Raw genomic sequence first — 72,089 nt, forward strand, 5'->3', positions numbered from 1 at the left:
GACTCGTGGTAGCTAACGTCTGTCATTAAAAAAAGAAGCATAACCACCATTGGCATTGGTGAATAGAGATGGTGACTAATCTAATGGATGAGACGGTGAGACATGAAGGTTCGAGATTCTTTTAAAAGTCTGCACCCAGTAAGTGCAGTAAAGGAATCATGCCAGGACTCGTGGTACGTCTGTCATTAAAGAAAGAGGCATTGGTGAACAGGGATGGTGGCTAATCTAACGCATGATATGGGTTCGACAAAAAGAGATATTTCTAAAGAGTCTGTGCCCAGATGGGTAAGTGCAGTACAGGAATCATGCCAGAACTGGTGGTAGCTTACGTCTATAATTAAAGAAAAAGGCATAACAGCCATTGGTGGATAATCTTGGTGTGGGAAGACATAAAGATTCGACAAAGAAGAGATTTTTTTAGAAATAAAAAGTAAACGTCTGCACCCAGATGAGTAAGTGTAGTCATGCCAGGGCTCATGGTAGCTAACGTCTGTCATTAACGAGACAAAAGGCAGAAGTCACAATTTAATCTAACCCCGCGCCACGCAAGTCGTAAAAGACCTATTGAAAACCCTCCTAAGGTTTTCAAATGCAATAGCCTGCCTGGCATGCGTCCATTCCTGAACATATATAAATCCTGCCGTTCAGGTCAAGTAACAGCGTGGGCTTCAGCTGTAGGATCTGGTCTCCAGAGCCTCATGAATAAAACTCCTTCAGCAACGAAGAACTACCAAAATGTAACACTAAATAGACCATTGAAATTAAAGATGGAAATGTATTCATCTTCAGTGCCTGTGATGCACAACTGTACTACGCCACAAGCAGGACTTGTCAGTTCATGTGCATCCATCTTGGATGATGTATTACCGTCTAGCAACTAGTCATTACCATAACTGGTAAAATGAAATGTCATGATAACCAGGCTGCCGCCATTGGTCCATACCTTTATCCATTTTACTGGAAGAATATGCATTGTCATGGGTTTAACAAGCATATTCTATATGGTAAATGCATGACATCATAAACATATCAATTTTGTATCCAAAGACCATACCTGGATTCTTTGATCCACGTATTTCATCATTACGTTGGATATTTGATAATACATGTTGACACCTGATTAGGAATGTTCCTGATAATTACTGTCACAGTCATTGTAGTACTGAAATAGACAATTTCTATCCAGGTGCCATTGTGGTTTAGTTTATACAGATACAATTCCTCACTTTCTTGACACTACGCAAGGTATATGTGTATGCAGTGTATATATGTATCAGTAAGGTTATAGCAACACCATCATCCCTAATATGAAGCAATGGAAAACTGACCAAAGCTTACATGTAGGTCATGCAGATACAATTTCCCATTTGCAAGCAGTCCAGTATTTTTCTTCAAACATGCGTTTACACCAGCAAGCCCCCTCCCCCTACGCCCACTAAAACAAAGACAGATCCCTCAAGCTGATGTTGCCAAAAATCTAAATCTAGACAAAGTATGTCTGTGATGACATCGTCTGTTTGTACGGATAGTGCAAGCGAGTCAAGGGATGGTTCTATTGACAAGAACTTTCAAGGTGAACATAACACAGTGGCGTAACCTTCATCATGAAAGAGATTTATAGCGTGATAGCAGGTTTAACACAGAGCGTAATCATTCCACAGTAAAGTGCTGACGTGCTGCATTAAATTCACGTCCCGCAATTCTCCGGTATTATTATTAAGGATGAACCGTAGCGGCGGCAGAGACGGGGCATGATAAGACGGTATTCATCAGTGCGTGATGCACTCACAGGTAGCTAATTAAATCTTTATCAGCCAGGAGCAACCTGTGGGGTTAAGTAGAAAGTCACCTAGAAGTGAAATATTGTGCCGAACATACTGGATCCATGATACAGTCGTTAATTCCTCGGATTGGAGAAGGCAGTAAAAACGTCCAGACTGACGGTTGAAGGATACATCAGGGCAAGATCAGATGTTTCAATGGATTTGAAAAAAAAAAACCCACACGAGTACAGCTTTTGAGGCTCCGACTAGGTAAGGTATGATAAGGTATAGCCTTTTGATATTGGTTGTGAGCTGTGGTATACAGGAAATTTGTAACCGCCTCAAACGCTTATACTAGCGTTAGCTTTGTACGTAAAGTATGTAACTATACTAGCAAATGCTGCAGAGATGCGCGATACATAAAACTATGAAGGAAGGCATCATGTTTTATAGGAGTGCGGCTAGTGACGAACCCACTCGGGTTAGAAATTGGTTTCATCTCAATCCGATCGTATAATTTCACGGTGTCCCTGTCTACACAGAGTGAAGAAAGGAATTTGTCTTAAGCTTAGCTGTCCTTCGTTCTTGAAGACGACCGTGTGTCTTCCCATAACCAAAGGGGTTGGATCTCATGTGGCTGCGAAGTCCAAAGCCTCAATTACAACTTGTAAGTTGTAAACTGATACAAAAAAAGGCAGAAAATATTACTCTGTGGTTTTACTACTTCTCCCGAAACTTTGATGTACGCTGGGACTCTTCTTCAGCGGATTAGCCGGAGAGGAAAAGTGCCATCACGATGGCAGAGCCATTTCCCAGGGTTCCAATCAGTGACGTCACGGCTCGAACACAGAAACGCTGCCAGGCCGCGGGACGGACGGACGTCTACAGATGCTCAGCCGAGAATTTGTAACATCTGCACGCGGCTTTCATAGACTCCACTTCACTCTCAGTCCTGGCGCGGGGATGACTTAGCAGAGATTACCGGATCAGAGTTCTGTCGAACTCGGGCCTGACAAAGACGTTGCCCCTTGTGCGGTACCCCCTGGATAATTCAATATCTTATCGGAGCGTAATGCACTCAGGTACGTTCTGTGACTGCAGAGCGACCGGCGGCACTCGGTGGTGCCGCGGTTTTACAGCGTGGTCAGAGTCCGCGGAGCCAGGAAATATCGACCCCCGCTGGCCTGATTTTCGCGCGGGAAGTTCAGAGATTAATGCTTCAATTAGCCACAAACCGAATCGTCATTAGAGACGAATCGCCGTGGACACATCCCGCGGTGATTCGGGGGCTTTTATGATCACGAGAGCCGAGCGACACTCACGCAGGAGCGGACCGTGAGCAGCCGAGGTGCGGACCTACAGACGGGAGCCGGCAACATGAAGACGTCGGTACTGATAGCGGTACTTCAATACCTACAGACAGGTGAGGGTGCACCTAAATATTTTTCGAGTCATACATACTGTGGATATCAACCCCCAAGCAGATCTTTCAGTGGCTGCAAAGACAGTATCAAATTGGCCTGGCGGTATTCTTTTACAAGGCAGTTACCTTTATTTGGCTGGCGTAAAAAGATGCTAGTACAAAAAAGAAAGCCCGATAAAAACGCATAAAACACGTCAGAAATAAGCCGCAGCTTAGCTAAACCTCTGCTATGTGGCTATGTGCTCTGTTTCTAAGCTGTAAACAAATCCAGTGGTGGCTTTTCAATTTGCGAGGGCTTGAGTACGGGATCGTCTTGATTCGCCGTGCAGGCGTGTTATTCTAAGGCAGGTAAGCTTGAGAAGCGTCCAGCCCCTGCAAATGGGCTCGGAGAGACGGAAAAGCGAGCCGTGAAAGGCGCTGTGACACTTAGAATCAAGATGCGAGGACGCACAAAGGTTGCGATGATCTGGTTTCAAGCAGACGCCTGCATCTCTTCTGTGCCATTACAGACCACTAGAGCTTCGTCTGCTCAAGCTCCATCTATTTGGCATTCCTCCTGTGTGCTGTACTTCCGGTTTTCCTGGCTCCTCACGGTCCTATTAGGTGTTTGAGTTGTTGATTATGCAGTCGGATATCTACAGATAAAGACCAATGTATAATCTATTGCGGGTGTGTTTACTAAAGCCATCCCATCACAGTTTACGCCATTCCACAACCACAATCATAAGTCTGCGTTCTGTTGCAACCTTCCATTCAGCTTCTACGGTCTCTCGCTGTAAAGTAACGGGTATAAAAAAACTCATTCTTCCATTACAGGCTGTAAAGGGTGAACCAGCGCAAGGATTGTATTAGCTATTGATATCATAAAAAGTTGTTAACAGTCGTAACAACAAGTTTATTGCAGAATATAATCTGGCCTGTTGCAAATAACATAAACAAAATGACAGTGGGGCGTGTGTACGTTTCCAACATTAATTGTCTACATCTAAATTAGCTGGACTTGGCAGATTTTGTGGAAGCAGTGTAAAGAAAATCCCTTTTAAAAGGATTGTAGTCTCATGTTCCCTGGCGGTGGAGTGACGCCCACCAAGTCTCTTCGACTAATCTGTCTAAATGTGCGTCAAAAACACACTACGGATTTGGTGGGCCAATCTGCCTAGTACATACATCTGCACATTTGCCACCAAGAGCCGTAAAATAGTTTTATGTTCCTTCGAAAACGTGGTCAAAAGCACGTTTTGTTTTCGTTTTTTTTCTTCTTGTTCAACATGAAAATGTACAAGACACGGCTAATATTAGCCTCACCACAGAAAGTAAGAAAATATAACTGACAGAGACGAATACAAGCTCTATAACGAATAACATTACTGCTTACAGGTTAGCTAGGCAGACCGAGATGCTAAGGCAACATGTGAAACTAGATCATTGTATATTGTAAAAGTAACGGTTTTAAACATAGGCAGGTTCAGTCAACCAACGTCTTTTTTCTTTGATGACCTGTCCGCGGCAACGGCAGCAGATCGCCGGACCCTGGGGGTAATTGAGACACGGATGAAGCTGTGGAAACCGATGACCGTTGTCAACATCTGCTTCACGAAGCCGCTTTCCAAATAATATCGATCCGTGTGACATTGTTGTACCAGGGCAGGAAACACTACTGCAGCCTGAGGTAAATATAACACACCGCCAAAACCGGACAAATAATTTGATTTTTCACGAATGACCCAGTTCTGTCATGAGCGGATCCCGCCGCCTGTGCAGTCCCTGGCTCATCACGATGAACCATGAGGAACAATCAGAGCCACTCAATGTCTTAAGTGCAGATAAGTAATGGCTTATTAAGAGTACAACTTCATATCAACACAGTCCCAGCCCGAGGGCTGGATAGATCAATATTTAGACAAACGTGATGTCAAAATAGAAGTACTTTGAATTAGCGTAATGGATCAATGTCTAGACAAGTTTTTAAGAACCAAGAATGGACAAAGAATGAACATTAAACGGACCAGGTGCGAAATGGCGCTAGTTCCACAACGTTCACTTTGGTAATTAGGAATGTCCAAATTGCTAGCTGAAGGGTTTGACGGCAGCTGATGCCCAATTAAAAGAAACCGCCGGAGGAAAAGAGCAGTAACGAGCAGTAAATGTGTTGTATCCAGAATCGTTCTTTTATTCGGAACCATGCTCAGACTGAATCTGAATCTTAGGATCTGAATAATCCTCGCGTCAACAGAACCCTGCCTTGGGCAAATCTGCGTTCCTGGATACGCGGAGACCGTGCAGAAACGTGCCTGATCCTAACTCTAACCCATGGAGGCATAGAATTAGATAGGCAAGGCTCTGGATACGATAGAGGCACGGGAAGGACTAAATATATGGTGAATTCTAATCAGAGAATAGGCAGACAGTGTCCTTATCTCCCAAGACGACCGCTGACAATTAGAGCGACTCAAGACTTAAGATATAGATCTCAAACCCACGCACACATCGACAGCTGAGCCCCTATCTCCTCAAGATGACCAATGAAGAAATAACCAGAGCGGCACAACTTCAATATATATCTTTAATCAAGGGCTACGCGGACGGGGGCGCCTATCTCCTTAAGGCGGCTGCTGAGGAAACAATTAGAGCGACTCAAGACTCGAGATCAAGACCTCACATCAACGATAACTCGGACGACAGCGAAGCCCCAATTTCCTCAAGATGACCGATGAAAAAACAATCACTCAAGACGTTAGATGTATAGATCATCTTCAGACCTGTTATTGGCGCGGAGCCAGATTTGGTAATGAAATCTGGCAACTCATAACCGCCCTTGGTCGGACGACATGATTGATATCGACATAGTTTTCATCAAATCTATTCATGTTTGCGGTAAGGGCTTGCCACATAGGCAAATACCGACCGATGTGAAATTCCCATGCCATATAGGACGACGTTATATCAACACAGTAATTTCTTCTTGTTATACTGTTATATTGGTTATTTCATCGTACATATTTACCTCATTCGGAAAATGTAAGTACAAATCGATCGTTTGTGTGACCGAATATTAGTCTAAGCCGAAAGTGCATGAGAAAAATGTGAATGATTGTCTGCAGCAAAGAAATGACCACGGTCTCCAACAGCGATATGCACTTCCGGTCGCTTTTATCCATTCAACTTGGCCTCTACCTACATATGAATACACACATTGAGACGGCGAATTTGATATATAGCTGACATAATATAATAGCACGATGATAATACCGTTTGCCTGCATTGAATGGGGCCTCAATTCTATGCACACTGGCGTAATTGTACGTCCGTCTGACCCCTAGACAGGAAATTGTGTTCTTGGACGAATGTCAAGTCCAACAAAACGTGTCCATGTAATGTTGGAGCCCGCAGAAATGCACGCTCCTGTCCAACTCATATGAATACAGATCTTATGGACCTCTAGAGGACAAATGTCCTATATTCTACGGATGGAATACTGTACAATTTTGATTTCAGGGTCCATCTAGCATGGGCAGGGAATGGCCATAAAGGCAGGAAAATATGGTACTTGCTTGACATGTAGCAAATATCATATAGTTCTAAATATGCGAGGCCTAAAACTTCCACATGTGCCAACCCTGTACAGATTCATCACAATTTCAACTGTGACACTTTTGGCTTTCAGCGTGCCACTAGGTTCTCTTCCAGCTCTCATCAATATACCGTTAACATACCTGTCTCCAAGTCATTTTACAACAACAGCTTCTTTCCCCGGACTGCAAAATTATGGAACTCTCTTCCAAACAGCTGCTTTCCGTCCGATTACAATCCACAAAGCTTCAAAACAAAAGGTCCACCGCCATCTCCTGACATAACTACATTATACTCACTTAAGTACCTCTAGCTCTATGCCTAGAAGTGGCCAAAATAATTGGCCTTGCATTGAGCGACACCGTTTAAAAAAATCGGCCTTCAACTTCTCCAGGGTAGATTTATGTTTACTACATTCGTGATATAAGCGTGGATTCCGCGCGAGGGATGGTGACATTTCTTTGATAATGAAAAATGAAGAACGCGGCTTAAAGTTTTAGGGACACTGGTCTAAACTTTGCGAGCGCTTACTGACAAAATTGGATTCCTTAAACGTGTTGACAGGTATCCAATTTTCCCGGTAAGCATTTTAGACCATTATCCCTCTTTAGTCTTCGTCGTCCGCCATACCGTAGTTTTATGAACCCAGCTGCGTGTTCATAAAGCGATCCTTCTCACGACTGCTGTGTAGATATAAAGAACAAACAAGGTTTACGTGCGAAACCATGACGTTCCTGAGATTTCATTTCATCTGATTATTAGTACAAAGCCTACTCTACGGGAACGCCTTAGAGGGTTCATTCACTAATTATGATTTCCCTTGATTGTAAACTAGTTTGACAAGCCAAAGCTGTTGCAAGCTGGATGTTTTCTTGAAAGTGTTCCATTTTCTCTTCTGCTCTGGGAATGTCATCCATATCGTAGTTTCATGAACCCAACATGTTCATAAAGCAATCCCTTTCACGATTGCTGTGTAGATATAACAGAAAAACAAGGTTTAGGTGTGTGATCATGAGTTTCATTACGTCTGAGTCTTCTAAGTCTACTCTGCGGGAACGCCTTGGTGGGTACATCCGCTAATTATTATTTTCCTTGATTGTAAACTAGTCTGACAAGCCAAATCTCTTGAATCTTCCTCTGACGTTTTCTTGAAAGTGCTCCCCTCTTTCTTCTGCTCTGGGAGTACCATCCGGAAGCGAAATAGCAAGAAATATTTCATGTACAACTTGTCTGTCTAATGACGGGTACGCAGTGCGGGACTTGTTTCATCCCCCACACACTGACACAAAGCCCTTGGCGTCCCATCCATTTATTTCAACTACCTACCGCCGTTTGTTTTATGAATGATTACTACAATGACGACCCTCCGTGTACATTACCCTACATACCCGGACAGAACCTCCCCAATATCGCGATCAGGCAGCTAGAGACACGAAGCCACTCTCTAGGCAATGGTACGTATTCCCAATGCAACCTTTTTGATGACAGATATACCAATGGAGATACCAAGTTTGAATGCTTACTGCAAGTGTGACCCTCAAGGTACATTATCCTACATATCAAGACACTTTGGTGACAGGACCCCCAAAGAGAAGATTGCCACAGGGAGGACCCTATATGTACATTATCACATATTTCAGGACCTCTGAGCAATTGTACATGTTCGCAACGCACCTTTTTGATGACTGAGATACCAAGTTTTGTGAATCATTACTATATATAAGTGTGCCCCTCAAGGTATATTATCCTACATATCAACCCACTTTGGTGACAGGACCCCCAAACGACGCCCAAAGAGAAGATTACCACAAGAGGACCCTATTTGTACATTATCACATATTTCAGGACCTCCTCAGCAGCCGTTAGACATGGCACCGTGAGTAGGTGCAGTGTCCCAGAGAGGATCACACGACCAGGCAGCACCCGCCGTGCGCCATTGAAATGTACCCTGCAGGTACTTATTACAACGTATTAGCGAACAGCGCGCACCTGGTGCGATCATACCTCCCGCTAGTGTCATTAAACCGGCGCTCTGTCTCTATCTACACCATCCTAACATGCATCATTCCTGTCTGTAGATGTAGGACCTTCATCTGTCAAGTTGAACTTAAAACGATCGGTTGGAACGGAAGCAGTACGTGGAAGAAAAAGCCAAGACCTGGCTGGTTTTCTTCACTATTCTGTGCTTCTGTGGGCAGCGGAGCGGCGACTTGTAACCGTGCGGCGTCCACGGACGATTAATTCTCGGTAAAACGCGCTGATGGGAGAGTGGGTAATACAGTATCGATCTTCGTTCTTCCCGCGCTATAATGCGCGGTCGGTAATTGTTTTGGGAATTGAAAGTCGCTGATGAAACATTCCTCGGAGTGTAAAGTCCCGGGATGTAAATGAAGACGGGCTGCCGAGACACATATCTCCTCCGCGCGGAGATTAAAACGGAATGTGGGCTGCTGATACAAGCAAGTCATCAATACTAACTGACTAGAGATGCTTAAGACGAACCCATTCCAGCTGTCTGATGATAGCAGACAGAAAATGAGAAGACGTTTCCGTAAGGTAGATGTGTGCCTTCTATCGGTTTGGAACATAATTACAGTAATCTGAAAACAAATGACGATTAATGGCCGACATAAATGAGTCTCGAAATGCCGATGGCGACGGCTTGGTGTCCATGTGTGAAAGATTAAGTCCTGCATTGGTTATCAGACAGGCAGGTGCTACATTAATTATTTCCGGCTATTTCGCTTCCGGTTGATATTCTAAGAGTAGAAGGGAGAGGAAACATTTCAAAGAAACCCTCGGGTTTGATCAGTGAAATTCAGTAACTGAAATATGTCCGGCTCTCAGACAATCAATGTTGAAGGAATTGAATTGGAAAAGCACAATTAGTGGATGGACCCAGCAGGGCATGCCCGCAGGGTCAGCTCTAAGGTCAAGGCTCAGATGTGATGAGATCTCAGGGAACTGGTGATCACGGAAACCCTGCTGTTCTCTCTGTTGATATACTTAAATACGCAGCAGTCATAAATAACATATCTTTGCGAACACAACTTTGCCCGGAGACTCGTGCTCTTCTTAAAGAGCAATAAATAACATCCCCACAGAATCCACGGGTGGCAAGGATTTTATATAATTTTTGCTTAGGGCCCAACCAATATACGCAGGATTCTTGTCAAAATGGGCCCGGGGCTACAAAGATAAGTAATCGTAGTTCTTCGATGGAGATAAACTGAAACAAAACTTTCCTTGAAGTTGAAAGAACTGTTCTGAAGACCAGGAACACATATTACCTCACGGCCTCACAATCTTAAAGAATAAAGGCCCTGGTGGTATCCCCTGTTGGACTGCTCTCTATAGCTTTCCCTTGGACCATGTGGTTCCGGATTTCAGCACCAAGGACAGTCCCAGTTAACAACAGCAATCATCTGGTGCCTAAATTAGTAGAAAAATTCCAAGCCCGTTGTTTGAAAAAAGTGAATGTATAAGTTGCGATCCTAACTTGCAAAGCTCGACAATCGGAGTCAAGTTGGGATGATTTGTTCCATATTGATCGTGGGGACTCCTGCAGCTAAATTGTAGTTTTCTCGATTCTCGATATAAGTCATCACGTCGGCACAATAACTTAATTGCATGAAGTATTTCAGGCGTTGAAAATTACAGATTTGAGTATCGGGAAAAACGTTTCTCGTGTCACCCGAAAGCAAAGATATTAATGTACACATCGATAAACCCTGTTGCTAACGCAATACGTCTTTTCTTTATCTACTTCAGCGGTAATTACTAAACGCTTATCTTAAACAGCGGACACCAATAATCGCAGTCAGAGGAAAGGATCAATGAATTACAGCCTCATAACGGAAGGAAAGAACACAAATCTTAACACCGTCAAGTAGTAGCCAGTAGCCCGTGTATTTAAAGCAAATATTTCAAGCAAATAATCTCCTGTTTTGGAAGGCTTCATACAGGATTTCCTTATCAGTGTTGTCAAATGAGCCGGAGAAACACTGACTGTAACCAGGTTTAATTTTGCTAACTTCTTGCTGTGCAAATTTAATCTTCATGCAGAGGTGGTTTCCGATGATGTCAAGTTTAGGTAATAATTTCCTGCTTACATGATTGATTACATAATCAGTGTGCCAAGAACTACATTATGTAATTTTGCAGCATCATTGATTACAACGAGTCTACGCACAGGCCGGAAGCAATCTAAAAATTACATTGACTAAAAGTCAGATCCTGGAGGGGCTGTTTCATCATTAGATCACACCCGAGGAGGATTTAATCTATTTGTGACTTTTTTTCTGCCGAGGATCACTTTGGGTGGTTGCGTGTCGGATACATTACCATATAAATGAATGAAAACCAAGCATATGTCAGGAAGGAAAGATTGGCCCGATGAAAAAAAGAAGTGACGCAATTCTTTACCACATGCAATTCCACTAATGAACTATTACAAACACCTCTTCTCCGTCAGAAAGAGATCATGATACATTACAATTGTGCATCTAACCAGAAACTAAGTTCAGTATTATGAGCATTAGTCCAATTCAAGTCACCAAGGTAACCAATTATTTGAGTCATTGTCGTCACGCCACCCAGCCAGCTATTCCCATTTTGGCCCCCGATCAACTTTTTAAAAAGCATTTCTTGTTCCCCCTGCAGTGTTTGGCAACAAGGGTCTCCCCGCGTCCACCAAAGTCCAGGTGTCACCGGGGGACATGGTCAACCTGCCCGCGACCTATAACCCCCACGATCACGTGATCGCGCTGACGTGGAACAAGATGGACGAACGACTGGAGGGTACCCGGACACCGGTGTTCCTCCACTCACTAACAAGCTCGATAGCACTAGGTAAAGGGGCATGATTGTTGGTATCGACGAGAAACTAAACAAATTGAACAATATATCCATATATACCCATCTGGCTAGAACACAGCCTGTATTGTATCATGTTGCCAGGGTAATATGCACTGGAAAGATACATAAGAGAAAACTTCATGAAAGTGTGTTATTCATTTAAGCTTCAGAATGATTGAAGCCCGTCAAGCAAAACCGGTCGGGACAGACTGAACAAATGTTCTAAACGGGAACTATGTGGCTTCAGACTGCAGTGTGATATATGTCGGTTAGCTTGAAGAATGACTCACTCTTCTTCAATCCATGCAGTCCATTTTCCCACTCTGTCCCATGCCGTGCCCTGTAGGTCCCTTGAGGGACAGAGCACAGCTGAATCCGAACGGGTCCCTGACGGTGTGGAACGTGACGGTTAAGGACGAGGGTCAGTACGTCATGACTGTTCTTGTGGATGCGGTCGGGCAGCAGGAGCATTACGTCTATCTGGACGTACTAGGTAAGTTCTAACAGTCAAGACAATGTTTAATGCGTAAGTGCATGGTATATAGATCTTTCCTAATCGAACACGTCGAACCCCCTGTTCTATTTCGATGTGTTCGAAATAGACTTGTTCTATTTCGACGTGTTCGAAATAGAACAGGGGTCGGGGCTTATGGTGTTCGATCGGGAACGGTCTGTTTGATCACCCTTTAGAGATGACTGGTGGTATTGACATCTTGGTACCTTTGACTAGTTGCTTGGCAGTCAATATTCTCAGACCAAAACCTTCGGTCATCCATAAGAATTAATTTTCGACTGTCCTGTTGTGGCAATCTTCACAAATTACTGCAGTGATTCACACGGCAAGTGCTAAGACATCATTGTGTCATCCACAGCGCCACCCCTGGTGACAGTAGGCCTCCAGAGTCCCCTTCGCGTGTCCCTCCACTCCAGCGTCATCCTCAACTGTACCGTGGAGAAGACCAGCTCCACCCTCCCGCGGGTGTACTGGCTACAGGACGGGCGGCAGCTCTCCCCGCACGTCGAGAAGCTAGACATCGAGACCAAGGACAAGTACAGGTCGTCCCTGGTGCTGAGGAAGGTGATGAAGTCTGATAGTGGGAACTACACGTGTGTGGCACAGCAGGGCAGGAGTGAGCAGGCAGACAGCCTCAGCTTGGTGGTCGTCTGTGAGTAGATATAGATAGTGCAAGTACTTTAACATATATAACCCATGCGTGGGTGAGCATAGAGTCTTGCATGAAGAAAACCTATAACCAATCTTGATGTTAATGATTAATGATCTATGGAAATTAAAATCGTTACCCTCCCCACGCCTTGCCGCGTATAGGGCAGTGCCCATTTCCATTTCTATATTCCTTTGGCCAAACAAGTGTAAAGGCTAGGGGCCAGTTTAGAGTAAGTTTTCGGCTAACACATGTCAAAAGTAGATGGTAAAAGTTTGAACTCATCCTTCATTTGCAGATCCAGCAAAAGTTGTCAACGTCTCGAGCCCCCTTCAAATCACCAGCGGGACGAAGGCAACGATCTGGTGCATTGTCGATGGCAACCCCACACCGGAAGTACGCTGGCGTAAGGTCGGAAGTGACGTCGACTTGGAGAGCGGCTGGGTGCATCACGGGAAGAGGACGTCGTCCCTGTCCTTGCACAGTCTGCGTGTGGCGGAGGCAGGCTATTACGCGTGCGTAGCGAAAAACAAGCTGGGTGATCCCGACAGAAAAGTCGTTCCTGTGATGGTAGTGGACAAGAGTTTCTTCAGCGCCGCCGGTACGTAGTAAGTCGAACATTTTCCAGTTATGTGCAATCAAGCACTGCAGTACACGATTCCCTATTAAAGCAGTATGATTTCTTAATGTTTGTACAATTTGTTAAGCTCTTATCTGGAACGGTTAGGCATTTTGGAGGACTTCCAAATGCTCCGTTCAAACCGAATTGAGTGCATCAGTCATCAATGAGAACCAACCCAGGAAATCGTTAAAGAGTACTACATTTGTAGTACATTTCGAGGCAGTTACACTTTTCTCTCGCCCCAAAAGTTGCCTCACAAAAAAGTAATTGCTAGTCATTTCCCAATCAAGAACGAGTGAGATTGTGAAGTGTTATGGTATACATTGACTTCATACTCTGGTTGGCAACCGTTCCGGAAAGCTTTTCAGTCTTGTCGTGGCAATCCCAACTGATACGTCTCAGAGCAAAACAGTCTGACACTTCCGTAGTCACCCCATCAGTCTTTGTCACTCAAACTGAGGAAGCAATGTTTTATTAAGTTGCTTCTTGACCCTGGCTAGGCGAACTGTCACTTCGACGTACGTCGAAACCGTCCCGGTTGTCTGGCGGAGGGAGGTCCGCCTATTTCTCATTCCGCACACACAGCATGGGCCAGCAATCAGCTCAAATTTACTGCAGCGCTGCCCGCATCGCAGGATTCAAATCGGCCAGGATCAAAGGTGGAGGCGACTTCCCCAATCTGTCGCCCGCTCCGCTCGTGGACCGGGAGGAGAAAAATGGCGGATTCTCCCACCCCGGCATCCATCACGGGCCGCGACTGTCACTCCGGATGGGTCCAGACGCCGCGAGGGAGACATCGGCAGTTCATCAACCCCCTCGACACGTTTGTAGCGATGATATTGGATACCATGCAGACTGACAGGGCCGATACTTCTTTTGTTTCCCCCTAAGCCCGGTCACTTCTCCGCCGCGACCTGTTGTATACTTTAACCTACTTCAATTCAGGGGAAGATGAGTGGATATTGATCAGGCACTGCAGATAACATTTCACCAGAAGTAATCAGCATCGGCTGACAGCACGGCTCTAAGATCTAATAAAGATGCATATTAATGTATATAATCACAAGATTGCTACCCGCAGATGAAATTATGTGCCATACATTGCCGTAGCGCAGATGATAATCTAAAGAACTTGAGGACGTTATATTGAAATCCTTGGAGTGGTATAGAATCAGCAGGCGATTGCTTTTCTGTCATTCATCAATTCCTTCCCCAATATGTGTCTAATATCTAGATATTTTAATAGATTAAGACATCAATCATCCAAATCATCAATGTAATGAGATCAAAAGCAACTTTACACTAATACGTTCCTTCATGTATATGTAACAGTTGACTGAAGACTTTATCTGTTGTTTCAGAGGGGGAAGGCGAGGGAAAAGGTTGGAGAGAGGTGACCGCCATCTTGGGAGGGGCGGCAGGAGGAGCCACCGTGTTGCTGGCAGTCCTTCTCGGGGTGGTCATTTTCTCCCGACGTGCAAAGATAGAGGACAGTCAGACGACGCAGAAGGTGTTTTCTCTGAACCATCCGACCGTCCTGAAGGACGGCGGAGGAACCATCCTGGTCAGCAAAGACGAGCGATTGTCACTTACAGCAAAGTTCTTCATCGGCAATGACCTTCTGGCGGAGAAGGGCGGCGTGCCCCCACTGCCCCCGCTGGTGGAAGACCAGCGGGCAGCAACTCTGGAGAAGAACAAACCGATCGCAGTGGACTCCGTGACGTTGTCACGGAAAACTGCCTTCCCTTCATCACTCATAGAACACCACTGTGACAGCAACGTCACCTGATCCGTGGGCTTCACAATGGGGATTGGAGCTGCTCATGGACCATGCACGGGGATTTGCTCCTACACGCAGAGGCGGGCTTTTGATAAGACATGAAGAAAGATGTATCAAAGCACGCTACGCGATTCTACTTGCTACAGAGCCAGAAGACTGTGTTATTCCAGCATCCTTCCCACGGCAAGTTTGACTTTGAGGAAGTGGTGGGGAAAATAATAACGAGACAAGCGACATTTTATAGCAAGGACTGATCGCTTTTCTCAAGAATCAGACAATTCGCGAGGAAGAAAATGAGAACATATTCCATCAATCAGACTTACAGGTTTATCTTAATGTTCCTCTTCACGTAGCAACCATAAAGAAGCAATGTTTTCATAGCTATCCGCAAATCTAAAACGTTTTTAAACACTTTTCATGACTAGGAACCACTTGCACTAACGCATACTGATTGAGACACAGATAACTCGCTTATCGACGCTTGCTCCAACGATAAATTGGTACTTAGTGCTCAATGTTACCACATAACACAAAGCATTCCTGATAATAAAATGGCTTGAAGCATGTAACCTGTGAATAGCTTCCTGAGATATTACATGCCATTAGGTAAACTTACAGTAAGTAATAAACGTTTTGATATTGGAATCGTACTTCTTGTCCTTTTGTGGCTCTGTAAAGACCAGATGAAAAGATACAGGCGTATGGCGTCAGAACAACCGAGTATTCTATTGAAATATTTCTTTCTAAATGTATGGATTTATTCATAGTTTGCTTTTGAATCAACACAATTGAAATATTTGAAAATGAAACTGAAAGCACACCAGAGACAACCATGCCAATAATAGTGCCTCCACGCTGGTAATTAATATGTTCTGTGAAGTGTGGTCTGGATTTTGATCATCATTTTATATACTAACATCAACAAAACTCTGTTTATATTTAGGATCAGGTGTAACTAAATGACCATCACTCGTGGTCATAAAGATATGACTTGAACAGCATATCTAAGATTAACTAAGAACAGCATCTAAGATTCCTTTAGGTCTCAAGTCTGAATACTGATTTTTCATCCTTTAAGAATATAGATACTTGCGGCGTGATATCAAAAGCATTTCAGTTAAATGCCAGCATTAATATTTGGTGTCGAGAAGATAAATGCTCTGCCCATAGCAAATTCAGAGGAATATAAATAACAGTATATATATCCTGCATTGGTCGTCAAGCTAGATCTATCATTTGCGAAGTTCAAAGTTCTACTTGACGCTCACGGGGCAAGAGATTAGAAAAATAACTGGAGTTCACCACCGTTGGGAAGATATGCTATCGCGCTCGCCGTATCTTATTAGGTGTAAATTGAATAGCGGCGCGCTGGACAAAATGCACGACTGATTGATTCATCGGTCTGCCGAATGAATTCACATTATAGATGCGTTCTGCACGCAGCTAAACATTCTTCATTCCGAGAAGGAATTGTTAGCGTGGACGGAAAGAACCTGGTGTTGAACAAATGACGTGGTTTTAATAGAACTCAGTGGGGTACTCTAGGACGGTGTCATTTTGTATCTACATTACAGTATGCACAACAAGATTTCATTCTTTCCTATTGCTCCAAAGGCCAAAACTATAACACAAAAGCACCTGATCAGAACAAAGCACGTTTAGACACCCTCAGCCAGTTCAGCTTTGATATACCCGTGAAAGGTTTTCATTAATTTGGCGGGGTCTTTGCCGCCCGACCTTTGTTGATTGAAAAGGTCAAGTTTACAAAGGGCCTCCATTCTGATTACTTGAAGTTGTAACTTTTGATCGCTCAGATCCGGTTGTAACCAAGGAGACGGTTATCCGTGGAGCTGATTGTTTTCTTCCTACTGTCACCAAGGGATCGTCATTTTCCGAAGGGTACTAGTGCCGTGGCGGAACGACTAGGATAATTTCAGGTAGGACTAAAACATTAATCATATGTAGAAGTTAATGAGTTGACCCCCAAAAGACATCTAGAAAATGAGAAACGCTGCCCAATGTTGAGATAGGTAAGCTATCATTCTAGGGACTAGTAAGGTAATCAGGTAAACAAAGTTGACCTATACTTGACCCTTTTAAAAGGTCATATCCCCCTCCCTTTCTCGGCGCCTTCTCGTGGTGTAAAATTCGCCTGGACTTGGTGTAATCGGTCTGAGAATAGCTTTTACCCTTTTCTTGAAACATTATTCTTATCTAAAACTCCTGGGCAACCCCAGACGCGTAGACGCGAGCTTATAAAATGAAAGCAGCGCTCGAACATGTACCCAAAATAAACAACGTAACTTACCGGCAAAGGTCATGATGAAAGGTCAACACTGTACACCTGATTACCCTAATATGTCGCATGTTGCCCGATGGTACTAATTGCATCGTGTGAGAATAGTTGAGTAGCCTTTACCCTTTTCTTGAAACACCATTTTTATCAAAAACTCCTGGGCTACCCCAGACGCGAGCTTATAAAATGATAGCAGCGCTCGAACACGCACCCAAACTAAACAACGTAACTTACCGGCAAAGGTCACGATGAAAGGTCAACACTGTCCACCTGATTACCCTAATATGTCGCATGTTGCCAGATGGTTCTAGTTGCAGCAAAATTCATAGCGTATCTACTATGATTTTGTTTCTGGATTCATGCAAAAGACGATAATGCCTGAAAATTTATTTTGACAGTGATAGCTTTAACATTTTCACGCAGAATATTCGGCAAGAGAAGGGTTCAGCAGGGCAGATAGGAACTGGAATAGGATGGCTTCCAGTCATATTCCTTCAGGGGCAGAGCACGATCAGATTGCCCCCGATTCGCGACCACCCATCTACGGGGTGGCCAATTTGACAGTGCCTAGCCGCCCGAAGGGATCTGCTTGGGGATTAGGATTCCAGGCTTGGTGTTGCATGAACCACAGCAAAGGCCGACCCATTTGTACCTGCCACTCTGCTAATACTCGCTAGATGGACCATGCACGCCCAGAAATAGCGCAGTCAGTCATGCCGGAGACAGCTAAGATATCGCCTGCAGGTTATAATGAGGTTTTTATCCCCGCTCTGATATCATCCTGCTATTGTGTTTACTGCTGGCTGGATTGCATAGCACACAAGACGTGGTGGGGACACAATCAAGTTTTTCCACATTATATTAATGCCGCCACTTACACAAGGGGCCAAGGAGATACCTCCACGGTCTGACTGACAACCCCAAAAAAACGATGCCGTATTTGTTGTGTTCGTATCTCATAGAATACAGAAAAAACGAAAAGAAAGTATTACTGACATTAAACAAACATGCACCGAAACTAGTCATCAATGCCACATCCTTAAGACTAAATGTAAACATTAAAAAGAACCTCCAAACTTTTCCACTGCATCAATAATTCAAAAGTGGTACTTAGAGGAAGTTTACGAAGCACACAGCTCTTACAGGCAGCCAAAGAGGCACCCCATCAGAAATTTACAGACGAAGTCGACACGCAATTCGACCAGTTATGACTGGCAATTCAACCCAATAAACGTACTCAGTATCAGGCTATGGGAGACTGTATAGCCCTTCTCTTTGATGTACAAATGCAGATATATAATTGTGGTGTTATTCAACTATACCCAAGCACTCGAAAGCCTTTCTCTGGTTTTATGGGGCCTGCAAATGTCGCAAAAGAACTCAAAGAGGAGTCAAATAATTCTTACGTCCTTTGAACACAAGTCCGTTATTACAAATGCTTCAAGCAATTGGTTGTCATAAAGAGAGTTTCGATTTTAATGGCGGGATGTACGTGGACAGAATTCCCTGGTCAATCAACAATCAAGAGGTTGCAAGGAACGGACATCAAGTTACCGTATCAACGACATAATATTCGTAATGATGCAGAGAATACTTTCAATGCTTTTCCATTGACTACCTGATGGTACAACATTGCCTAAAGAACTCTCCAAACAGTTTCCGCTTTATTTTATATACATAATAATATCAGAGCCAATGTTATTCCTTGTCAATAAAATCCCATGCTCCATATACCCTGAATGATTATGTTTTGTAATCTGTTGTCTTTGATAGGGAGGACGCCAATAAAATTTCAGGCTCCATCTTGCTTAGATGATTGTGTGCAGTCGTCTGTTGCCTATGATAGAGAGGACGTTGCCCTATATCCATATCAAAAATCATGTGCTGTGCCCATCGATGTATCACTGAGTCCGCCACAGGCAGTCTCTTTGTGCCAGGAAGGGTCACGTCGTCAACCAAAGCCGAGGGCAACTCTGATAGGATCTTGTCGGGTGGTATTGTCACGGCACAGAGAATGCAGCGGCCCCTGAAGAGACTTTTCAGCGACTTTGATCGGCTCATACTCATAGGATACTGAACCCAAGATATGGGCTGTAGTAATGAAAAACCATAATAGAGAGCTAAGGAAGAGCTCTTCAAAACTCATCAAAGTTCTACAAAGGCACAAGGAGCCGACTTTGGGACACTCTAAAAGGAACATTTTTGGTTCTTTACATTTTAGCATGTAGTTAGACTTTTTTCCACCACTTACACTTTCGTCTACTCTAATTTCCATTTCTATTGATAATTTTCGACTAGTATTGAACTGTAACATGGAATTGGTCTCTACCATGCAATATAAGGTAGGGCGGCGCTGGATTTACGAATGTTGCCAGTACTAAAGGAACTAAACAATTATTGTCCTCACCATTTGATGCCGTTCTTTGATGGATTCGCGGACGTTACTCGTACAAAATGAAATAAAGCGCCATTTTGTTGGGAATTTGATGCTATCCGTTACTTGTATGGGCCCTAAGCCTTAACAATCCTGCCCTTTACTGCCGCATATATCAGGCAGCTGACAGTGCAATAGCACGTCGTTTGGTTATCATCTTAGGATATCGATATTTTTCACGCTTTTGGGGTCATATAAGAATAGGCTTTATGAAACCCTATACCATTATCGTCAGGCTGTAAACAGGCTGATCCCGAAAAGCGAAACGGCTTGATTCCTGGGCGGTGGATGTCCGCGTGTGTCTGTAACAGCGCGCGGAGGGGTCGTCGACGGGAGAACAACAGGAGTGGGAGTCGTCTTTGAAGGTACTAACCCATTAACGTTATTGCACTCTTATTGAATGGAAGTGGCACCGAACGGCAGTTCAGGTTCTTTTACAACACCGCCACTAAAAGTGTTTTTAACGACAGCTTCAGTTTACTGTATGGTGATTTTTCCTTGTTCAAAAGATCTTTTCAAGTTCTCATGTTGGGCTAGTCGGTTCAAATTTTTTAGCATCGGTCTTACACCAACAATCATCATTAGCACGGTATCAAGTTACAGTTGTTTGTGGCTTGTTTTTGCTGGTTTATAACTGTGTTGTCGCGATGGACGTACATACAAAACGTGGACTACAAATTCATTTCATTTTCATTTATTTATTTTACCAGCAAAATACACCTAGGTTATTCTTGGAATGAGAGTTGTAACTTTAGGTTGTCTGAACATGCCCTGTCTTTCCAAATATCATTACATCATTCAGTCATGACTGAAAAATAACTGGGAGTTCAAAGTCAAGGCAAGAATTGCTTTGGATATATTGCATTTGAATCAATGATCGATCATAATTCATGACTGATCTTGAGGTTTCTTTCACTAAAGGCCGCCCCACTTGTATATGTATGTATGCAATATGCAGCACCTGCCTGAGGCAATATCCACTGATATCAAATATAAATGCAGAAAATTTCAGCGGCACACTTCTGAAGTATATCTTTCATTCGAAGGGGATTTGCAGACGGAGCCTGCCTATGGGCATAATCCCGCGGTATGCGCGGCTTGAAAGTACGATTTAATCTTGACCGATTGCTGCCTGATCATGACAAAAGTGTCAGAGGGGGCCATGCCCATCAACTACACAGACCTATTTAAAGTTTTTCGAGAAAGTGCGAAAGTTAACTTTTGATATGCTTTGTCCAATAATATCTTTGGACAGGTTGGTACTCGATAAATTTCATTCTTGTATATTGAAAGTTTGTGCAGTTAGTTGTGAGACGAACGCCAGTGGTGACTAATAGTGGACAAAAAGGTCCCCCAAAAGCCATGCTGTCATACTGTTTGACAGTGAGAAGGAAATGTTGCCATTTTTTGGATACTTCCATTAAATCAGCCAGGGTGTTCGTCGAAAAACAAAACAAAACAAAGCAAACGAAATTCGTTATCACCAACATCTAGCCAAACATTATTCGGTTCCTTCCTCCTGTAAATATTTCAAAGTGAACAACCCTGCGAGGGCCGATACGTGAGTGGGAGGTGAGCGACACAAAAAAACGCTTCAAAGAACACATCCACCACAATAAACCACACACACACACACACACACACACACAGGCGTGTGCTATTAACACTTGTAGCAGATAAAATGATAGCGAGCTGTCAAAAAGCCGCGTTTTGATGCAGTATCCAAGCGGGTGACTCGTGACACCCACATGGATCAAATCACCGCTTTGGGGGACGACGAGTCTCGTAGATAAGAACATGCCGGCTTGTGAGGAACAGCTAGGATCTGTGGGGTTAACGGTGATGTTGCATGTTCCCTGCACAAATCGATGAAAAGTTAAGCGAGGTTTGCTCCGACTGAATAGCAAACAGTTAGAAAGTGGCGCTAGTTGGCTAGATTGGCGTCGTTTTACAGGTAGGACTTTCAGATGTGATCATACCGTTTTGTTGTAATAGGATAATTTCCCCAAACTCAAGACAGGGCATTTAGATATAAAGGTAGTTATAGGATAGTTGAGATTACGTACTCTTATCTCAACTTCAAGACGTTAAAAGTTATAGTTATTACTGCAACACACCATTACATAGCATGTAACTCATTAAAACAATTTATGCAAAGGAAAAAAAAGATCCCTATTGTACATTCACATGACTCATGTATATGCACGTATGTACGCAAGTGTTCAGCCCACAGTGAAACATACTGGGTACTGGGTAGAAAGGGTGATTAATGTTGACACCTTTTTTGTAATCATAATCATCGCTTATGCTCTATCAATCAGATGCGTAGCTGATTTATTACAACTCAATTCGCAATCTCTTCATCAGTGCATCCCAATCATCATCGATTACCCAAGTCATTCATTGTTTATCAGATAATGGTAAATGATAAGCCAAGATTATCTTTAACATTAAATCTGGTAAATCCTTAGACAAATGATTATGACATAAAGTTATCGTGAGTATATCTTTCAACACTTGAATGTTTATTCAGTTTCTTGAGTCAGCCTGTACATTTTCCTGGGATCATAAGTTGGCGTTTTACGTTAAAAGTTACCAACTTAGAGGGCGCTGGCCGCACTCTTTCAACTCCCAGCCATATTCCCTTTGGAGGCACGATATGCCACTGATCAGCTTCCTTTCAGAAATGATGGATTGGTTACGATAACAGTATGATGACACTGCAAATCATCAACGTCTGCCAAAACATACACATATCGACCCTAGCCCAATGATTAATGGTACCGATGTTTATGTGCAGCGTACATGTGTTCGATTGTTTGAACGGGTCGGTGGTTATTCTGTATTCCAAGATGTGCAGAAGGGATAAGGCAGCCTCAGAGGTGATGCTATAAATCACCAGAGGTGTTAATGTCCTCACGAACACTTTCCGTAACCTTAGAACTCATACAAATGCTATAACAGCTCTCTATTGACACAACTGTTTGTTGCTAATGAAGTTTTCCACACCATTTGTGGTCAGTAGAATGGCCAAAGGTGTAGTCGAGGCAATGTAAAGAAATGTAGCATTAATTTGTTGAAGCCATTACTTCTATCACTCCCTACAAGTATTTCTTTACAGTCTTTGATGTGTGACCCGATTCAACATCGTTTGATTTACTATTTCATTACATTTTTATTGTACACGCGGATTTCGTGTAGCTAAGAAGACATAAATTCAGCTGTTAACGTGTTGAAAGTATGTGTGATCAAGGAGGTTTTAAGATCTCCTTGATGTGATATGCAATTCAAACAAAACTTTTCACGCCAAGTAGTGTTGATGATCTATATTTTCTGGAAAGAAACAGGCAGCATGAAAAACCAAAAAGGAGCCAGGAATTCATGACTACGTCTCCACCTGAAAGGCCGACTATTGCTAGATCCTCCGGAAAAAATGCGGGCATAAAAACATTGGGGTGGCTAGACGTTGGTAAGAACTTAAAGCACTTAGTAAGTACTTATTTAGTCACGCTAGATCTGAAGCAATCAGGGAAGTCTTCGGGGTGTTTCATGATTCATAACTACATCAGACACGTTAGCACGCACCTAGAGTACATCATTAATACATTACACTACGTCCTCGACATTAAAAGCTGTTTCTCGTTTCCTCAGGATACAGTGTCATTCACTTAGGTAGGTAATAATAATGATAGCACCCAATATTAATACTGTCTGATTATGAAACTCCACATGACATAAAAGGCGTGAACATTGCCACTGGGTTGTAAAGACTTTGAAATATCTAAAGCAAGAATGTGAAGACACTACGTGTATGAAAGCAGTTTGTAATTTTGGTGAACGCTAAAATGACACTCCCCTGATCGTTGATTGTCTTCAATTACTCAACCAGACAAGATAGACCTGCATTTTTGATGTCACACCTTTTTAGCGTCTGTGAAAAGCATCAGGAGAAAGAAACTTGGTGTAATCCATCAGAGTAACGCTGGAAAACGTCCCATGTGTTTCTATTTATAAAGATTTATCTTTTGTATCTTCTTGAACCTAGACATCAAATACAATATCTCGTATGGCCTGAGGAATATTCACGAAATCAATCACAACGATTTTGGAGACGATATTTATGTCGCGGTCCGTCGCTCAATGATGTTAAGCTATTGAGATAGAAAACACCAACATGCTGTTCTGTAAACTATCGGCAGGGACCGCTTTAAATGCCATACGTGGTGATATTTACCCGCAACTGGCCATGCAGGTCCAAAGTTTGATGCATTTCGGCAAACTTTCAAGTGTTAAATGAGAACCAGTATTAGTCTTTACGCTAAACGGATTGATAGAAAAGTAGAAAAAAGATTATATGTTAACTTAAGGAAGGAAAAGAGGATTGAAAGCCACTTTTACAATTCGGTAGTAATGTGAATATTTAAATACATGGCCCTAACAGTATAGAGTTCACCTACTGTCGATGTCACCGGAGTAGGAAGGACTTTGTATTCGTAGCTACATTTGAAGTTTACAGAGATGATAACAGGTTTAAGGGTGCTTTAGGGTTTTGCTTACAGATACAAATGTTGCGTGCACCGCACATAGCTAGGATGGATAAAACATTGGGTTGGGGTATAGTTAACTTTGAAAACTTACATCAACACCTTGAACTTGGAAATTTATTGCAACACGATTACTGTCACGCGGATTGTTCTAGGAGAAATTCTATGAATCTGTAACAATGTGGCAAAATCTATAGGGCAGCACTGGGGTGAACAGTGGTCACGGGTTGCTACACGGTGATAGATGTCTACACGGACCGATTTGTTACATGAGTGTTCGGTGCTGCCCCCGATGCCACAGGTCAGATGCATAGTTATGTAAAGTGAGCGCTTGTCTCGCGTTGGCGTATTGATGACGGCGAGAATTGACCCCAGGAGGTCCGAATGCCCGGAATTAAGAGGCGCTGATGACTGACCCGTGCAACACTTGGACGTGACCTTGCGGTTATGATGGACGACCGTGGCGGTGATTTTTGGTAACGGTGGTGAGTTTTCATTTGGAGCAGCCCGGCCTGGGGACAACAGTGGGTGTCAGTACCAACGGAATCACTTTGGGGTCAGTGTGCCACGTTCTGTCCTGAAATTATTACCATCAAGCGACTGTTTGTATGCATTGCACATCCCAAAATAGTAGTAAAAACAGGCAACGTTTTAGTTAGTTTAGTTTAGTTTAGTTTCATTTGGAGCAGCCCGGCCTGGGGACAACAGTGGGTGTCAGTACCAACGGAAACACTTTGGGGTCAGTGTGCCATGTTCTGTCCTGAAATTATTACCATAAAGCGCCTATTTGTATGCATTGTTGCACATCCCAAAATAGGCGGTGAAAACAGGCAACGTTTTAGTTAAAGTCAAAAAGGAGCCAGGAACTCATGACTAGGTCTCTACCTGAAAGGCCGACTGTTCCTAGATCCTCTGGAAAAAAATTCGACATAAAAACATTGGGGTGGCTAGACGTAGGTAAGAACTTAAAGCACTTAGAGCAGTAATTTTTGGTAACGGTGGTGAGTTTTCATTTGGAGCAGCCCGGCCTGGGGACAACAGGGGGTGTCAGACCAGCGGAGACACTTTGGGGTCAGTGTGCCACGTTCTGTCCTGGAATTATTACCATAAAGCAGCTGTTTGTATGCATTACACATTCCAAAATAGGCAGTGAAAACAGGCAACGTTTTAGTTAAAAGCTTGTGAATTGCATCCTCCTTCCTTCAGATCTTAGGAATGATTTTGTAGTATCTAATAGAAGGAGATTATGGGTAGCCATGGATACAGCTAATGTTGATAAGAATGTTGTAAAATGTTCTCAGAATCCCATGAAAATCCCATGCGATAGGACGTCTGTATGACGGATCGTCATTGTGTTGTATTCTAATGTTTGGTTTCCCAGCGGTCACATTGAAGGGTAGAAAACGGATAGTCCAACCCATATGTCACCCGGGTTAAGTACCTTCGATGTCATTATCGCGTGCCCTGAACGGCCCATTTATCGCAAGCACGGTTCGGAGACGGGAAAACAGTACATAAAACCCTCCGCCACCGCGACATAAAACTGAAGACCGGCAGGTGCCGTCAGGAGAAAGCCTGCCGTAAGTTTGATGTAACGACTGTCAACGCATGACGTTCTTATCGACCGGACCACATCTTCAGGAGAAATGAAGCGCGAAATAAGCGCGGCCAGATATAGGCCTTCTTCCCCAAACTCGACGTCCCCTCCAGGCGTTATTCTAAGCCAGGAGAGGACAGGCAAAGCTTCCTGGCCAGCTGATTATCCTTTTACTGATCACCGCCACCGCTACACGACTTCCGTTGCGCGCGAGTCTGTAATGGTGCAGCTTTAGCGAGCCCTGCAGACACATTAGCACGGTGCCGGGGAGACTGGTGCTTCTAAAAACGAGCAAACAATGGAACGGCCGGTGGAAAGTGGAGTCATATATCAGAGTGTCTCTTACAAGTTTTGGTGGCGTCGACGGTAGAGTGGTTACGCTGGCGAACATGTTAACAGGTTCGATCCCTGGCATTTCTGGTTAGACCAAGGACGTTGTGTCCTTCGGAAACGCACTTACATGATTTGCCTCACTCTACCCAGGTGTCTGTCCTGTATCCAATGCCAAAAACACAGTGCATTAAGAAACCACTGTCCCTAATGCCCTAAAAGTCTATAGGAGCCTTTACAGTCACCTTTTCCCCTTAAAGTATTACTGTGTCCAGAACTACTAGACGAAGTGTGTTATCTACCAGAAAGGCTCACCTTACTCTTGTTCACTGCAAATGGGCTGTGCAGTAATGCGGTAAAGATTGATGAAAGCAGCCCATGCTTCATAGTGAGTTAGAACTCTTCCCCATTGATCCATCAAGCCCATTACTCAATGAATAGCTGCGTCAGCTTTCATCCAGATACCGTACAAAGATCTCTGACGTGCTGTGAAGAGACAGTGGCTAACATCCTGACACGGTCCATTGCCAAGAAGACATTTGAATCCATCGATTCCCAGATTTTCCGATAACGGTATCATTAACATTGTCCTTCCTCCCAGTACATTGATCAGCAAAACATGCTTATCTGGTGTAGATACCAAGTTCGACTTCTGGACGACAAAGTTTTATTCACATTGCTTGGCTGACCGAAGGACAGATGCGTCACGTCTCCATTAGTAATATATGTTAGGTGAATAACGATCGGCGGAGGGATATGAATTATTGAGATGGTAAAAAGTAAGAAGGGAAGAGAATGGCATGCTATCCGTCATATTCTGTACTGATGGAAGTAGTCAGAAAATAATTCGGGGATGATAAAGTGTTATGGAGGCTTCGATAGACAATTTACAGTGTAAGGTAGGTAGTGAACAGCGACGTAGAATGGGGCATGGAGTAATAGATGGAACTAGAATACAAATCAAATTAAGCTTTAAATGGACAATACTCTCCATAGCTAAGTAAAATACTGTAGATTCATGTATATGTCATGTTGTAAAAGAAGAATTACCTAAAATTCATAGTTAATAGTTTATAGCAACAATCCGATGACACGTACGTGCAAGTTATTGTTATCGCTGTATAATTCATGTGCGTTATTTGAGGGTAGGGTTATCCGTAAGGGTGCCCTTCACGGCCTGCTGTGACCTGCATCCTGATTACCTCATCATGCCCAAACTAGAGGAGATCTGAGAGAAATCTCGCTATTTCCGCAATCATCGCCGGGCTCATTATTCAGGCCAGGTCCGCTGGACGGCGATCGCTGTGCGACTGTACAGCGACTGTACAGCAACCAAAACTGGATTTGTCTTACCCTTGGTTTTATAGTTAGTTGGAATATGATGCAAGGTATAAATGTATGATTAAAATAAGATTACGTGTTAACCTCCTATATCTCATTGGCGGAAACACATCCGCCAATCAGACCTAGAAGGAGAATGTAGGCCATTAACACGTAGTATTTGGACTTCTATATCTAATTGACTGTTAGAAACAGTCAAGCATAGCTAGAAGTGCTTGGTCGGTCAGCGGTCTGAGCTAGCCTGTAGAGGTGTGGGGATTTATAGCTCACATTGGCAGAACTAACAAGCTTGCCGCACACCTGCGTAGGAAAACACACAAGGGAACGGAGAGAGATTCGTATCGGAGGGAAAAATAGAAATGTCGATTTCCGGACAATGCCCCCTGGTTGAAAGTTAAGAAAATACCTTGTTATCACTAGTCACTGAGTTACTTTTCATTGAAGCTAAGTTGTTTATTGCTCATCTTTTTACATGCATGTAAATTATTTAGTAACAGCAATATAAATAGAACGTGCAGGATAGACCAAAACCCTTGTGGTCTTTTGTGGACTTCTGCCAAAGTTACGGAATAGGTATGATCAGTGTTGAGTAAGACATGGTGGTTAGTCTTATTTTAGTTAGTTTGAAATGATAGTGCAGCTGAGTTTTTGGCGTGTTTTCAAACATTTCATATTCCATCCTGAACACGTATGTTCATCGGGTGGCCTTCAATTTCCCAGGGTACCGCTGCAAAGGCGAAAATCAATAGGCCACGCGCCGACAAAGCCTCTTATTTCTCCAGAAAATTCGGCCCTGTACCCGCGGATCTCCAGCCTTTTGAGTGATTCTTGCCTTGCTCGGAGATGAATTACATTGTGCGCGCACGATTGGGACACAACGCACGGAATGCCTCTCTGAAAAACCAATAAGTAACATAACAAGCAGAGGTGTGAGCAACAAGTGGTGTAATTACACGGCGGTCAAAGCCCCCTTTCCTTCAGCGGTAACAAGAGATCCCCTTCCTGTGTACTCTAACAAAACAGGTCGCTGAACCTATCATTTTGTCCACGGGGATTTGCCGGGCGCGCTTTCAGCACAGCGCCGTCCGTCATCTTCAACTGCCTTCACAGAAAAGCGATGGCAATCTAAATGCATCCCGCAGGCGTCCCCAGGTCGCTGGTGACCTTCGCTTGCTGTGCGTGCCACTGCCTGAGTTTGTCTAGACAAACCCCCTCCAGCAGGACTGTGTAGTCACTGAAACGTCACTGCGAGCGACCGCAGGTAACGTTTAAGCATAAGGTAGGGACAACATCAAGAAGTGGACGTCCCTCACCATCCCACAAATCCTTAGAGCAGCCCAAGGCAGGAATGTCTGGCACCATCTCAAAGTCTGATTGTCCCCCCGACGACCAGTGTCGGTTATGGGACTAGGTAGGTAGGTACGTAGGGACTTCTGATTATACGTACCTCTGGATTGTCTCGACCTGTCTTTTAATACATGATAAGTTGGCCAAGTTTCATTCCTCGTAGGCTGGGGAAAATTAGTCTTCACAAACCTATGATGAAATAACGCACCGTGTATTCAGGATCCTGATGACCACTCTGAAGTTGAACTGACTCCACCTCTCACCTCAGTCGACCCCGGCAGCTGTAAAAGAAAAATAAAAGTATGTTACAAGTTTAGAAATGAAAGTAGACGTCTACCCTAAGGAGATATGTATCATTTTACACACGCAATTGCAAGCCCCTACAATAACCAGAAGAGGTTCAGGAGAATCTATAATGAGTGGCAGTCCTAACGCTGTACGTACTGATTTTCGATCATTCCTAACTTTGTATCTTCTCGTCTTGTCACAAAACATCGGACTGATAAATCTATCCCGGTATCATCACAATGAAATCAATCTCAGTAATAAGCTGCAATTTCTGCCAGACTTGCCCCGAGCGGCGAAGTGGTTATGTTAATTAAACCGTTATCTGATTTCAATACCGCTGCTTTGTGTTTTTATCGCGTTAGGTGTTAGCAGCTGAGGGTATTGACCCGAACATTACCTTACGTGCCTCTCGGTAAACGCTTCAATTCGGTTTCTATCGACGTGTGGGGATTACCTGGTCTCCTCCTTCTTCTCTTATCACATGATCCTCCTGCATCCTTCATCATCATCAGGGTTTCATTTACTGGCCTTCATCCTGCTTAAGCCGTCTGACCAATGGGGAACCTGTTATCAGATAAAGGTGTTGTGTTAATTCTTTAGCTTGTTGACAAGACACTTGAAGACGCTTTCAGACGGTAATTCTTCACCGGCGATTGTCTTCAAATCTATCTTCTGTCTTGAAAGGGAGCTTTAAGAAAACAGACCGTGTTTGAATGAGACTGGTACCGTCGTGACTAGACTATATACAGCTGATGTTATCACAAACGTTTACATCAAACCACAAGAGTTCCCTGTTAAACCCCACGCCAGACTACAGGAGGTCTTGCACAGAAACAAAATTGATGGCGTTGTTAAAGCGTCTGTTTCCCGAGGTCAAGTTGTAACGCACGATTTCCATAAGACGTCTGGCTACAGGAGAAGACATCGTTTAGCGGTTGTGGCTAAAATTCACGAATCTTGACAGCACCGCAACGAATAGTAATTGTAAGAATGAAAGGCACTTTTAACTTCTCGGTTTTTCGTAATCAATACGCTTGAAACAAAACCAAAGATAACTGCAAGCCGGTTTACGAGCTCAGCGGCAAACTTGTCACAATAATGTCAAATTACCCGGCGGGAGTGTGGTACTTAAACACGATATTCACACACCCAACACGATCTACAGGCCTAGCTTCGATTGTAGCAGAAGGAAAATGTAAAATGAGGGAATATGTTAGTAAAATGTTGAACTTTATTCCAACACAAGGATTACACATAGATCAAGTTTTCATCGACCACTGTCGCCTTCATGTGTTGGAATAAAGTTCAACATTTTACTACACAGATGAACTTTCATGATAATTTGAGGGATTATGTTGGTACTGTGAGGTAAATGGAATTGGATGGAATACATGCAAGTGTAAACGCTACAGTTCTCTGAACTCTATTTATCTTTTTAAGAAGTAAATAAGATAATGATTTGAACATGAAAGTAGTAAGCCTCAATTTCTATAGTCTACAGGCTATACAGATGCAAATACAGATATCTATTGAATCTACTCCCACCCGGTACATGTAGAGGATTAATCAATCATAGCGTCGGTTTCTTGATTTGGTTAAAACCTAATCAAAAGCCGACGACGCAGGCATGTATAATAACGCGCCAGCTGCACAGGCGGGCCCGCGGATACAGGCGGTAGGCCCGCAGAGAACCCGCGCTGTGTTCCGGCTCTATATCATTTAATGAAGTCGGCTTACCGGTGGGGTTTGGTATCGGTCCGCCTATCCACAGTGGCTGCTACCTGAAAGCTGCTACCTGAAACAAGAGGGCAAAACCATGTTTGGAACAGAGCAAATCATCTCAATATTAGTTTTATAGACTCGGTAGATGCCAGGCAAATGGCTGCTACCTGAAACAAGAGGGCAAAACCGCTTTTGGAACAGAGCAACTCATCTCAATATTAGTTTTCAAGACTCGGTAGAAGCGGATGATATATTCATAAAAATAGAACCATATTGTAACTTCTTGCCCGAAGGCTAATTGAAAATTACAGGAAAATGACCAACAAATGAAGCACAATAAAATCTGTTGACATTCAGACGATTATTCAGATCATTGAGCCTGCCAAATGCTAATAAAGTTTATGACTATGATGATAACTGTTCAAAGACATGGTAGAAAGGAAATAGTAAGCAACATATGGAATTATCAGCTTCTGAAATCAGCATTAACCATTTTTAATGTTGTGTTAGAGAGAATATGCAAAGCACCCTAGCTTTATAACGCATCTAGACTTGACGTGGCTATTTCTATTTTCAATGCAAAAATAAGCCATATTTGCAGCGTCTCTCGCGCGAAGAGTCTGCCTTGACCTTGTCCGCCGTGCTCCAAACACGAGAACCGGCGACGCGGCGCCACTCGCAAATCTGCCCAGAAGACTCCGAAACTCAGAGGCTTTCCACAACCCAGAAAGTTTTTACGACTTCTTTTGAGTGATTTGCACTCGGCGCCAGATGGGCATAGATTCGGTCATTGAGGGGCTTACGTGACTTTTACTTGTGGGTGTTCAAAAGACCTGGTATTCGATAAAGGACGGGTATTGGACACACAAGATGCGGCTGGCGGATAGAAAGAAGATTGCAATTAAGGACGGACTCGGATTCAAAAGGGTGTGTGAAATAGCAGCTATAAGTTAACTTAGCTCGAAGCGCCTGTGCTTCTTCATCTTTGTCACCGCGTCTTTAAATCTCCAGTTATTTGTTTCGGCATGTTGATCTGTATGCAATGTCTGTTCCACCTTAGCACGTATGTGGTAGAGTCTCTAGTTTGTTACTGCTGTAAGGGTGACCCAGGGAGCACCACAAGGAGGTCATGACAGTCTGACTTTGCTCCACCGTTTCCTGCTTTAAACGAGCGCATTCTCTGATTGTGGTTCCACAATTTACAGCCAATCGCAACGAGACTACGTTATATACGTGGTGAATGTCTTTCTTGTCTGGGCGAGGCCGTTCATTGGGGATATTTACTGACACGGAGGTCGCCACGACATCAGGCTCATCACAGCCACGTAAGGTCCTGTTGAGTCACACACATGTATCATTCTGTCCATGGCAAATTGACAACGAATTTCACCTTGCTATGGAATGCTCCAGATATGGCGGTTGCGTAATAAGCTATTCACATGAAGTACAGCAGATTTTCAGGTTTGAAATTGAATGAATCTTTAGATCCAATGTTTTATAGTTCTTTCTTAAATTAGGATATTAATTTTGATTCACCCCTATCTTGTACCATGTTCAATATCTGCTGTCATACATTGTTCCATGTACAATTTTCGTGCAATAAAGTTCTTTTGCATCACGCGATCCCTGCTGTAGACTATACAGGACTGATGTGGCTGTCTTGCCGTGATAGACCTGGCTGGCGCTGCGCAGGACTTGTACAAAAGAGGCAATAACAATTTCAATTCTACGTGCCGACTTCGAGTAGACGGCAAATAAGTTTCCAATTCCCCGTCCGTAAGTCGTACCCTGCCCAGTCAGGGGGCAGACGGCGGTGAGCCTCAGAATTCCGCCGCCCCTGCTGAATAATTCAGACCCGCGTAGATCAAGGTAGAACAGGGCTGGCAGACGGGGAGGTTGTAGATTGGTCCTGATAGGCAGTTCGTGACATTTCGGTCGTTAACGGATACTCTGTTCCAATATAAGTTCATATGGCCACTAAGTGTGCGCTCAACAGACCCCATTCTGTCATGTACCTGTAAACGTTTTGATCTATCACTCCGAAAAACGCACACTTTATATTCAAAACTGCTTTGGACGAATGAACAAATAGATTTTATGCATCCAGTTGTATGCACTTGTATTGTGTAGTCGGTATAACTGCCCTTATAACCGCTCTTTTGTATGTATGAATCATAAACTTCTGATATTGAGCATATCCCTAAAAGTGGGTACACGATAACTTGCTTTGTAAAACAGGCACACTACCCCACTATTAAGGGATACAGTTCCATGACCTCCTTAATATAGGCAATAATCTTTTGACTTACGGCCAGCCCTTTTATGTGAACATACAGTGTCCCCTAAGGGCTTGGCGTCTGCAGCAATATCTCCAGCACGATGGTTGATCGCACGCTGCCTAGTGCTGCGGTTCCAGGCTGCCTACATTAGTATTGAGCTGGGCGGCTCGCGCGCAGCACTCATCTCTGGGCGGGGACGTAACTTGAAGGGATCTGACCTCATATGTGCGCGCCAAAAGCCTGGGAGACAAAGGAGGGGTGAGATTGGAAGCAGTTCTCACGAGACCAGCGGCTCGCCTCCGGGAGCGTTACTGTCTCTCCACTTCCGCTGCTGTGAACGCATCGATTAATAGGCGTCGGACGCCGATAGGCTGCCGGCCTGCTTCAGTTCACGTGGGTAGAGCCGTTAGACGTTAACTGGCCTCGCCGGCCACACACCCATTACTCGACGTCATTGGATATGCACGGCAGCTTCCGTTAAACGTACTGTGTCAGATCTGACCATCTGTTAACATCGGCGTGCCCTCCGTGCTTCCGATCAGGCACGAACAGGACAGGTAGCAGATCGCTGCACTACACGTACCGCGCCTCTCACAACGGGCAAACACGGCTGCATGCGCGCACGACCATGACGGGTCTCGGAGAGCTACAGTCGGCATAGGTAAGCTGGACTTAGACATGGCTTGTTTTTGCTGTACTCCACAAGATACGTATTTCTACACTTCCTACGAGTGTGCTTAGTCGTATGCCGGATTCATGTTTCTAGATGAACAAGTGGTTTTGTGCAAAAAGTACAATATTCTCGGTCATGGTCATCAACGTAAGATCAGATCAGAAAGGCAAACATTGAGGCTCATGGCCTGCAGCGTACATTAGACATGGCTTGTTTTTGCTATACTCCACAAGGTAAGGGTTTCTACTCCCCCTTCAAGTGTGCTTATTCATATACCGGATTCATATCTTTAGATGAACAAGTGGTTTCGTGTAGAAAGTACTCTCGGCCATGAACGTAAGATCAGATTAGTACGGCAAAATTGCAGCTCTTGTCCTGCAGCGTACATACAGGTTGGTACTTGTACAGACAGGATTGATGATTACGTTGCATATGGTGCAAGTAGCCCAAAGATTCTGTCACTGACTTGTAAACTCACATTCATCATGTTCTTCATCATGTCTACTGTGAGACTAAACTCAGACTTGCCTTCAGGTATTTCTAACCGTCTACTGTGCGCCACGCATGTATAACGTCTTGTTGAATATTGATGGAAAGCTTCTGGAAGAGTAAATCTTCGTGGTTTGAAGTTTGCTCTGTGGGCAAATGTTATCCGCAAGGGCCTAAAAGAATGGCTTCCTTACGGTGATATGAGGTGGTGCGATGTTATAGCGATCCTCTGTGAGTCGTTAATGTTGCCTGGATGCGGTGCATCACCGATAAAATGCTTCACGCCGTGTTCGCGCCGTTATAGATGACATTGCCGTCACTCACTCATGTAGGCTCAGGGCTACATGGATGCTGCATGGGTCATTTTCTATCGCAGTAGGAAGGACATCTTCAAGAGGTAAAAACATGAAACGTAAAATACGTCGTCGTACATCAAAGTCGACGATGTAATCCTTATTGATAACCGCCATCAGTAAAGATGTCCTTGGTTGGTTAACTTTGTTGTTTTTGCATGCATAGATATTGCCTATTACCCTACCGTTAACGTGTGGCCGTCTACGTGCCTACAATGTAGAAAACAAACCGCCTCCATGATTGGCTGTTGCACAAGCTCTAACAGGTATCACAACCGAGGCATCACGTTCCGTTGATGTATTAGTGAGAAGTGCATGACAACAAGGTACTTGGCGTGATGAACCGTTATAAACCGTCTGCACCTTATTAGTCCAGACAGGAAACGAGCAAGTAACGTTCTCCCGAACAGCTGCTCCGTGTGTAGAGAGCACGACCTGGCTCTCTCGGGACGCGGCTTCCTGGTAAAACAGATGCCTATAACCATATAGACGGTCTTCTTCAAGGTGGTAATGGGGCCTGGGCAGCCGAAGGAACGGAGCAAAGCGCCCGTAACGCTGCATGATTGATACCATCTTAACGTGCAAGCAATCGCAATGATCACAAGTTATCCATCTAGCATAGAAACAAGGCGTTCAAACAGAAAAGGAAATGGAAAAGGAAAAGGAAAACTCCAACAGGTAGCTGTAGCTTTGCTCTATCTGTTCATGTTATTCTCGTTAATCGTTTCTTGCAAGGATTCATCTAAGCACCATGATAGAACCATTGTGTTTGAGACATTACAATAGTATCGTTGACAATGATGTGTCGACTTTGTCAATGAAGTTTGAATCCAAAACGTAACGCTGTTTTTCTTGCCATTGTCTGCCTCACAATGTCACATGGAAATCTATACGCTACACATTGATGAATGTAGGCGTGCATAGATCCCGCCAGAAGGAGATGTGGAGCAACTACAGCTCTGCCTGGGCTGATTAAATCGCCTGCGGAGGTGGGTGCGGGGTTTTATGATGTCAGCGAGGCTTGTTATGCACCGCCATAGAAAATAAGATATACTCGTACGCACTTGTCCATGACTCTCTATCTTCTACATTAATGAATATAGCCTCCTGATGAAAGCATCAGACAACAATGTAATGTAAATACATATGAACAAAAGATAAGGCATCCAGAATTGCAGCCAGCGTGCATTTGGACATGCAGGTGAAATGACCGGCGTCGGGAGTATTTTTAGAACAGCTATTTCCTAGAGAGAGAGGGAGAGAGATTGCAGAATAACGACCCCTGTGACCACGTCGGGCGGGTCCGTGAATAGATTGCTTCATGAACGTATAATGGAGGTCCATACAAATGGGTACATTTCCGACAGATGAAAGGATGGATGCATCAGCGATACATCACCAACTTCAAGAGCTTGATGGAGTAATGCGTCAGTCAGAAATCCCCTCAATAAAACATCAAGATGGCCGGCGTTCATCACATGTAAGATCAAGCAATCCGTCTGGCTGCATGCTCTATCTGGTCCATGGTTAAAACGTCCTCAATGTCATTGCTTTCACCACCAGCGCTAGCTGTAGGTCATGAACGACCACCTGTTTCACTTGCACTGGAGTCACAACGAACAAACCTCGCCATTGCTCAACCGCCACAACCAGAGGATTGCCCCATGGGCCAAAAATGGTAGCGCGAGTTGCTTTTTGTTTCGCATAGCACCTTTCAGGGTTGCAGTGTCAATTACAATATAGTGGCATCCTTCACCTTGAGGAGTTTTAATTTAGTTATGATTGGCACTCGAAATGATGTAGGAAAATTACCTGGCCCTGTGCCCAACCACTCTCCCTCATCTGGCATGACGTTGGCCAGGATTTGGGAGGTTTGCCGCGCGCTGCCACTGACCCAGGGAGCACCGCGTAGAGGTGGCAGTCGGTCTTTTCTACCCCGAACAAAAAGGAAATCCTGGTGGATATTTCAAGTGTTTGTACATGCACAATGGTCATGTTCTTTGCTTGCCACATTAAATGCTGTGTCAGAAAGGGCAAACTCACTTCAAATGCTGTCATTTTTATTCCAACAGAAGTGCGATATCTCACCACAAACACACACAGATACGTCGTCAAGAGTGTATACTACCATATTTATGTGACAAAATTGGCTGTGTGTCTTTTATTCCCCTTCATCCTTCCGTACGGAGATTTATTCCATGGCCAGGACCCAGCAATGCCCCGGGACTTTGAACCAAACGACTTTACTGCCTTTGCCAAACCGGCGAGATTGTTTCCTTTGCTCAGGTCCCACTGAGGTCAGTTTGACTCGCTCCTGGCACAGCCTGTGTTGGCCCCCTGTGTAACACGCTGGAACAAGATCCGTTATTCGCAAACTCTTCACGCATTGTAATATCTTCTAGTCGCCTCAGGACTCTCTTTGCACTGTAAAAATAGCAGAAATATACATTAATTCGCTGAATAAGGGAATATTTTGCCAGCGAATTTGTCACGCTATATATAGAAGTGAAAACGCGCCAGTTTCTGCTGTGTTTTCAGCCCAGCGGGTGATCTGGCTGAGACGGAGTAGCTGCGGTACCAGCTCGTGGCGTGCCTCTTCATCTTAAGTACAGATGGTTCTTTATCCAAAGATTAATGTCTTCCTGTCGTTAAGGCACCGCGCCGGCCACTTTCTAACCACTTAAATAGATACGGCCCTGAGCTAAGTTATTTCCTGCGGAACCTCATCAGCTTTATCCCGCTAGGCTCCGCATCGCTCGCCATTCAGTCATCAAATGGATAACCAGCTGCAGTTCGGTATAACGTGGTGCTTTGGACGCCAATTTGTTCCGTGTTTATCGCGAACATTTCTCGTAGCACCCTTAACGGTCTTTACGGGGGCGTTTTAAGAGCGAGAAATAGTCATTGTGTCCACCGGCAACAGGAGCGCGGCATACATGATGGGCATTTCAACATTCACCGGCATTACAACATAGTTCAACTCGCCTCTTCACCCCGGATTGATGGTGGAAAAGGTTTGATTCAAGTTGTTTACTTTTCGTTGATAAAATAGTCATCATCAGCATAGCTGGTCTGTTACGGTTATACCGGCTATACAGATGCAGATAGCGAAACGCGTTTAAAGTGTTAGATGAATTCGCCTGAAATCGTTTGGGATAGGGTTGTTTCGGATACTTTGCAATCTTTGATTACACATTTGGCTCCATTCCAGACCATTTCAAACCCAATATAATGTAATGTTTCATCAAGATATCACACTTCTCCATACCTTGAAGATACGAAATAAGTAAAGATGATCATTTAGATTCCTTAACTATGTCCCAATCATGATGTATCTGGTATATCACGGATGATCTAACAACTTTGATTAAGCTAGGCTGTGCACCATATGGCAAAGACAACAAACTATACATTATGATTATATTCGATTATGAACACAATTATCTGTGTTATATCGTTATTATGTCGTTGCGGAGGCTGAACTCTCATCAAGTCGTTTATGAATTCTTAATTTTGTCTATCATGACTTTTATGAATCAGCTATTTTCGAAAGAAGCAGAACTGCATGTATGTATATTTATCAACAAGCCGTGTCCTGTGCGTACAAGTAGTCGCAATGCATATAATTTGTACCCAACGGTTACTCCATTACTATGCTGTACAAAAATGATGTGCTGCTGCCTGACAAGCCTGTGGTGATGGCATTTACAGCATGAAAGAGCTGCCTGTTACTTAAAGGATCCCGAAACACATGTGATAAAACTGCGCGCGTTTCGGGCATTTGTCATGGGTAACCTTTGAGTCATAGCTGTTGGAGAAATGACATAGTGGTTACATGGTGAAATAATTCTGTTCTCTTTCTTTTTACTGCTGGCAGTTTTAGTAGACGTCGCCGCACCAGGACACTTCGGCATTACCGACATATCCTGAGGCACAAATCGACAATAAAACCAAGAAATGGATAATACTCTAAAAGCTGCCAGGGGTATCAATTTTATCCGGTCTCGCGCAGCTAAGCACTTTCTATTGCCCAAATGCCTCAGCAGTAAGTATGGTTGGTAATCTCATGTCTCCCCCGAGCCGACAGAATTGACTGTAGGCACGAAAATGTTACACATCGGACCTAACAAACACTTAGTGTTAATCTCCCTTACAGCACGATTGATGATGGTGACTATTAGACAAAACAGCACTTCCCGTGGCGAAATCCGCCTTAGAGCTTTCCAGACACCGTGTAGACGGTATGTCGTTATCTCGCTGTTTCTTTTCAAATGGTTAAACCGCTCCATCATGGCCGATCAGACACACATTTGCCCCCCTCCCAAGAGGGATGAAAAAGTTGGTCACAGCTAGTGTTATTATCAAAGTAAACTCAGTCGGTCGTAGAAAGTAGTCTGAAAGTTGAAATATTAGTGGTGTCTAGTCTATACATGCTGTGCTGAGTTTCCGCAAACTCGATCAATCTTTTCCTCAGAAGGCAGGTATGCCTTAAAAAAGAACGATATTATTGATAATACATTTCTGTCGTGATAATTTTCTGTGGTACTGCCAATGCAACTGAGCATATCTGTGGGCAGCTAAGGAACTTACATGATGTTCACATAATGTCATTTTTTCTCGCTGACTTGTTGCTGTTAAAGAAATAAAAATATCCTGGCTAAATAAGGGCAAGGGCGCTACGGACAAAGAGGAGATCTATCTATTTCGGAGATTGGTATAGAATTAATTCAGGTCCAGCAGTTTTGTCATCCAGTTAATTTGCGAGCAGGAAATTGAATCAATCAACCTAGGAAGGAAATTCATCCTGTCAGGCGAGTTTTTGGTATGCATCAAGTAGTCGGGAATAACATTGCTTACAGTTTCAACCCCTCAAGGTGTCCGTTTCAAAGGAAAGTGTACTTTTAGTAGAACGTGGCGTCAGGTTCAGTTAGGTCAGCAAGCGCAAACAGTCTAAAAGCCTCCCCCCGGCCTGATAGGTGCCACGTTCATTTTTCAACACTTTAGCTACAACTGAAAGAGCTTGATTACTTCCGGTCTCTTCCTAAGAGCATATCTGCCCCGAGGTTGATGAAGATCTCCATTTGATGGATCCAAACGTGTCAGATTCATCCAAATATTAGTCACCTATTTACATGATAAGTGTTTATACTAGAGTAATAGCTAAATGCTGCAACTAAGACTATGGTAAATATGCGTAGTAAATATGCGTAGAAACTAGACCTAGTATACTTTTCACTGTCATTGATTTGAAAGCTGTAGTCCTGCCTGACGAGCAACCTCTCTATGACCCATTTACTTACAGTAAATTCAACATCTACTGGGAGATTACACCACCAAACTCGGTGAAACAGATCTCTGACCTAGCTAAAAACAGGGGGAATGGAGGAAACTTGCAGTCGCCTTCACTGCAGCCAACTGATGATGATGATGAGTCTGAGAATTGACAAAGTTTCGACTGATTAATCAATCCCTTTACTAATGACATTCCATTGCTCCAACGTTCGAAACGTCTAATTTTATATCGTAGAAATATGTTCTACTTTATATCGATACATGTATTCCCACTGAAGGGAAGTTGCCATTATTCAAACGGAACCCTTAAGGCCTTTCTTCGACACCAGAGACTACACGGCAGCCGGTGGGAGTAAGATGAAAAATATCCGTCTTTTAGAAGTTTGCTACCATTGGTGAACTCGTATTGATCTTAACAAAACCTGGTGTGTGCCTGGTGTGTCATTCATTGTTTTTGCCCCGTAGCTAGCAGGCGTACGTGCGATGATTATCCATTCAGCACACGCGAGGACTACATCTGGCCCGTGCTCAGGGAAACGGGACAAATGTCCCCTACCCTGCTCGCGCATAACATCATCAAGAGTAATGTCGCCCCGGAGTCTTTTCCCGTCGATTAACGGACTGTTGCTGGCATCGTTTCTGCCCTCTGACATCGCATAACAATTAACCTACTTACAGTCTGATGCATCTCTTTACACGATAGTTAGATACTCTCATTTCCGCTTTTCGTATCAGTGCTCAGTGGCTGATGAAGATGATTTATGTAGACTTCTCCGCTTGTGTTTTCCAGATGGCCACAGCTCTGTCTTTCATCATCTTTGATCTACGCCCAGTGAATCTCTGCAACGACGCATGAAGGATTTCCCGAGACGCAGAGCAAAGCACGTCGACGCAGCAACTTGTCAAACTGAAAAAATCAACCTGACTCAACCGGCCTGAAGAGAGGTGGCGATGCCGTGGTCTACGTGCGCAGCGCTGGCTGTCATTCTAGCTTTTACGACAGGTAGGACGAAATGTGCATACTTTGGCAAGTTCTTTGCCCCTGAAGTTCTTTTCCCTGATAGTAGTAACTCTGGGATGGCATGGCGCTTTATCTTGGTGAGCATATATGTAGCTGCAAGCATCTGTGAATACTTGGCACCATCTCCTGAATGATTGGTAAACACAAGTATTCATTGATAGCCCTGGTGCACCGAAAACACACACCTCAAGCAAGCCTACCATTTAATGTTGTCCGAGCTTGCTAAGATAAAGTGTAATGTGTTTTCAAACTCATGAACGGGTAGATTTTCTAAGCGGCAAATGATCTGCCGGCCACAGTAACACTATGGCGTACCTTAGTGGAAAGTGCTATGATCATTACCAGCGTGATCCTACAGCTCCCATTATGACTTAATGATACCTGTTGATTTACTATCATTGCTTACCAAGATTTTGGCGGATTTAGATGAAATATTACATTACAGTAATACACTTTAAACTGATCTCTTAATTCGTTTTTACCGAAGACACATTTGACACAAGAATCCATCTCCTCCTCCCTGACTAAAGCACTTAAGAACCGAAGGTGTGTGGAACCAGCAAAGCAGCAATAACAAAAAGTAGGTGTACTCAAAAAGATTAGGAGAAGTTTGGAAAGAACATAAAACAAACGTTATTTAGTATAGCACAGTTGGGAAGGAACTGGAAAACACATAAGTTTCCTGTGAAAATCGATGTGTTTACTGCGGTAGAAGGGAGCAGCCCTAATGCTGCAGCGCTGTCAGAGGACCGAGGGGGCCGTTTCCACCCACTCGGAGTGCGCAGGAAATCACGTTATATCACCGACAGCTGTTGCTCTGACCTTTCGTACGTTAGAACTGAAGTCCCAAGTGCAGCGTGGAGCAAGGGCAAATTCACACTACTCTGACCAGCCGAACCATTTCACGCTCATTGCGCATTCTAAACACATCCTGCAGGACTTTTCAATGACTCTTTCTGAAACATGCACTTGGTTATAAAAGTGCTTTGATTGATGAACTTTAAAGTACACATTTTAATGATACTGAACAACAGAAACACAGTTTGGCAAAAACACAAAGCTATCACAGATTAAAAGTTTTCCACGGCTAGAAAATAATCAATGACCCCGTCTGGACATGTAGAAAAAGAATGAACTGTTTCCAATGCCTTAACTGAGACAGATTACAGCTCCGGCATGTGTACCAAACCGCTATCGGCTCTCCAAAATGGTCCCCATTTCCGACTATGGAGTCAAGTTCATCCATCACGCTAATACCGGCCAGGCATGGCCGCCTATTCATTTCCGCTGGACATAAGTTGATCATCGAACGGAACTACGGGGCAAGACAAATGGTCTTTGTCTTCAATTAATCAATTCATTTCTATGGACTCCTGCTCTAGATATACACATAGATAGACAGAATTAGAAAGAGACAGAGACACAGAGAGAGGACGAGATACATGTATACAGAGGGATGAATGAATGAACAGCGAAAGGAAGCCGCGAGTCAACCAATGAGGGCATCTAAGGATGTTCTTTTGACTTCTTTCTAGCTCCCATTCAAGCTACAAGTAAGGATGGCTGATTTATTAAGTAGCCTCTTCCTATCTTCAGGCGTGGCCGGAAAGAGAAGAAATTTGCCAAATAGACCAATAGAAATTCAGAGAAATTGGTCCACTAAATAAAGTTGTTACAGTAGAGTTTGCCGTTCACAAACTATTATGCACTACTTTAGCAGACCAACTCCTCTGGCATGTTCTCTGTTTATTTGGTGGCCAATTTCTACTCTTGCCAGCTGCTTCTGAAGCCTGGTAGAGTGAGGCTAACCTCAGCACCTAATTCCATACCCCACATCTCACGCCTCCGTGCAGTTCTATCTGTGGTTAGCCCCCTCAGAACTGTCCAACCGGAACACGTATCACAGCCTGGGGAACATAACCACCGCCTACGTCATCCGCAATGTTAACTGCAAAACGGATAAATTCCATTCACACCTCACCTTTTATTGGGCAATTGAGCCCTCCGGGGAGCTGTATTAGCGTTGGGCTTTGATTTCCCCATTACATGCGTGACCACACAGAGTATTTCAGCCTCGCGTTTGTGATACTAATGCAGAACCTATTTCCCGGTGCACACTGGATGACACGGCCTGCCCCAAGGAAAAAAAACTTTTACATTTCCCTTGTTGCCTGTTGCAAGAAAGTTTGTTGAGTCTTTCCCTTGCGGTGGTAAGGGCTTTCAACTGATAACAAGTTGAACATTGTGTAGTATTATCACGTACGATCTGAAGGTAGAAGTTTGAATCCTTGCCTGCAGCAACAGACTTCGGCGTCTAGACAGCGTCTGAGTCCAAATATCAACTCCGTCTTGTGGTCTTCGTTATTCCTTTCCTAATGAAATTGTTAGTCTTAGTGCTGCAGATACGAGGCTTATTCAGATTGAAGTGGCATACCTTGGGGCAAAGCTATCAATTATAAAGAACTCTATTGATTTCCGTCAAATTTCAGGTCATTCTAGTCACTTTCATGAACCTATTAACAACATAGATACACTACAAAAGGACGCGATGCAAGTAGTACCAACAGACAGCATGCGATGTTTTTAAGGTAATCAGGTGGTTTGAACCACGGCAAAGGTCAACTAAGGGTCAACATTGTTTACCTGATTACCTACAAATTGTCTAATTACGAACTGGCAGAGAAATGTGCAAAGCTAAGAAAGATAACAGGTAAAAGACTCTGGGTATATTACGATGCACTTTTAGTTAAAAAATGGGTTCATGAATGCTTCATGTAGCAGATTTCGAACCATTTGTAACTTTCCAGAGGCACGTATAACCAACATTCAGGCAGGGCTACCCAACTAGCTGACGGCTATTGCAATGGATTCGTGGATGCTTCATTCACAGATTTTTCTTAATTTGTCATTTTCCAGAGGTCGTTTGCAACAAAGGCCAGCCAGTGTCCCTGACTATCCAGGTGACGCCTGGTGAGACAGTAACCCTGCCCGCCACGTACAATAAACATGAACATACAGGCAGCCGACGGCTATTGCAACGAGTTCGTGGATGCTTCATTCACGAGATTTTTCTTAATTTGTTATTTTCCAGAGGTTGTTTGCAACAAAGGCCTGCCGGTGTCACTGACGATCCAGGTGACCCCCGGTGAGACGGTGACCTTGCCCGCCACGTACAACCAGCACGAACACGTCATCGCCCTGACGTGGAACAAGATGGACGAGCGGATCGAGGGAACCCGGACTCCCGTGTTCCTGTACTCTGTTTCCAGTAGGAACTCTTTGTCGCTGGGCCCGCTTAAAGACAGGTAACAAACAACGTGCAAGCTACTTTCTAGATGTTAATCTATTGTCACTTAGTAACGAAAAAGGCCGTAATTGTTTGTAAGAAACATTGAAATAGTAAATATTACTAACTGACAACCATCCTAACCTGGTATCCATCCTACTCTAGCTCCGATTTACAGAATAGGCAGATATTAACACCAACGTCACATCTATCAATTTTGGCATTAGCAAAGACAGCAACTTGTTGAGAGGACCCAGGACCGCACCAGAGGGAGGGACCTATAGCTAGTCCGTGGTATATGCCCAAGGATGGGCAGTAGGCCTATGTAGGTAAAGACAGCAGCTGGGGTAATAATACTTGCTGATATAAAGATACTTCCCATATGACTCTATATACACGTCCATTGAAAAATCTCCTCTGTCCCAGGGCTTTGCTCAACAAGAACGGATCGCTGACCATCATGAACGTGACGGTTAAGGACGAGGGTCAGTACGTCATGACTGTTCTTGTGGACGCGGTCGGGCAGCAGGAGCATTACGTCTATCTGGACGTACTAGGTAGGTATTAACAGTAAAAAAGATAGCCATGAATAGCTACATCAGGTTGGTAAGTCGTAGCAATTGAAAATGGGGTTCCTAAATCACAATGCAGCACTGAACTGACTGAAGCACTATCCTGCTGCAAGAATCAGTGCGGATGTCTTTCAGGTCCTGAAATAGGTATCTGAGGAGTACCGAAATGTTGGCCAAGAAAATTCCACTTCAATAACCCTATTGATATCGTTGTTGTTCACTCTGCCCTCTGATATCATGTTGTTACCTCTGATATCATGCCCTATGATATCATGTTAGTCCCTTGTTGAATGAGTATTATGAAAAAAGTGTGTTGCTCGGCCGTGTTGCTGAATATCGCTTTCTTGATTGCTGTTGACAGCTATAAGATGTTCTATTCTAATATTCACAGCGCCACCCATGGTAACAGTAGGCCTCCAGAGTCCCCTCCGCGTGTCCCTCCACTCCAGCGTCATCCTCAACTGTACCGTGGAGAAGACCAGCTCCACGGATCCCAGCATCTTCTGGCTGCGGGACGGACAGTCTCTTCCCCCGGCCGCTGTCCAGCTCGTCATCGACGCCCAGGACGTGTACAGGTCATCCCTGACGATGACTAGTGTTGGGAAGGCTGACAGTGGGAACTACACGTGTGTCGCTCAACAGGGCCGCAGCTCACAGACTGACAGTCTCAGCTTGGTGGTCGTTTGTGAGTGGTGTTTTGTGATATTCAATTACCTAAAAGGAACTTACACTATGCTCATCCTTATGAGCCTTTGCTATTTATGTGAGGCTGAAATCCGCCTGCAGGCCGCTTTTCATTGAAGTCATCAGGCACGGAAGAGATATGGGTCAGACAAAATATATACCTCCCCACAGAATTCTGTTGTTTCAAAACAACTTCAGAGACATGCAAGGTTCCAAAATATTGCGTATGCTGTAGCCATAGACACATAACACTATAATGATGTATACACGATTCAGTTTTAATCAGTGGTTGCTTATAATGATTATAAATCCCACTAACGGTACCGTCGCTTCATTATAAAAGCACGAGAAGAGATTAGAGGCATAACTGTAAACTCAACAACTTCCAAGCCTGCATCCGCAAATAGGTCACATCCTTCAATTTACCAAATTAAATGTGCCATCGAAATTGCAAACATTTGCATAGTTCCTATATTCGCTCTCAAATCAAAGTTGGGAATGTACCAAAATTAAGGTAGGAGCCCTGGGTTAAGGAATAAAGCTCCCTAAGGAAGGTGAAGCGGTGTTATGACAACAAAGTGCACTTTGCTGTAAGCTCACTAATTTGTCTGCACAGCTTAAACCATCCAGTGTTTCCCCTCATATTCTTTAACCTGTCCTCCATGTGTACTAAATCTGGTTTTATGAGACATTATTTGCACGAGGGGAGGTTACTAGCGCTTTTGCTGAGATTGGTATTTTCATACCTGTGCAGCATATAATTGGATTTGATTTTATACCACAGTTTAACTCCCCCTGCAATGACTCTCTCTGGGTCTAGAGATAAGCAGTAAAATTTAACCTTCATTTTGCGGCCATGTTGGAGGGTAAGTTTGGGTATGGTTCCAGGACATAACCTTTTAAATAAGAATGTGTAATAAGTTGATAATGAAAGAAAAAATCTGGCGAATAATGTTCCTATCGTTTGGAACAGTTTCTTTTTCATAAAAGAAAGGAAAAGGTTTGATGACAAGTAAAGCTGTACAACATATTTTAACATGGAATTGTTTCTATGTCAAGCGCCGCCTTTAAAGTTGAGAGAAGAGTACTGACTCAGGAGAAGTGTAGTGAGAGCAGAGAGAGGTCATAGTGTGGCTGGGTACATTTCAGTATGGTTGGGCATAACGTTTTGACAGCGAAACGTTTAGGTCACCAGCAAAGGGAAATGTTTGTGAAAGTACGACGGTATTATTGACAGAATAAAAACATTTAAACTTAAATGCACGATAAGTACACGGTACAGTGTATGGCATCAACTACTTAACACAGTAACAAAGGCACAAACTTAAGATAAAACTTAACATCCTAATTGCGAAAGTTTAGTCAAGAAATAAAGCCTTTGTTGCACAACATAACTAATTGACACGGGATCAATTCTATCTCTTAAACGTTGAGAGACTGCAATGACTCAGAGGAAGTGCTGTGAGCACAGACAGAGGTCACAATGTCGCTGGGATCTCATAAAAGGCAGCAACTGAAACATGACTGTGGGTGGAGTTTGAATCGTGGGTGTCAGGACGGGTATTCTATTAGTCCTGGCAACCATGACCACGAGAAAGGGCACACAAAGAGGAAAGCAGTCAAAGTAGTAAAAGACCACAAAATAAAATGTCAATTCCGGATTTTCTACGGCAGAACTACATTCGGACTTAAGGATAAGGCATGAAATTGAAAAGGCAATATATATATATATATATACATACTGTCAGCATATAACACTGTATGCCCTTTGGAATTGAGAATCTATAATATTAGTTATATCAGTTTAATCCTTCCTTGTACTATCTAGAATATTGTACATATACACGGCATTCACGAAAATTTATTGCAGACGCTATCATCTATGATGCATTGCTCTCATTGGTTATGGCTTGCACTCCTTAATTAAGTTAGTTAGAAAGCAATTTTCTTCAATATCTTAAATCTCTTCCAGATCCGGCAGCAATAGTGAACGTGACAGGCCCTGTCAAAGTGAAAGCAGGAGGAACTGCCTTACTCTGGTGCACTGCAGATGGAAACCCTACACCGGAAGTTTACTGGCAGAAAGACGGAAGTGACGACATTCTGTCAGCCGCGATGTACCACGGGACTGCTGGATCTCTACTGGTTCTGCCTGATCTGAACGTGAAAGACAGTGACCATTACGTCTGCACAGCGTCAAACACTCTTGGGAAGCCGGACAGAAAGATTGTGCCTGTGATCGTCATTGAGGATAGTTCCCCAGCTACAACCGGTATGCCATGTAGTAATCCAAACACAATATTCTATTCACATCGAATCATCTGCTCTAGTAATCTCCAAGTAGATCCTACGGTAGCAAGACAGTATCCATTGGCCACAGGATTGTCCATTGCCCACCGAAGACACTCGTCTGGATACTGTCTCGCCATCGCAGAATCTGCTTGTTTATACAAGCAGATTCTACTGCTTTAGCCGTACTCAACGCATGCAAATATTGAGGAACTTTCACTAAATTTCCATTTGTGGATGATTGCTACAGTTTTGCCATTTTTGCCTCTCCAGCAGCTCAGATGGGACAAGGTGACGAGACAGAGTGGACCGCCATCTTGGGAGGGGCGGCCGGCGGGGCGACCATCCTGCTCATTATCCTGCTGGTGGCGCTGGTCTTTACAAAGAGGGCGAAGATCGACGCGGGGAGATCGGACGACCACGTCTTTTCTGTCAGCGATCCGGTGCCGAAACGCCTGGAGAACAACTTTATTGAAAAGGAGAAGCTTGGCCTGCCAAAGGACGGTGAACAGATACTGTATGTCCAGGAGAGTAGCGGCAAGGCCGTCATTGCTCGGACTGGAATACACCACGCCGAGAGAAGAAGAAGTCAGAATAAGATGTGTGACATTCCGGATGGCAGCGAGGATTTGATTCAAGTTCTTCCCTGCTGCGAATCGTTAACCGACCACAGTATTACTTGAAGTACCAACTCTATTAACACATCGCGGACGGCTGCCGATCGTGTGGATGGCAACCAGTATATCAAGTTTGGGGCCTTGCACAGTAATTGAGCTGGATCAACTAATGCAAAAGGTTGCGTCTGCTCACAATACACGGACACACTAACGTGTCTCAGAATAGACGTGAACAGGAAACGTGGTGAGATATTGAGGAGAAAGGAGGAAGCAAGGGTGACGTCTGTTCCGGCAGATGGTCGGATAACATCGACATGGGGCGCTAGATATTTCATACTTTCCACTCCAATGTCATGCGACGGCGCTCTTCTGATATTGCAAAGATACAAACAGATCCCATGGCGATGGTATCTGGGGCTTACGCAGAAAGCATTCATTCCAATAGGATGGAGAAAATGATTGAAGAAGACAGCTACCGGGACATATCTCATCCATCCAGCTCCAGTCTCCCCTGTTATCAATGGTTGGTGATGTTCTCCTAAAGCTGCCGTGTACCAGCACCAAATGTGTTGTTCTCGCGGGAAATCGCAGGCTTCACCGCGGGATAGTCTCCTTATAAGGGAGCCTGATGATCATTACTGCGAAATGGCATCGTGAGACGACGTAATGAACGGGGAATGGTTTTAATAGAATCCGAGATTCGGCAGCATCAGTTGATATTGGATGATGGACAACCAGGCTCATGTCCTTGTCTTTTCATCCACCTTGACATTTATAACTCCGCAAACATTACATGAGAGAAATGAAGGCTTGGGAATTACCGAAAGGGGGATTTTTAGAGGGTCATGGAAAACCTACTTGGTAATAGAGAAGAATGGCTAAAATATCTTCCGAAAATCCGTCTCATTAATTTTAGTAAAGCGGCGTCGATGCCCTAATTCAGCGTCTGAGGAAAGTTTGAGGCCGTTGGCATTTAGTTGTCGGGACGCGGAAGGTGTGGCAGGCAACAATTATAGCGGCTTTCAAATTCCATCAGTCGAATTTCTTTTCATTCCCCGCCGTCGTGCCGGGAGGATCAACGTCATTTTCGACTTCAGGGTCAAGGATTTTAAAAAGTCAGCTGAAGTTGTGGAATTGGTGATATGGAAATGTGTTGCTTTACTGAATGTAAATTGAACTACTACGAAGAAGAAAATATAATCCGCCTTCGGGACATCTCAGCATCTACAATGTGAAAGCAAACGCTGTACATCCATTTAATGGCTGGCCACGTCTAATGGTTGATTATGCTAGATCTGAATCAGTCTGTTCGTGGATGTATATAATATGGAATTTTTGATTGTAGATATTTTTCACGATTTTCAATAAATAGAAGGAACATTGTTTAGTACATGTTGACTGAATGTTGTTTTACTTTAACTAAACAAAAAAGACAAAGTATGGCATCAGTTTTCATGAATGGTCCCTAAGCCATTGTGTCAAAGAATATGGTGTCTCTACAGAAATTCATGGGCATAGTTCACCAGTATTTATTAGTATACTCCTTTAAAAATCACACCAATTCTTGTATTATATTACATCTTAATACAGCCATATGCTTTATGGCATCGTTTCTGTGTCAGTTGTGAGCAACCTTTATTAGTGGCCACGACAGTTAATACCTTCCACATAAAACATAGAGACGCCATATTCTTTACAATTGAAACCTTGAACTCCCGTGGTTCATGCCATATCTCATGACCAAGCGACATTACTCTCAGCACTGTGGTCATTACCCTATCAAAGAATACCAGTAGTCTAAATTCCCAGATACTTACCGGGGTGTTTTAAGATGATCGAGCAACTTGTTTAATCGCCAAATATGAAATACTACTGTCACCTAATAGTATAAATAAATGTCAAACTTGTATGTCTACTAAATCGTCTACTGTTCGAACAACATCTGGACTAATAAAACCTCTTAAAGCGTTCAGCATGAAACTTTATGTGATGAGATAACGGTACAGACCCTGGACACGATTAATGAGGATATAAAGTCTGAACCAATTTCGTAATGCACAGTTGTAAACATCCCAATCGGAGTGAAACGCATTGTATAGTCCCTCTGAAAGCAAGGAGGATCTTTTATGGCCGCAGTGTCTGCTTTTGCGTGCGACGCTGACGCAAATGCGAACAAAAGGATTTCTAAAGGCTTACCGGAGGAGTCGTAGTGACGGCACAAATTTTTTTCTACTCTCAGAGGGAAAATCTAAGAGAACCTATCTGTCTAAATCTGCCTGGAGCTGTCTGGAGTTGATATGGATATGGCAAATGCGTACAAAAGAATTTCTAAAGCCTTACCGGATGAGTCGTAGTGACGTTACTTAGATATTTTCTATTCTCAGAGGGACAATCCAAGAGAACCTATCTGTCTAAATCTGCCTGGAGCTGATATGGTCATTGACTAAATGCGAACAAAAGAATTTCTAAAGCCTTACAAGATGAATCGTAGTGACGTCGTTTCTTTGAGAGTTTCTATTCTAAGAGGAGAGATTTAAGAAAACTTATCTTTCTGAAGCTGTCTAGAGCTAATATGGTTATTGGCTAAAACCTGCACCAAAGCTGTTCTCAAACCAAAGTTAGTACCAAACGTTTTGTGGTGTACACACGGCCTCCTCTTTATCCAGATGATAATTCTTGTGATCCGTTTTATGAAAATTGGAAGTCCTTTTATTTGAGAGCATATTTTTGCGTGATTCAAGTTGGGTGTTCTATAAAGCCCACTGGCATTGCCAGCTAGGATTACGTCATATTCACATGTACAAGGAGGGCTTCCAGGAAGTGAACGTAACTCCTTCCCATCCAATTCCAATTTCTGTTCGACGGACACAAAGGAACTTTGGGCAAACAGCTCGCGCTGGCTAATTGCTTCCTTGTCAGGCGGCGTTATCTAATGGTGGTCGGGCAGTAAATGCTGGCAATTAGTCGGTACCTTCAAGCCAATCAATGTAATGGAAATCAATGGTCAACTCTAAAACATACCGAACCTGCCTTGGAAACTGGAATTCCTACTAGACCAACTCCAACGTTTTATCTGTCAAGCGTGACTGCGTGACTGAAAGAAGGATACAGATAAACTATGGCGTTTATTAGATATGTAATGTAAAATGACAGAGCCTGATATAACACTTTGACAGTCTGCATGGCGGATACACAATGGTGCCGACCTGATCTGTAGCTGAAAGCATTTCTTCCCCCGAGCTTTTGCATTAAACCGTGAACTTTGCTGCAGTAAAAATGAAGTCACGTATTATACAGCTCGCTTTCCACATTAAGTATTTACGAGCGGGGCTTTGTGGACGCGTTAGGGGGAGATAAAAACTGCAAACGGAGACGACACCGCGTTCATTACAGCGCCGGAAGGGCAGGAGGTCCCAATTGAGACGTAACCTAACCTGAAGGAAATTCACAACTTCGTTAGGGCTGCGATGGCGCCAGTTTTAGGTACCCGCGGCACATGTTATCCATGGTACATAGGGAATGTTAACACAGTGATAAGGCATTATATAACTTCGTACACGATGCAAGTAAATTATTTAAACCACCGAGACAACGTTGTGAGCGATGCGGCTGCCTGCAACCTGTAACAGCAGATTGTGCTTCATCAACATGTCAAAAAGACGCTAAATTTCAGTACAGATGGTGGGCGCTCTTAAGACACGCTAAGTCTGACAGGTATGAAAAATAAACCTATTATGGGAAAAGAAAGGCATATTGGTTGAAAACCTTGACATTAAACCTTTCTCAAAACGAAAGCAATCTACATGCACTCTGAGGAGACCGTTATCTCTTGTTTGTAAATTAAAGATTTTCATCATGGGCTGGACGCACTCCCATCCACTCCCCTGTTAGGACGATTTGTTCACAAGCAATTAGTTTGATGGCAAGACAGGCGCTGTCAGTACTTATCTCGTGACTTCAGGCGGGCGGAGAATCGTTGTTTAAATGTGGGTTCATTTCCAGCGGGAGGAAGGGGCAATGCCCGCACCAGGCGGCCACATGTACATCAAAGAAAGGCCGAGGCAGCTGGGAGCGATTCACCAACACACATCCATCATATGGCAAACAGTACAAGGGTTTCGGTTGAGCTCAGCAGCAACTCGGATGGAGGTGATGCTTGTTTTGCTCGTAGCCTTCTATGTACAAGCTTTACAGAAGACTACAATAAAAAGAAGTCACAGCTTTGAAGCTGTTTTGCTTGTAGCCCCTGTGTACAACATTTACAGGAAGCTAAAAGCAAAATAAGTCCTCCAGCTGTGTTCTAAACGTAGGGTTTACAATGCAGCATAAGTCTGTATTATTAACTATTGTGCACATATGGTATGGTGGCATCGTATGAAATATCCATATGTATCCATGGCGTTCTGAATAAAGTTTTATAAACGCCATAATATAGCACGCAGCTAGTGTAGCGGGGGTAGCGACATTATTGTGTGCTCCGAAGACGGCAGATGGAATTACCAGATACGGAATAAAAGTATGAGAAATATAAATTTTTCGAATCTTCAGCTTTCATGATGTGGCAGATTGATCCGTACATTGATGTTTCCGGTGCTAGCGTTCAAATAAACCTCAATAGCACTCTGAAACCAGATCTTTTGGTGGCTGCAAAAACAGTATCAAATTGGCCAGACACTTACCATTTGCCACTCGAGGCTGGCGTAAAAAAGATACCAGGACAAAGAAGAAAACCTCTGCTTTGAGAGTACTTCAATAGCAAGTCGACGTTGAAAGGATAGGTTGTCAGGAGTAAAGCTTCCGTGAAGACTGCTCGGATTTCCACCATGACGATATTAAAACCCTTCAATTCTGAACCTGAAGATGTGTGACAGCTATGAGACAGTAATTGCATGGAGGAGGCAAAGCACTTGAAACTTGCCGACACCAGTGAGCTTATGTGTGAACGATAATGATGAGATAGCAGAAAGCTAACTGTACATCATCTGGTTAAAAATATATATCAGGGTTTGTAGCCTCTTATGAATCATGTCAAGTGGGCGAGATTCGAGAACAAACACTATCGAGCAGTGCCTGGGAAAAGCTACGTTTGTCCAGCAGTATAGCTACGTTTTTCTACCAGAAAAGCTACGTTTTGTCCACCAGCATGCTAAAAAGCTACGTTTTGTTTACAACCTGCGGCAATGATGCTCGTCTATGGTCAAAGTCGAGCGAGACGTCCGCCTATCTGTTATAAATTGCTACAAGTTAAAGGTTTTGCCCCGATATAACCTTCCATCAATGACTGCCAGAGGCGGCTGGAGGACGACATAAGTTACCAGGGGAGTTAGATGGAAGAAAGAACCGGAGCTGACAATTTGTCCCAGTGATAAGTGCCTGGATCTTTACTTTGCATTACGCTTCATTTAAATTGACGCTCCTGGCTGCAAGTATTGGTCAGACATAATGTAAGTAATGAAGAAGGTAATACACAGTGATGGCTGGGATTTGCTGCAGGTATTGGTCGGTGTTGACCGGGTCGATTTATTCAAATCCTTTGAAGTCTACGAGAGACGGACCTTTACTGCTAGTCATTGCTTGCAAACCTTTATTCATACATTTGTATACCTCGCGGTATGTTGGGAATATGTAGGCGTGTGGGGACCATCTCCAATAACCTTGGAAACGTTGGCCAGCTGCCTTAAGCAGAAATAACTGCAAGGAGACAAGTGCGAGACCGTCAACAAAATGAAGCATTGCTTGAGAAGCAGATCTAGATTTTGTCATCAGATAAAATGCAGATATCATCATACACAGAAGGCAATCACAGTAAAAAGGCTGTGTCAGCCGAGCTGCAAATACTCTTACAATGTTTGACTAATGACTGGTATGTAAATAAGTGAAATTCAATGTAAACACAGTATATAGCCACAGTAGAGGATAGAGAAAAACTCTGCATCTACAATGTAATGCAATATGCTAGACATTTCTTCATGTCATGGTAATTTCTTTTAGGAAGTTGAAAAGAAATTTAGAATCCCTGTCCTCTTCTCCTTTCTAATCCATGTAGATATCCATCATATGGGTTGTTGAAGAAAGCTGGTTCATATCTCAAGCATTTCTACCCAATTTTCACAAACTTCAACGTTGGTGTGCAATGTTTTGTCTACCAGCTGCTCCGACCATTAGTTCCTTCATCACGTAACTAGTTTCATGAAGAAAGATGAGTCCTGCAAGATTAATGTCGGATTTCACACCCTGAAACCACGGTATAAATCACGCCAGTGACTCCCGCAATGGGATCGGCGCGGGTCAGTGTAAGATACGGACTAGATGTTCAAGCTGGGGTGACCGCACGGCAAGATTAATAACAAAGGTGGGCGCAGAAGACATTTGCGGAAAGGGGTTGAAGAAACAATGAAGGAGTTTAAATTATTAAAGATGTTGGCAGAGGATAGGAAATGGGCTCAGCTTTCTGCGCCGGTTGCTACTTAACCCCTTTGCTAGACTGGAAAGATTTGTTATCTTGTGAGAAGAGAACTTCTTGCCAACAATATGAAGCTGGGTAGGGGGTATTGCATTTATCATATGAATACCAATTTCTACATGCACAAGCCTCGTAATGCTCAGGTCACATTTCCAAACCGAGACCAGGTCGGGTTGTTCACATGAACGGAAAATACGTAATCTATATCAATACCTACTGCTCAAACCTACTGCTAACCATGAGTACAATTGCAAATTACTTTATTCAACTTTTCTATTTTGTGTTTGTTGCCTTTTATATCATACTTTTTGTTCCTGAAAACTGCCCGGCCGGGCCCCGAGCTGGGAATAATTGCGAAGCACAACAGAAGAAATTTTATAAGAAAATATTCTAAGAATGTTTATCTGTCAAGCGTGGTACATGTGGGTGGGAAGAACCAATCAAACTTGTATTGGCAGAGAAAATGCATGGCTTTAAGCAGGTTCATCGGGTGAGCTTACTGCATATTGGGGTGATTATCTATTGCCTTGTTACTTGTCAATAACAAAGCGGTGCCTTTAATGATAAAGCAGCGCAGGTTTGACCAAAGAATCAAGGAGGAAAAATCGATCACATAATAAGCATCGCCGTCCCTTTATGTGAGCCTGCCATCACTTAGAGTCGTGTTGCAGGGGAGTCTATAACTACGTCCCTCCATCACCCTCCTGACGTGGGAATGGGTCCTGACACCATTTCCAGACCTTGTGCGGGTTTAATCAATCAGAAACTCCATGAAATTACACACTACGTGGCCGCTGTAAGCCGCTGCAGCACCCAAAATTGGTTCGTCCAGACGTAAAAAGAGCATGACCCGCTCGGAGGATGTCATTTCAGCTCTCCGTGTTGCTATGTATGATAATAGCTTTTCCGCAGGCAACAGGTAAGGCTTATAATATTGGGGGCATGTAAGCGACCCCATTTTATGGGTAGAGCTTTATTCCTTTGCTGGACCTATCATTATTACATATCAAAGTACAGTTGCGTGTAGCTGGTTGAATGGGCAGCACGAGTCAATGAGACTGCATGATATACTGTGTCACGTTGGGGATGTACTTGGGAAATTGCAATGAAATAGCAGATGTAATCATGTTACTCAGAAATGATTGTAACTTTGTAAGGTTTTATTTAGCCCTCACCAAAGCAAACGGATGACGAATGTTGCACATGGGCTGCTAAAAGACGAGAATCTAGTTCAAATATAGAAGAGCTGTAAAGGCCCATGTGATTAACTAATTCACAATGTCGTTTGATATTTTGAATCAAAGCACAACCTTTATTTACTTAATGTGCTCGTCGTATCTGAAATATCAAGCAAGTTCTGAAGAAATGTCACCATATAAGACTACACGCCAATCTTTGCTGGTTGCCAACATTTATGATTGGATATATCCAGATATGTGAAGACCATATAAAACGTTGACCGATGGCCTTTAATAGAAACAAGTGCAAAGTTCAGTCTGAAAGACGGAGCCATCCATCGTGCTGTATAGGAGATTAACCCTGAACGGTTCGATGTGTAAATGTTTCCATCACCCAGTCGATATCAGATCCTCCCGGAGACAGGCAGATTACTGGACACACTTACTGCTGATGCCTCCCGGGGCTCTAAACACGCCGGCTTAACAATGGAGGAGCGGGGAACCGGCCGGGTACAAGATCCAAGGGTATATTGATTCCTGTGACATGGCTTCTGACGTCCGGGCAATTTAATCAGAAGACACGACCTGTTGAGACACAGGGCTGCATCGGGGAAGGAACAGGATGTTAGCACCCACGTGACTATGATGTATGCATTGTCCGCCATGCTAGATGTTTAAAACTAGAAGTTGCAATGTAAATTGTAATTTGTTTATGTAATTTCATTCAGATACATTAAATTTATACCATTAAACATATGTAAACATGCAACTTTATAGATGACGAGTCAACCACCAAGCATGGCGACTGTGACGTCACATCCAACTGTCCAACATGGTGTAGTCCGTCGAAAGAGATTGTTGAGTGTGTTGCAATGCATATTGGAAGCTAACAGTAACGAAGCAATATTCGCGAGAAATAGTGATGTCTACCTACAACAAAGCCAGGAATACAAAACGGAATATTCAAATTGATATAATTTAAAAAAAAAACACAAGATTCTTTGCCATATTCTTCTTAAACCTAATTCACTGTAGGCAGGTATTGACACTGCATTTAAAGGATACAATATTGAAATGATTTTAGAGCCCTAAAGGCGCTACCGGAAACGCGGGGAAGATTCCAAGATAAGTGGAGCATTAGGTCCCCGGTGAGCGATCGCACAATTTGGCAGCCAAGCCAGGAATGATACGGAGTCTGGGTTGATGTAGTTGACGAGGTTTGTGAGGTGATGTGGAGTCCAAGGTTGTTTCCCTAATCGTGATTGCGCACTAAGATACGGCGCCGTTAAGCCGAGACGGCATTCATCTTGTGCGTTGCTCTGTGTTTAAAAACAGACATGATGAAGAACATGCCCAAAACAACTAGTGTATACACTCTGCAAGATTCCTGAGATTGCCACCCTTTTCAGAAGATGCACACATTAGCCCTGTGGGTTGCATAGGGAATAGTGTGGAGCTGTATGCGTTCTACTGAGGGCAGGCTTGCACTTGCAATGAGCAGATTATCATTGGCCTGGTCAGAGCACTTTGGACTAATGCCTCTAGCCGTTTCCAGGGTAAACTTATTTATCTGATGCTTTGTGAGAAAAAATGTAAAATAGTAACTACTTATTCTGCAGGGTGCAACATCTTGAAGTGTTAGCGAGTCTATAGATTTTGAAGATGTTGTCATGCTTGCTCTTTCCTTCCCTTTCCCTTTATTTTGGTTTGCGGCTGAGGTTCTAAGCCAGGACATGTCATCCTATAGTCGGTACATTACATCATCAAACAGTAAAGAGGAGCCCCTAACACTAACCCTGTCATAAAACTGGCAGTAGAGCAGTCGTAACGCGCCTTGTCCTTTCAACATCGTACTTTAAGGGGAACGTAACAGCGATGATAAACAGCTGCACCAGCTTATTGCAAGGTTATGATGGGTAGGAGATGAGCACTTTCTTTCATCTCAGGACAAGTAACATCTGTGTGAACCTCCATGAAGAATCAGGCTATTCTAAAGCTGTCAGTCATGGAAACACGCATCGTTTCTTCCGTTCACTTTTCGAAAGAGAAAAATTTCGGTTTGGCGCTCAGCTTCAATACACAGCTAGGGATATCCCCGTGGAACATACACGGCATGCCTCACCAATGCAATGACGGTGTTGGTGAAGACATGTACAAGGTCTTACAAGTCTCATTGAGTTTGCCTGAGTGATGATGTGCTATAATACGCCCAACAGCCAAGGTATTTACTTTGAAGTTATGAGTTATCCTCAACTCTAGTCTAGCTATAGCATCCAGTAACGGCATCAGTCAACCTCGTATAGCAAACAAAGTCTGCCAGTAAGATCATCCATTCGTTTGTACTGTTCCTAATGTCCATGTTTTACCTAGTAAGTAGACGCTTTGTTCACTGATCGTGTTGGTTTATGCAGAACGAACTGATATAAGTTTTACTCATGTAAGCTGGCCCTGCTCGTGTTCTAGAGTATCCAAAGCTTAGATCAACAAAACAGCTTCATACTTGACAGAAACTTTGGTAAAATACCAAGTAATATGCAAACACCAAATATTTTGACATATGACCACAATATTCCAATTGATATCTACTGTATGATATGGCAAAAAGCAGTTACTCATTGACAAGCAACTGGATATGATTTTGGAAGTTGCTTGAGTCTTATTACCTGGATGTCTAACCTTCACCGAGATATCTGTGACAGTTTTGAAAAATCCATCAAGGACCCATCAGGTTTCTGACTGCAGCAGCCCAGCGCGGAGCCTGATGGATCCGGTGGGAGAGGATCTGATAGAAAATCCTTTGATTTACGACACAATCTGCAGACATGGGCGGTTACGCCAACGCTCATGGTCACCTAATTATCCCTTCGACGTTTTTGATCAATACGTACTTTCCTTGGTCGCCTTTGAAATCCTAATCAGCCCTACCATCCAATGTGCTGATGGAGCAAAACCATTGCTTTGATGCGCTCGTGTGATGTGGGTAAGATGAGTTCAAGTTCAAGAATCCCGGATATAGCGCCAGTCCATGCGTGTAGACATCTCGCTGATGAACTGAAAGAGTCAGGGGAAATACTTTGATTGAACTGGCACTCTTCAAAGCTAATGGCACCTTCAACTTCAAGTGCATCTAATTGCATCTTAGATTTGTTTCCAGTATCTCTGAGCAGGAAGAGACGAGGATGAAAGGACAAAAAAGTAGAATCAGTTCCCAGTGGAATAAACCTCCGGACAAACATGTAACGTCCTTGGAAGGTGAGCTATTCATGAGATTCGACATCTATATGTATAAATGCACAACCGTCGCGAACATCGGATGCATAAGTGTGATAGGATGAAAGGCAGGTATGACAAAAAGTATAGAATCAGTACCCAATGGTATAAACCTCCAGACAAACATGTTACGTCCTTGAAAAGGTGAGCTATTCATGAGATTCGACATCTGTATGTATAAATGCATACCCATCGCCAAGATCGGATGCATAAGATAGGTGATAGGATCCATAAATGTATGATGAGGCAGAATGCTGCCGTCAGCCTGATCTTAATTGCAGCGTCGTTGATTTATTTCTTAATCTATTCTGGTAATCTATATTTATGATATAGAGACAGGTGTGCAATAAACAACATACATTTACAGCAATCGACTGAATGAGTATTGCTGACTCCAGACTAAAAGCATCCCTAAAGGCTGTATGCTAACAAATCTTATGTGGGAACAACTCTGTATAATCTGTGTAAGTTTTTTTTGATGATGGTTGCAATAATCATTTCCAGTTCGATGCTGATTTCATTTAGCGTAGCTTTTATCTATTTGAACATTCCATCTTTCAGTTGATACGGGCTGCTGCGATAAACTTAATACAAATGAGCCGTTCCAGATAAGATATGGTTGTATTGATGTTTATAGATGCACAGTCACACTCCTCTCACATGCAATTATTTTTAACAGGAAACAATATCAGACTAATAAAAGAGTTCATAGTCACAAATGATGTGTATAAAACTTGAGGAATAGCATAATAAAAAGGCTGTTTCCATATACAAGTCAATATATATACCCCACCATTATAACGTTCTTGGATAATTATGTTTTCCAGAAATATACGATATGAAGATCTGCGTTGTGCACATGAATGAGAGCGTGTGGCCATACACCTCAAACATGGGCCCATTCCCAGAACTACAAACAGGAGCTTAGGATTCTCTGTCACTATAGAAACCAGTCATCACAGCCTCCAACACTATACTAAGTCTGACAATAATTGGCCCATGTAAGTTCACATGCATAAATCAATAGGGTTAAGACATTCCCAATTCTCCTAACGTGTTGCCCATCAAGCTTCTACATGTGTGGGTCTGACCGATGGAAGAGCTGCTACAATCATGATGTAGTCAGACTACATCTCTCGCTATATCTGCATGATTGAAATGCACGCTACACGCCTGGCACATCCCGCACGGGATTATCACGTTAAATTGTTCATTTCATGCCTGGCATGTTACTGATGTCATAATTGATGGTGACATACTCTTCCGCAAGGATTAAGACTACACTCGTAAAGGTATTCCATTACAAGCAGATAGAAGGATAGATCAACATTTGTTGTTCCAATCCTTTGTTGTGGGAAGGGTTAAGACATTATTAAAGTATGATGTCTGCAAAAATCAGCATTCGATACATGAATGATACAAATGTAAGGTTGTACTTTTTTATGGGCATCATGGTTCGTACTGCAGAACTTTGAACTCATATTTAAGCCTAATACAGCGATGAGATGAAATGAAACGGGCTCGCTAAGTGAACCATACATAAACCAATTTGAGAAGAGAGGCGGCTTCCTAGGTAATAAAAATATGAGGCTGATACTGGAGAAGTTTTTATGGCACAACATAAGATCATTTTACATGCTCTTTAATGCATTAATGATATGCTAGTCCATGGAACATAATAAATGAAACTGCTCTTTAGTCATCGTGAATAATCATCAGGTTTGTGAATTGAATACACTTTACAAAGAGCTGTCGACGTCCACCCTTTGTAACACGAATGGTTGTAAATAAAGAACTTTACTATGCTGCCCTTTAGTAAGTAAACCATACATAAACCAATTTGAGGAGTGAGCCGGTTTTCCGTAGAGATAACATTGTGCCGGCCCACCTTGGGAGGAGGCCAAGGACACGTGCCTGTCCGGATTTGTTATCAGGCTACAGGAGCTCTTACAAACTATGGGGAGCTGATATGATCAGCAGCAGAGGCATGTTATGGGGCTGAATGAATAACTAGAAAGAAGCATGGAAAGAGGCATGTACCTGGCTTGATTGTACTGTTCCATTGGAAAACTAAAGCTATCAATCTGTCAACCTGTTAGAAGCAGGGACTTAGAAACAGCATAATACAGTTTTTTTGCTAGGACACAAAGAAATACGTGCCTTACCTTATGGACAAAAAGCAATATGGTCTCCACTGTGCTCGATGCATTACTTTACCTAACTAGATAACAGAGTTACGTCGGCAAAGATAGCGAAAGTACATTGAAACAAAAGAGAGCCTGGCTAACAAAGGAGAACTCCTGATGCACTTTCTTTGTCTGTTTCTACAGAAATCCCAGAGGAGATACAGATAGAGGAGGAAGATGTGGAGGAGGACCTTTAACAGTATCCCCCGTGCCTTACCACCCATACCCTGTGGAACACAACAAAGGATCGAAGGAAAAGACTGGGCGTTAGTTAATGGTGTATGCGCCATGTGGTCTACTCCTTCAAAGATTATTCATGCATACCAAGAGATAACAATGCTGACAGAATATAATCTACGCCAGAAATGTGTCATATCTGGTCCAGACAAACAATAGATGCCGACAGACACCCAATCAATATTTCACATCGTCTGTGGAGTTGGCTTCTGCATTAGAATGAATATATGTGCACAAAGCAAGGTCGAAATTAATCTATAAACCAGTAATGAACATGTCAGTCTGCCGGGGCCTTTTCTATGCTGCTTGATGTCGGAGAAAATTAATAAGTGTTGGTTTTATGAGACAAAGGGAGCTTCTGAATGAAATTGGCTTCGTTTGAAAGACATCTAATCATGTGCAGACTGAGGCTTTATCAAAGGGGCCATTGACGGATGTGCAATTCCGCTAACACTACAGAGAGCGCACTCCCTTCAACTGCTTATTGGCCCTTTAAACACCCTTGCTTCCTCGGCTGTAGATCATTGTGTTATAGTCTTACTTCTTGGGGTCGGTCAGCCGAGGGCAATGTCCCTCCCATTCTTCACGGTTTTTGAAGACCTAGTCTGCCAAGTTCGCACTTCATCAATGTCTCTTACACGCTGTAAGTATATAGCCCATACAGATAGGTACAGATGTATATCAATTCGAGTCAGGTTCCCCATACTAAGAATATCGTCTGCTATTCCATCATTACAGTGGGTTCAAATCCATGGATACGGGACCGAATTTTCAGGAGAAATGAAGAGGCTTTGTCCCCACACGGCTTATTGATTGTCTCTGATTTAAACCACGCACCGCGGCCTGAGATATGACGCACCACGAATACAATGGACAGACGTGGTCTGGGTATAATGAATGGAGAGTCCGTATTGAAGTCCGGTTGAACATGGCGACAACCAGTTGTCTTATTGTACCTTACGGTCATTGTTGCCGAATGTTGTAATCTGAGGAACAGTGAGGCACACAACATCACTATGTTGATAGATGCAAAATTAAGATCTAGAACAAAGGCAACTTGAAAAGGAACCTGTTAATTTGCCTTTCTCTATATGTTACATTTGCATCTATCTGCTTACTTTAGTTTAGTCAAATCTAAAATGATGCATACAATTGCTTAACGATACAATTAATATGTAATTTGTGAATAAATAAACCATTATTACATACAAAGTTTTTGCCATCTTTATGGATTATATGGCAAGGTCGTGCGTGGACCGCCGTGAAGGTCGGGAGGGTTATAACCCTCAATGGTCCGGGAACCTTCAACAGTGATGACTGGGGATAATGAATGGGAAGCACGGCGGCAGATGGCCGCCTAATTGTTATTGACCGTCAACATATGAGGCTGTTCTATACTGGCTGTCTTTATACACGGCAACAAAGTCCATTTATACCTGACATGTGCGTCATGGAGCCATCCGCTTTGTAACCATCGTATCTTTTGGTACCTTTATGGTACCAAAAGAAAGATATAGTTATAGACATATCAGCCCCAATGAGGCACGGGAGAGTCTACAAAAACACGTAATACTGTTAACATGTTGTCTAGTACGTGTTGACCTTCAGCCTGGCTGCCCATTACTTGCCAGTTTGTATTAGCCCGGGTGCCATCCGTTTTGTCAAATATAACGGGCCTCCTTGCACTCACTGACCCGAATGCGCTGCGTCACAAAACTTATGGCACCTAGGCTATGTTTATGTGGTCCTAATGTACTTTTTGTGTTATCATTTTGTTTGGTGATGGCATGAACATGAACCATGGGCTTGAGTGTGACGTCGTAAGCACCATGATTTGTCAGTAGATGTTGCTATAAAAAGTGGAATATGGCGTTGACATACTCGTTTGAATTTGTTTGTTTGATATAGTGGTACATGATGTATTTTCAAGAGCAGTGCATCAAGGAGACGCCTTTTGCACGTCAGATCAGATACATCCTACATTGGGGAATAAATCCAGGCTGTAGTGTTGTATGTTGAGAGCTGCATGGGTGGAAATTGAATCCGGGAAGTATCTGATCCAGACGAAAAGGTGAAGTCCACTGGCACATGATTATGCAATGCGTGTACATAATCATCCATCTCCAACCTCAATAATGGAGTGTTCAATGTCAGAGAACAAGCATGCAAAACGCAGACACCACTCTAACTCAACAGTGGAATTTTTTAATGACTATTACTTATTTACATGTATGAATATACTGTTATAGTAAAACCTAAAAATTGTACGAAGCAAGTCTTAGAAAGTATAGGTACAAAGAAGACTTCTGAATTTTTCTTGAATTTTGTTCATGCGAGGTAATAAAAAAGATGGCATCAAGTCTTCAAAACTTGGAACACTGGAAAAAAGCAAAGCATTATCCCCAATACCAGAAACGGCCAGTGACTGATGCTACTGCGAGAGATGCTATTCCAGAGTGCAGCCTAACAGTAGGTGTTTACACGTACAGTCTGTCACAGAAAGGTTATTTGGCCTTTGGATTCTTCGGTGACTTCCGCGCGTCATTATACGAGGTCTCCCGGGGTTAGAATGATTTGTCCATTTGCGCGTTATCATCGTGTTCAAGGTGTGACCGTCAGCTCGGCGGATGAACGTGGCGGATTTGTGATGAGGTCACACGGCGCTACAGACTGGGCTGCTGATGGAAGGTCTCCCGCGGCGAGCTTCAGCACAAAAAGGCTCTCGCTCTTAAGTAAAATTCACTGAGCCAAGCAAAAACTCATCCCTCTGTCCTCTGGAAGTAAAGTATACAGCAGAAATCTTACACTTGACTTTACTGACAGATTCAGAGGTACAGGGATTGAACTGGAGGACTTTGACAATGGAGGGCCAAATAATGTAGAACAGATTGATGATGGAAGTTCTCCCGCGGCTAGCACAAAGAGTCTCTCACTCACGAGTGAAATTCACTGAGCCAAGCAGAAATATAAAAACTCATCCCATCTGTCCTCTGGAAGCCAAGAGGCCGGGTATACAGCAGAAATCTTACACTTAATTTTACTGACAGTTAGCTTCAGAGCTACAGGGAATGGAAGTCCTCCCGCGGCTAGCACAAAGAGTCTCTTACTCATGAGTGAAATTCACTGAGCCAAGCAAAAACTCATCCCATCTGTGCTATGGAACCCGAGGGGAAGGGTATACCGCAGAAATCTTACACTTAATTTTACTGACATGACAGGGATTGAACTGGAGAACTTTGACAATGGAGGGTCGAATAATGTGAAATGGGACAGATTTGAACGTTGAACTTTGCCTCTTTGCCATGCTGTGCTACAAAAGTAACGAACAGCTTCAATACTAAGACAGGACCCACAGATGTGACCAGACTTGAGCCTTTAACTTTATCCCTGGGTACTCTTTGAAATAAGTACAAAAGTAACAAACAGTCTCGATACTAGGATCACACAGATTTGACCAGATTTGATTTGAACCTTCAACGTTAAGCCTCTATCCCTAAAATACTATTTGAAAGAAGTACAAAAGGAATGAACCGTCGTAACACGAGAACGCAGATTTGGCGAGATTCGCACCTTCGAGCTTGACTCTTTATCCCTGGAATACTCTTTTGAAGAAGCACATAAGTAACGAACAGCCTCAAGAACAGATCAACACAGACTTGTGGGGTCGTGTGGCGCAGCGGCAGCGTTCTCGACTCGGAACCAGAGGCCCCGGGTTCGAGTCCTGACATGCCACCGATCTTGTGCCCTTGGGAAAGGCACTTTACACGACTTTCCTCACTTCGCTCAGGTGTAAATGAATATTGTACTGTCCCTGTGTTGGTGTCGGCATTAATATAAGTTGAAAAAACTTGAGTGTGTCGTCACCACGTCTTGTGATTACATGTTTCGGAATAAAAAAAAACACAGACTTGACGAGATTTCAAATTTTACCTTCACCCTTTATCGCTGGGATAAAGAAAGTACAGAAGTAAGGAACAGTCTCAACACCGGGACAACCCGGGAGTGAGTAAGACATATCACATTATTATCAGCACAACTTCTTTCCGAGAAAAGTGCACTTCAACGACTTGCTTCTTACCCATCGATCGGGCGGCCGGAGATGCATACTTTATCACTGCCAAGGTCATCAAAAGCACCTGTCTTGTGCACTCATCCTTATCCTATCACATCAGGACCGGAAGACTCATGGGGAGATGTTTCTCCATCCCTCAAGCCATCCTTCTCCTCTCTCTACCCGATAGATAGCCGGCTGGGTTACTAATGGAGATCCGCTGGCGTTTTATCATTTCTTTTCAGTCATTCACCGAGTAATGGTCTGCCCACTCAGAGACTATAACTCTGCATGGCAGGAAGTCCTGGGCTTCAGGAGATATTACACAAAAGGTGCTGCATCTGAACTATACCTAATCCTAGTCATAGGTAACGCAAACTTTATCTACGTTTTATCACCCAAAGGAAATTGTGAAGATTGCATGCCTCTGTAATATCTTCAGCATTTATCTTCAGTATCGGAAGAAAGTGTGATATTCTCATGCAGGGTCTTCCTTAACTTGTTTACATTCCAAACAGTGCAAATGTGACCATGTATAACTGCCAAGGCTGTTAGAAATGTTTGTGTAGCAGTTTAACACATTTCCATCTACATTTACATGTCCGCTCCTTCAAACCGTCCCGAAATAGACACGCTCTGAAAGCGAAATCGCAGCGCAGACCGATTTATTCCCCGCACCTGAGCCAGCAGACTAAACAAGCTTTGTTAACAACGTGCCGACGTTAGTGATCGGCTTAATTAAGTGTACTTTATACGGAATATACATCAACGCCTCGGCGGTATCCATACAGAGTAGGGCGGGATGCAAGGATCATCGGTGGACCCTTTCATTACATCTACGTAGCTTGATATACCGTTTTTATGGTAGTGTGGACTATGTTTGCATGAAAATCACTTTTTAAAAAGTCAGTTGCTGCCTTCAAAAGGGCTATGCCATTCAGATGACAGCCTCAAAGAGCACTAAAATATCAAAGTTTTAAAATTGTAAGTGGCTACAGAAGACTGGGGCTTGTTTAAGTGGACTTAACTTAGATTTTGGTCCAATCTTATTCAAACGAGTTAGATTCTGCAAATATGAACGACCCAAATTTGACCGAAATACAATCTGATAAACATGAATGTAATGGGGTGTGATGCCCCCAGACTTAACTGTATGAACCCGTGTGACCCTATAGCTAGCGGTGTTCACATTCGGATTTGGTTTGAATCTGATCTTGGTCCAATCCGATTTATATAAATTATATCGGTATTCAAAACTGATTTTAAACCTTTCACTAACTTCAACGCGAATGTCAACTAGTTTTGATTAGATTCGACTAGATACGTACACAGTCAACCAACATCAATGTACACGGGGCCTGCATGACTGTACATGTATGTAACAGAAATGTTCTTGGCCAGGAAAGACCTTGTACGATGCAGGGCCTCCACATTCCCACTTCCCTGCGTAGAAAATAATGCGAGGTGACAACTCTAAGACGAAGATGTACTGAGACATCCCAGTAAGTGGAGGCAGTAAGCTGCTCGAACGAATTTTCACCATCCGCGATGGCAAAAAGATCTTGAGGCGGACCATTTGTCTCCGGAGCACATGTGGCTCCCGCAGCTGGAGAACAATCTATCACGGAGCGCAGAGCTATCAGAGCTATCCGCAGCAGCGATAGACCCCGAGGTAATTAGACAGCACTGACATTCAGGGATGTCAGCAAGGGTTTGGGGATTATTGCTTCCCAGAAGGGAGGCGTCATTAAACCATATTCACTCTGCGAGCGAGGCCGGCATGGTAATTGCACAGCGGGTCTTTGTTTGTGGAGCGTCGCTTTTCAGTCGGCCTCACAGCATGGAATCAGTTACTAGTATATAAGTATGCTCTTGCCTTATCCGTAAATCAGACTTAAAGGTTTGAACCTATGTTTAAGCAATTTTTAAGTTGCCCTTAGGCAGTCGCACAACGAGCAGCATAGTAATTTCGGTTCGGGCTCTTGTTTATGGAGCGTTACTTTTCAGTCGGCCTCACAACATGGAATCTGTTATATAAGTATGCTCTTACGTTATCAGTAAATCAGACTTATAGGCTTGAACATAAAAGTAATCTTTAAGTCACCCTTACTCACAAGCTAAAACGAGGGCAGCATAGTAATTTCGGTTCGGGCCCTTGTTTCTGAAGCGTGCGTTAAAAGTTGCCTAAAGTAGACCTGTGTAATCTTCGACTGGATTAAGGCTACTGCATACTTGTTTTTTCAACAGTTAGTACGTCTATTTAAGTAATGCGCCTTTCCAATTGCAGGTGGAACTGAAAAAAATATTGCAATTAGTAGAGACACGAGATACGCAGAAAATGCCAACTGGTCTTATCCTATCTTACAAGACATGTGTTATGAAAGCCACAATTGCAATCATTGGGCCCAGTCAAAATTACCTAATAAAGTCACTTAAGCCAGGCATAGCCGAAGAATATCACCTACTATAATCAAATATTCATTATTTCTTCTATTAGTTCATCGCCAGACTACAATTTACATTCACTGATGAGTTGGAACCTGTCTGCAACCTTGCCTTTCATGAGATAGGTTGCATAGAGTGATAGAAGACAGTTGTACGATTGTGGTTACAGGTTTGGGCAAACACACGGGGCATGTCAAAATGGAGCCGAATGCAAATGGTAGCAAGCTAGTGTTCATCTCACCATAATGTAAACAAATGGTACCAAGCCAGTGTCTGTTCATCTGACCAGAATACATAAACACAACATTTAGCTGTAACCAGAAGCACGCAGATGATGTCTTTCTTGTGAAGAGGCCGGAAGGTCAAACAAGGTGAAATCGCACCAATTTGTTGACGCCGCGGCCCCACGTGCACATGTCCAGGGTGACGCTACTGCGCATGACCCGCCGCGGTTCGAAACCATTACCCACAGGTCTTTGCACGGACAACTGATTCATGGTTCCGCGTTCCGCACCGCTGCGTCGTTTGTCCGGTTTTCTGGACCAGCTGTCTTCAAGAATCCGCTCATGGGCATGTATTGCTCATTGAACTGCACTTTTCAGTACTGTACTGTACTGCACTCTAGAACTACAGATACACACATTATGTTTCAGTGTCCTTGATTTTGCTAGTAATTATCATCATCATCATCATCGTATCCATAACAAATCAGAACACCTAAACATACTTTTTGGACATGTACATCATCTATGATTCATTGTGTACACGTCCCCTAGTTAAACACAGCTTAATTAGGCGACATATGAGATCATCAGCCATCCTAACCTGTGTACGGTCGTGGGGCACGATGATCATGACCGCCTGTACTGTGACACACGGTTGACCGAGTAGTGGGGCAAATAAATTCATTCCTTTATTTACTATTATTTGCTGTTTACAACTTCTAACTCTTTTGTTTTGACTTACTATGGATATGTTAACGTCTTACTTACAGTGGCCTTGATTTTGTTAGTAATCATCATCATCATCATCATCGTATCCATAACAAATCAGAACACCTAAACGTAAATTTTGGGCATGTACATCATCTGTGTTTCATTGTGTACACGTCCCCTAGTTAAACACTGCTTAATTATAATTAGGCGACATATGTGATCATCAGCCATCCCAAGGAGGTCAAATACAAGCCATCCTAACCAGTGTAGGGCCGTGGGGCAAGATGATCATGTCTGCTTGTACTGTAGCACACAGTTGACCCAGTATAGGGCACAGCCCACCATTTCAAAGTCCCATAGACTTGCATTGTAAACATACCAAAAATAAGCTGTCAAAAACTACCTACCTGAGTGTTCAACTGTGGAAAAGTCACATTGACAGGGTAGTCCAACCTCCAAATTGTCCATTTAGTCCAAAAATTTCACTTTCTGACCAGCGGTATATAGTAGGGAAATGAAAACATTGAGAGAATGACCTCTGACCCCTAGGGAGACCACCAAAACACAACAATAACGGATTTGTTTTAGAGCTCTAACAAGCAGCCAAAACAAGACTAAAAGCCAGTTTTTTCAACAAAACAGAAAGAAAAATTACTCTCCAGCTGGAAAATGCCACCATTTATAAACACATACCAAAAAAAAGGACGTTTTCAGTTGGTTTGGATGCGGTTATCAAAGGGGTCTCACACTGGGCCCTCTGGGCATGCGCCAAATAGTGACCTTTGCCCTGTCAGTGTCCCGAACTTGACTTTTGAATGGTGACATCACCATAAAACAATGAGGGAAATAGTTCTTAGTATTTCCTCCAAGTTTGAAAGAATTCCAATGGAATACGACTTCGTAGCACTACTTTTCGTGACAAGTGTCAGTGACTGTCTGTCAGCACAAGTATGGCACTGATAGACACAGAAATGGCTGAACAGTAGCAATATGTCTGAACTCAGAAAATGGTGAAAACAGACAAAAACAATGCCAAACACTGGTCATTCTGATAGAGAAACTTGCTTTCCCTGTCTGGCACACAAATTTCCTGATTAAAAGTTGAAAATTAACTTTTTGGGGCATTTTGGAAAGGTGTATAGGTGTATTATAACCAAAAAGGCTGCAAGATGAACTTGGCAATGTGTTCTGAAACATTTCTGCCCATATTCCATTCCCACACTCTGAAATCATACTGTGACACTTATCTGATACTATTGCTGATATGCGAAGGACACCTATCTACTTTCTCATGGGAAGAATCAAAGGCACAGGCACACACAGTGACACAGACACTCAGGTGAGAAGTGGCTCTTGCCAGGCAATTCCAGATGGGGTGGTTGTCACTCCCCCTTGTCTCTGGGATTTAAGAAGGGGGGATGGGAAGATTTCCATCACACTCTGATCTATTCCACGAGACGACATCATGCCACAGAAGAAAAAAGCGAAGCGGCTGAGAGAGAAGAATGGTTGCGGCATGTTCCGAGCTGGCCACACACCTTGGAACAAGGGTCTGAGGATCACAATGGAGGAGGCCATCACTTCATACCACAGGCCAACAGAAGATCAGGAGAGTCTATATGTCAACAAAGACAGGAAAGGGAACATCCTACAGAATGACGACGAAACTGTGAACGAGGTAAGAAGAACAATGGTGCTTCGCGCAGAAAAGTTGCCAGGTAGCAGGATTGCAAGATTTCTGGGGAAGCAGGAAAAGAAGGAAGACAGCGACGAAGTCTTCGGATACCGCATCTGGCACGCCATGCTTGCTGTCCACGCCTGCACAAGTGCACAGAGACAACACGACACACAGCGACCAGGATGCACTGGCCTGCTCAGACTATCAGCACGGGGAGAGAAGAAGAAGGGACTGGCTACGTTGGAGACGCTGGTGTGTGACTTCTGTGAGTACAAATCACCTCAGACCAAGTTTTATGGGGAAGTGAAGACACAGGGACAGCAGGGACGGGGTCCCAGGATCGCAGTACCCAACATGGCGATCCAAGTTGGCATGTTTAACAGTCCAATGGGCCCCCAGGTACTGAGAGAGATAGCGGCGGTCCTAGACTTGCCTGTCCCAAGCAGATCTGGACTCCAGAAGATGGCGAACAAGTACAGTGACATTATGGTACAGGAGAATGAGAGGGACATGCAAGGTTGGCGGGAGACAGTGCAGGAAGTCCACCAACAGAAAGGAAACGAACCTGGCAGCGGCATTCCAGTAGAAATGGACACAAGATTCCAGAGTCCACTGCGTTCTGCTCGTGGCCGAAAACCCGGTCAACCACCTTCAAATTCCATCACCAGCGTGGCTGAGAACGTCACAAACAGGAAGGTTGTCATCGGTTGTCATGTCCGGAACAAAGTTTGCCCAACCTGCAACTACAACAAAGGATGTGGAGAGCCTGTCCCTCCCCACAAATGTGTAGCCAACATCCCAGAAGAAGCTGTGATAGGAGACGAGGCACAGGCAGCAAGAGACATTGGCAAAAAACTTGTGTCTGGTCCTGTGAAGACACTTGTAAGCGAGAGTGTCACCGACGGAGACAGCAGCAGCACACGGCTTCAGAGGTGATGATGGAGAGGCAGGACAAAAAGTTACAGCACTCCAGGACACAGTTCACCTTGGAAAAAACATAAGAGGCAGAGTGAC

General features: G+C 43.5%; 1 protein-coding gene and 1 pseudogene across 1 annotated transcript; both read left to right on the forward strand.

Annotated features, from left to right (window-relative positions):
* Nucleotides 1–4,755: 4,755 nt before the first annotated feature.
* On the forward strand, nucleotides 4,756–15,296 carry LOC109483551 (annotated as a pseudogene).
* Nucleotides 15,297–41,114: 25,818 nt separating this feature from the next.
* On the forward strand, nucleotides 41,115–48,827 carry LOC109483526 (hemicentin-2-like). Its single transcript, XM_019786559.1, has 7 exons — nucleotides 41,115–41,166; nucleotides 44,101–44,154; nucleotides 44,276–44,489; nucleotides 44,897–45,027; nucleotides 45,434–45,727; nucleotides 47,699–47,998; nucleotides 48,289–48,827. The coding sequence occupies exons 1-7, from the start codon at nucleotides 41,115–41,117 to the stop codon at nucleotides 48,696–48,698; spliced, it is 1,455 nt and encodes a 484-aa protein (XP_019642118.1). The 3' UTR covers nucleotides 48,699–48,827.
* The last annotated feature ends 23,262 nt before the right edge of the window (nucleotides 48,828–72,089 follow it).

Source organism: Branchiostoma belcheri, unplaced genomic scaffold, assembly GCF_001625305.1.
Source record: "Branchiostoma belcheri isolate BF01 breed outbred unplaced genomic scaffold, Haploidv18h27 scaffold65, whole genome shotgun sequence".
NCBI lineage: Eukaryota > Metazoa > Chordata > Leptocardii > Amphioxiformes > Branchiostomatidae > Branchiostoma > Branchiostoma belcheri.

Coding starts and splice junctions, on each gene's coding strand:
- LOC109483526 (XM_019786559.1), top strand. CDS start 41,115: ATGCCGTGGTCTACGTGCGCAGCGCTGGCTGTCATTCTAGCTTTTACG. Junction 44,155..44,275: donor GACTATCCAGGTGACGCCTG/GTGAGACAGTAA, acceptor GTTATTTTCCAG/AGGTTGTTTGCAACAAAGGC. Junction 44,490..44,896: donor CTGGGCCCGCTTAAAGACAG/GTAACAAACAAC, acceptor CCTCTGTCCCAG/GGCTTTGCTCAACAAGAACG.